At 39.9% G+C, this 72089-nt stretch overlaps 3 protein-coding genes across 4 annotated transcripts in view; 1 reads left to right on the plus strand and 2 right to left on the minus strand.

The window, feature by feature from the left end:
* slc1a2b (solute carrier family 1 member 2b) overlaps positions 1-8780 on the minus strand; it is a 13496-nt gene extending 4716 nt beyond the window's left edge. Inside the window, exons 1-10 of the mRNA XM_067501736.1 lie at positions 8490-8780; positions 5679-5818; positions 3738-3890; positions 3374-3624; positions 2944-3091; positions 2147-2273; positions 1747-1980; positions 1448-1642; positions 696-830; positions 316-562 (exon numbers count right to left, since the gene is read on the minus strand). Coding sequence (XP_067357837.1) covers positions 316-562; positions 696-830; positions 1448-1642; positions 1747-1980; positions 2147-2273; positions 2944-3091; positions 3374-3624; positions 3738-3890; positions 5679-5818; positions 8490-8527 — 1668 coding nt within the window. The 5' untranslated portion in view covers positions 8528-8780. The remainder of the gene's footprint in view (positions 1-315; positions 563-695; positions 831-1447; positions 1643-1746; positions 1981-2146; positions 2274-2943; positions 3092-3373; positions 3625-3737; positions 3891-5678; positions 5819-8489) is intronic.
* Positions 8781-30404: 21624 nt separating this feature from the next.
* pamr1b (peptidase domain containing associated with muscle regeneration 1b) lies at positions 30405-50258 on the minus strand. Of its 2 annotated transcripts, none has more exons than XM_067501955.1 (14): positions 49937-50258; positions 43554-43721; positions 42543-42668; positions 41902-42016; positions 38981-39198; positions 38377-38484; positions 36021-36191; positions 35658-35849; positions 34661-35485; positions 34387-34563; positions 33674-33740; positions 33289-33518; positions 31626-31984; positions 30405-31389 (listed from the first exon to the last, which is right to left on the minus strand). In XM_067501955.1, exons 1-14 carry the CDS (start codon positions 50094-50096, stop codon positions 30814-30816), a joined length of 3492 nt encoding a protein of 1163 aa, XP_067358056.1. In that variant the 5' UTR covers positions 50097-50258; the 3' UTR covers positions 30405-30813. The 2 variants fall into 2 exon arrangements, with proteins under 2 accessions (XP_067358056.1, XP_067358057.1); XM_067501956.1 differs by having other exon boundaries at positions 43554-43714; positions 49937-50068.
* A 14798-nt stretch (positions 50259-65056) lies between these two features.
* Positions 65057-67493, plus strand: fjx1 (four-jointed box kinase 1). The gene has a single exon (XM_067501957.1). It carries the CDS (start codon positions 65515-65517, stop codon positions 66796-66798), a length of 1284 nt encoding a protein of 427 aa, XP_067358058.1. The 5' UTR covers positions 65057-65514; the 3' UTR covers positions 66799-67493.
* The last annotated feature ends 4596 nt before the right edge of the window (positions 67494-72089 follow it).

Genomic DNA, 72089 nt, shown 5'->3' on the forward strand with positions numbered 1-72089 from the left:
ACTATAGAGTAAGTGCACATTCCTTATTTTTATGCAGAAACTTTTCTCATCTTTTGAGAAAAATGTTCAAAGATTCAGACATTGAATTAACACAAAAGCTGCCACTCCAAAAGAATGAAATACATACACACATACATACGTTCATGTGGCTGTTGTTTGCTTGCGTCACTTCTGTGTAAAACAACAGTGGATGTATTTACATTATTAAATACAAAGATGCAATGACTTATAAACAAAGTTGGGCAAAGGTGCACGATGGGCATGCAACAAAGAGTGTTATATGCTGCTCTCTATGTCTGCAAGCGTTAATTGTACCTTGCATTCATCTACTACGACAGAACTGTTAGCAGTAGCGGTAGCGGTTAAGACGCACTGGTTGGAATTGTTTTCGTGGTGGTTCTTCATGTCATCGTAATAAGACTGGGTCTTCGTCATCATTTCAATGTCGTCAGATTTAACCACGTGGGCATCCAGCTCATCAAGCTCTGCCTTGGACATGTGGTACACGATGCCTGCACCGTAGGAGTCTCCCACCACATTCACTGAGGTCCTGAAGCGATCCCTGAGGAGATAATGAATGGACTTATATGTTAACCAATAAGGAAAATACTTAGAGGGGTTTGCAGATACACAACAAAAGACTTGGAAGCAAAGAAAATTATCAGTGTGCAAGTGCAATATATATTCTCACTCACAGCAGCCAGTCCACAGCAACCAGCAGACTGATATCTTGGGTTGGCAGGCCTACAGCCGTCAGGATCAACAGCATCGTCACCAGGCCTGCACTGGGAATACTGGCTGCTCCAACACTGGCTAGGGTGGCTGTCAGACTGAATGAAGAATGAAGCAGCACTTGAGCATATTCTCTACACCAACTACACTGACCTTCATCATCCAGAACATTGCCAAAAATCTTCAGACACCAAAAATCATTGGATTTCTACAGATAGCTACGAGCTACAGATGAAGGCATTTATTTGTTATGGTGCTGGTGTAAACAGCAGGAGCTGGAGAGCACCACAGTGGGTCCTCCACCACACATGAAAAAAAGGTTTGAAATTGAAAGACAGGATGTTTAATTCATGGTTTTATGGGCTGATAAATTTCAGGATGAAGGTAATCTATCCTTGAATCCCTCTAATAAAAAGTATTAAGGGAAGTTGGATACAGGCAATCAAGAAGCAGCTGGTGGTTTGTATGTATCTTCCTGCTTAGCTCCATGGCTCCATTTTGCCCTCTTTAAACAATGTGAATTTCACTTTATACTGTTAGGACTTTGCTTTTGTTGAGCCCCACTCTGAGTTTCCTGTTCAGTAACTTGTGCAATGACACTTACATATTTTGAGTCATAATCTTAGTCAAAGATCTAACACAGTGTTCTTGACAGTGTAATTGTTATCTGTTAAGACCTGAAGTATTTTAAGTATAAATGATAACGTTTCCTGACCTGACAGTGACAATCTGACCCGGGTCAAGGTGGATACCATTCATTTGGGCAATGAAGATGGCTGCAACGGCCTCATACAGGGCGGTTCCATCCATGTTGATAGTGGCACCAACTGGGAGCACGAAACGAGTGACTCTTTTGTCAATACCCAAGTTCTCCTCCAGACAACGGAAGGTGACAGGCAGCGTACCAGCACTTGAGAGAAAAGCAGAGCAGTAAAGAGTTTTTGATAGAATTTGTATGCTTTGAAAAAATATTAAGAAGCCCCCATCCATTCATCCTTCTGTTGTGGGTCTGACCTGGAGGCTGTTCCCAGAGCTGTGATCCAGGCTTGAAAGATGCCCAAGAAGAAGGTGAAAGGGTTTTTCCTGACGATTACAAAGTAGATACTGGGCAGGAAGATCGCTCCGTGGATGATCAGGCCAATAATCACAGTAATCATGTACATGCCCAGCTGCCGTGCCACTACTTCCAGGTCTTTGATGGAGATGATCTTACCACAAATCAGGCAAGCAATACCAAATGGAGAGTACCTAAAAAGAAATGTTATGAACGTAATCTTTTAAATTCTATAGATGATATAATCCCTTTAACTGGCGTGATGACTTGAGAAATAACTTGGCATGAACAGTTATTTCTTACTCAAAATGGCTTAATGAGTTTCACAATGAGTCAATGGGATTCTTAAGTGATACAGACCACATGATCATGATGACAAGTTTCATCACAATCTCATTGAGGATGTTGAAGAAGTCAATCATGAGTTTGGCCTTCTCTCCCATCTTGCCCATGCAGATGCCAAATGCAATGAAGAAACCAATCAGACCTGTGACAGACAATCACAAAGGTCTCATATGTTGAACACCTGTGTGAAACGACTATGGCATGAGGGAATTCTAAATACAGATGAGAAGTTTAAACATTTACAGTCACAAAACCTTAGCTTTGCACAGATTTTTGTTGGATTCTGTAAACATTACACTGAAAATATTGCTTTTTTTGTGACCGCTTAAGCTGTCATCATTGTCCCCACCCTTTTAAAAAACCAAATGAACTGTTTATTGAAAAAGCGCTGTGTAGGGAGACAAGCATCTTTTGAAATCGCACCCTTTTGGCAACAGTCAACAAAATGGTGGATACTGATGCTTTCAATGGAACTAAACAGTTGCTTTATGAATTCTCATGAAATTTCATAGTGAGAATGAGTCTCTGACATGTACAATAGTACAATATTCCTGAACTTTACATTTAACTAAATCCTTGTCAAACAAATTGCATTGGCATAAGCATCAGTTACACCTTGAGTTATGTGGGCCTATGTGCAAATGTGGGCTTGCTACAACTCTAAACCAACATGGCAAGTCTGCTACAAACTGAACCTATGTAGTATCGGCTTTTTAGCATTGGCATTGTAAGCATGCTAACATTCTGATTTAACCGTTTAGATAAATAAAAACTGCTTGTTTTTTCTCTCAGCTGGAACTGATGTCACATACCCAGAACATTCATGCCACTTTTGAACTGCAAGGATTTTTTGATGATGTACTGAGGCTCCTTGGTAATGTTAGCCATCAGCCCTTCCATAGTAGTGGCATTGACATCCTCCTCAACAGCCACCTCCACCTTCTTTGTCACAGTCTGGATCTGAAGTTACGAAGGAAAACATGTTAAATCCAATGATTCTGAGAGAGTTATGAAATCTTTAGTCCATAAAATCCTGTGCTAAGCAATAGTTTACAGACACGCTTGTACAACCCTGCAAGTTTCACATGCACATTTCTTTTAAGTGATGACAGAGTTTTCCCATTTAATTTGAGATTTCTGAGACAGACTTTCGGACACCTTCGTCTCTTCATTTACAACCTGCTCTGAAAATCAACTCCAGAATTAAGACGTGAGTGTCATCTTCTTAATTTTCCTTCTTACCTGTTCAAAACACGCCTGCACCAGGTTCTCGGGAAACAGGTTTCTGATTAAATCAAAGAAAGCATCCAAGCTGGACACATCATCGTTCTTCTCTCCCTCGCCCAGATTCTCCTTCAGTTTGGGGTTGCCAGGGTGGATGAGTAACACTAGGATTACTCCAAGGACAGCAGCAATAACAGTGGTGGTCATGTAGTAGACCATAGCCCTGGTGCCTAGGCGACCACTAGATTTGGCATCCAAACCAGCCAGACCTGCAGCCAAAACCAGCAAGATTGTGTTTACGACTTGATCTTAATCAAAGGAAATATTGACTCAATGCTGGGGGCCATGAATGCTGTATGCGTGATAAATGATTGCACTGCACCTGTGATTAAACTGGAAATGATAAGTGGCAAGATCAACATCTTCAGCATCCTCATTAGGATATCTCCAGGAAAAGCAATCACCATGACAACATCTGGGTGGATTGGGGAAGCAACACGAAGCAACATCCCTGCTACAGCTCCCAAGATCACACCTAAAGTGCAAAGAGTGGGGTTAGTGAGTATTCACTTTGAGGGGTATTCTGTGCTACTGGGAAGATCTGAGATTGAATCTCTAAAGTAACAAATAAGAATCTTTTCTTTTTACATTATGCCTTATAAATGATAACTACCTTATCAATTTACTTATTTGGATTTGTACAAGAGGCCATCAGCTACCTGCTTATCGAGGACAGTGGGTTAAGAAGATAAAACGGAAACCTGCTAAGAGAGAGTAAAGCTCATGGAGGATTAAGATCCGATCTCTTTGAAGCAGTGGGGAGGAGGCAGCATGTCAGATTCCCTGGTGAAGTATCTATAATCTCTGAAAGCCCTAAATGTTTTTGAGCATTTATTTTCCATTTTATGGCAGAGAAAGTTAAAATGTTATCATTCAGCAAAGGGAGAAAAGAGATATGGTTGTCTTTATTTTAAAGCTCATTATGTGTCGCACTAAGATATTTGATAGGTGTGTGGTGACCCTGCCTAACCTTCCTTCCATTCATTCTCCAGAAGCCTAAAACGACCTCTCAACGACCTCTAAACAAAGCCTTTGTTTGCCCTTGATATGTATCCCTTCCCATCTAACTTTTTTTTAGTCACACTGCGTTTATGCTCCAGAAGTAAAGATGACCTCTAACCCCCTGCAGCGCTGCCTAATAGTTGGCCTGTGTGTGTGCCAGATTAAGGCCAGACAAAACTCCAGCACCCACATCCCTCTGAGTGCTACACTTCCTCTGCTACCAGACCAATGCCAAAGATCACAAAGCTCAAGACGCTGTTTAATAACACACACTGGAATCAAAAGCCCTCCAGCTTTCTTTCTTTAAAAAAGAAAGAAATAAAGAAAATTGTAAGCTGTCCTCTGTGCCCCAATATATCTTCCAGTCTAGCAGCATCCTGTGGATCCTGCACACCCAATGAATTTGGATGGCACTTTATTTCCTGTGCCTTCTCTTTGGCTCATTTTCAAGTTCCCATTCTGGCTCTTATCTGCCAAGTGACAGATGATCAATGATCATGCTGGCTCACTTTCTTTCCAAGAGTCCTCAAAATAGGGTGGGATGTACACATTACACATACTCACGCAAACACACAGACAATGCAATCCATACAGAGACAGACAGGAACAGGAACTGTATACAATTTCATATATATCAATATCTATCTATCTATTTCACTCTCTCTTTCTTTCTATCTATCTATCTATCTATCTATCTATCTATCTATCTATCTATCTATCTATCTATCTATCTATCTATCTATCTATCTATCTATCTATCTATCTATCTATCTATCTATCTATCTATCTATCTATCTATCTATCTAGATATATATCGATAGATAGATAGATACTGTACTCCTGGGAGGGACTGGCTAGTCAAACACAGCATGTAAATAGTGTGTGCTGGCTAAACACCTATCTGATTTAAAAGCTACAAGCAGGAACTCAGTACTCCATGCCCTTTCCTCTTTTCATTAAATCTCCCCCTGTGGTGAAGTGAGCCACTGCTATAATCATATTATTTTTTATGCACTCCCAGAAGCTGTTTGGGTGTCCAGTGCTGCAGAGAGCTTTTGATAACAACAGGTGGTACAGAGCTGGGGAAGGTCAGGACACCCAGTCATCTTACTGTCTGCTTCACTGAGCAAGCAGATGGCTTCCACTCCTCATGTTACAAGCAAGCTGCATAATTTAGGTCTGAATTAAGAACACCGGGTTCAGTGGTGATCTTTGGTTTTTAAGGGAAAATGAAAAAGATACTTTAAGTAAGTTATCTTACCAAGGACAGTGAGTGTGAGCAGAAGGTTCTTGAACATCTTGGAGCAGAGTTTGGCACATTTGGACTGAGGCCTGGCCTCAATGGGTTCCAGGTGACTCTCATGCATCCTCACCTCCACTTGTTTAGGCATACTGTTGGCGCTGTGACAGAGAAAAAGAAAAAATGAATGAGCTTTTCACTAAATACAAAACCATAAATACAAACTTCTTCAAAATGCACAGTTTGCAATTATTACTGATCAGAACATGTAGTCACATAATTATGTTCGATGTTAAAGCCACAATACAGAAATCTGACATTTTAAAACCATGATATATTATGTAACACTGAATAATAAAAACTGTTAAGTGTTCAAGTGCACTGCCAAGCTGTCAATCACTGTTCATGGTTACTGTAGCATCCAACAGATGGAAGCTGACTGCAAGCTGCTGCTGGTGAAATTGCTTTTGGAGTGAGTAAGTTTACTAAGAAGGGATGCTGTTTATTTATTAACATTTTATTACAGATTTATATAAAGAACTTATTCTGTTCTCTTGCTTTGGTTTTGGATGAATTTAGAGCCATGCCTACATACAGTCAGTTTAATACAATAACTTTCAGGAGAGTTTTTATTGTGTATTAACAAATTAAACCGGTGAAAAACATTATAAAGCAGCATTCTGCAATAAATACTGTTAGACACAGTCACACACAGACAATAAAGCAGAAAAAGAATTTCAAACTCATCACAACTTAGCAAACATTACAATTCACAAATCTGAATTAGGTAATGTGTAGGTTTTTGATTAATTATTAAATGGTTCCCACTATAGACAAACACTGACAATACAAATTCAAGTGAATTATGGAGGAAGAGCAAACATACAGTATATGTTTGATAAAACTAATATATGCACTCCTATACAACCTCTCATGTCATATTGAAATCACAGTAGATCTGTAACATCAGTAACAAAAAACACAAAATACAAATGTGGAGGGCAGGGGGCCCAGTCATAAAGCTTACTTAATTGACTGAAAAGTGATTTCCCATTGCAAGCAGCAGAGAGCAGTCTCCTGTAGCACCATCAAACTGTGAATATGTTTGTTATGTAGTTGTCAGCGAGAGGGGAGCCAGCTGTGCCTGTTACAAGCCAGGTAAGCAGGTGTTCACAAACTCTTGTCAAAGACAGAAAATGGGGGGAAGGAGCTACTATAGCTGCATTTTCATTGTCAGCTCAGTAAGTTGCAGGAAAATTTATAAAATGTCTTGCTTGTCTACGTAAAAGTTGAACTCTCTCTATTTCTATTCACCCCCATAAACCATGAAAATGTCGGCTGTGACAGATTCCAAAGAAAAGAAAAGAAGAAATAATGTGACTCTGACCTGTCACCTCACCCCTGGGGTTTATGGCCTAAAACTTACTAACAGAAGCCTCAATGGCGAAGATTTCTTTATTTTGTCCTCATACCCTCCCCACATCATTTTCTATGAAGTCAGACCACTTTACAGATATTAATCACGTTGGCTGTCAAGTTTTTGTTTTGTTTTGTTTCTTTTCTGTTTAACTTCATCAAAAGAAAAACAGGGAGCTTAAATCAATATAGCTCATTTGAACACCTTACTCACAACCAAACGCTCTTTACTATGTTATTTTCGTTGTGTTAGTAGCCTCTAACAATTCCACGAGCACACACACACATCAGCACATAAACTTGCACTTTCACACACACCTCCCCCAGCTTTGTATATAACTGCACTGAAAGGAACATAGGAAAACCACCTGGTCAGCTTCCAGGCACACAGATGGACCAGTTCTATGTTCAGTAACCACTATCACACTCTACCTTGCCGTCATTTCTCATATATAAGCTGGATGAATTAGTAAAATTACCAAAAATAAAATGCAGAGAAATTCCATTCCATAAGAATAATGAGTGCTGTTAATTGAATTTTGCTCCTTCGCACTGCCTTTTTATTTTTAGCACTAGGACAAAAAGAGAGGAAGCAGATTGGACGTCATGAAGGATGGATATTATTCTGACATGATCCTCTCATTAGCACTTCTCTTACCAAGCGAAAGACAGATGAGTGGGCTTGTGCAACCATGTGATCTATGAAAATACTAATGTACTGAAGCAGAGAGCCGTCCTTTCTGACATTTCAGTAAATAAATGCCTTTTTATGTTTCCAAATCATTTTACTAGATGACAAATCATCAATTCTGTGATCACGTTTAACTTCTATTACCATAGGATGGGCTTAGTATTAAATCTTTCTGCCCCTAAAAAATCTATAGAATATTTAAATTTTCAATTTTGCAATGCAATGACTTGGAAATTAATCTGATCTCCTTCTTTTCCATACTATATAAGTGTTAAACAGATAAATGTAATTTTCCAATTTGAAAAAAAAAGGCCATAATTTAGAATGACATTCACATAGAGACACACATAGATCCACATGCTTACACAGTTTCTTGTTCTCATTTACTAATGGGATAATCTTATAAACCAGTTAATCTTGGCTGAGCGCTCAGTCAGATTAATACCTTTACAGGACCACAAAGCTACAAAGACTGAATGAACGTCTTAATTAAACTACTCCTGATGTTAATCCAGGTGACATGCAATGAACGAACAATGTTAAAACTCTTCAAAAATAAAATCCTTAATTGACTAATAGAATAGAGAAATTAAAAAAGTTACCATACAATTTCTACTGAAGTAAAAATCAATTGCACAACTCTTAGTGAATCATTAGTTGAGTGAGGTAAATGAAGAGAAATAAGAAAAACAAGTAAAAACTCTAAAGAGGAGCATTGCACTTACTTCATTTCTGGTGGAGTTGAGGTAAGTGCTATATACATTGACCAGGACCAACTCCGCAGCCTTTGGTATTTAAGAGGGAATCGGCACTAGAAACCTTTTGCAGAATCACAACAGCTCCATCCAAATATGTAGCCAGATGTCAGTAGATAAGGATCCAGGTGCAGTCAGTGCCTGAAATCACCAGAGCTCTGCTGACAGCTTGCAGCTCTCAGCTGTCCACCAGCTTGTCAAAAGCATCCAGAGAGGAGCGAGTCAACCCAGTCCAGAAACCAGACCCAGTCACAGTCACTGCAACCTGAATTGCCCCATCCTGATGTCTGCAACCCCCTCTCCACCCCCCACCCCCTGACTCCACCACCACCCATAACCAATTACATACCAAGATAACCACACACAGGGCACATGTATACACACACACTTACAAACCTAGAAAAAATTATAATTAAAAAGAAAAAGTGAAGGGAGGAGTCAGAGCTTAACAGTGAAAGCCCTTGAGGACCCTCCAGTCCCAGAGAGCATGTTCCCAGACCCTTCCATTTACAAGGGGTAGTGAGGGAAAGGCCATAATGCTGGAGATGAGCACGATGATGTCTGCTAATGGTACAATGTGGACAGAAGTTTGTAACTAGGAACTAGTCCTTTTGTTGATCCAAGAATATATTACTAAGAAGTGACAGATAGAATCCTTAACATTGACAATATTAACAAATTGGGGACAGGAATTTAATGTTTACTACTCTCTGTGGTAATACTGCAGCATTTTATGTCATTCTAGAGCTACAGTAGCCCAAAGAAAATACAATACTTTATGACATGTAAATGTAATTACAGTAGATCTCTGTAACTGTCTGTTATGCGAGACTGCAAAGTCATTAGTATCAATGATGTGTATTTATATAATACATCACAGATATTGTACAAATCGAGTATATAACATTTGCACAAAACATATTTTTTAAAACAGAAGACACAAAATGCATAAAGAATTCTGGCAAAGCAACATCTGCATATTCTAGTTGCACCGATTCTAAGATAGATTCACGTATACCCACTATTCACTACAATTCCTATGCACAGATGACCAATGTGATTCATGTAAGGATTGTGTCATGCTGATTTCCCTCTAGTCTCCCAGCAGCATGGGACTTCACATCGTATTGAGCAGTATCACATTATTCTAATTAGGGAAATGTGTTGGAAAGCAATTTCCTCCTCAAACAAATGACCAATGCACAACAAAGCGAGAGGAATGCCATTCCTGTCTGCAAAGGTTGTGTCATGAGAAATCACTCATCCTAAATCCCTTGACATGTCATATTCATTCAAAGGGTTCTATCGAGGAGAAGGAAGGATTTTGGAGATGAGAGTGAGGGGCTAGGACAGAGACGAAGGGGTTACATCGTGGAAGAAGAGGGACACTAGGGGAGAAGGGTAGTGGGGTCACACCAGCACCTCTCAGCCAAAAGAGGGGCCTGTAAGGGGAAGCCTGAGGCAGCCATCCCTTCTCTTGGCTAGTACCATGTGAAGCTCTCTGCTTCCTCTCTCTTCCTTCTGAGGGGCTTTGTTTCACATGCAAACAGTGGCAGTGGCCCCAACTCGCTTGGCCAAATGCTGCATCCAAACTGGCTTGGGCGAGAAAAAAAAAGGAGGGGGTTCAATTGGGAGGGGGTGCAAGAGTATAGCGACAGGGGGAGGGCAGCTGGGATGTCCAGAATGCCATGTCTTTTCAGGCTACTGATGTCATGCCTGTGCCCACCGTGGGAGAGCAGCGGAGGGACCAAGGCTCCCCTTTCACTTTCCCCCCTTCCACAGTCTCTTTTTCCAAGATGAATGAATCTTTCAGAAGCGGCAGCCCATTGTGTCCCATAATCGACGGCGATTATCCTGATTTTATGCTGCCTTCCCAGTGCGAGGAGGTTCCCTGAGTGCTGGCATTGAGGTCCACTGCGATGCAGCAAGGAACACGAGGGGTTGTCCTAGCAACACTCTGTGGTTTAGAGAGAAGGGGATGAAGGGGAAAGAGGAAGCTCACGGCCACACACACTCCCAGAACACAAACACATAGCCTGAACACACCATATCAAGACGGGGGACAGCTTAAAAGAATGGCAAACAAACAGAAAACCCACACCAAGGATCAAAGAAATGTTCATTTCATAAACCAAAAAGTATTTTAAAAACTATTTAAATGCTTTTGAAAACTCTTAAAACTTGCTATCTGTGGTGTATAATTAATGACCTGGTGTCATGTACTTTGATATTCAGTGCCAGTATCCATCCCTCAACATGTGCTTATATGATAATTAACATATTTTCATTAGAGATTAGTTCTTTGGTTATACTTCTCTAACTCATGTTACCAAGATTCATGCAATGGCACAGAGGGAGATGTAAATGAGAATACCAGTTTCCCACTGGTCTTTCGAGGGGCCCAATGCTCGTTCTCATGACTGGAGCATCACAATATACTGTGAGGTAAAGACAACTGGAGCTGGGCCAAGCTCCGGATATATCTGGCCCCTTTGGGCCTCACAGCCACTTGCCATCCAGTGGGAAGAAATGGGCTCACACGTATTGGCTACCTAGGAGCTGTTGAAAAAGCCTCCCAACCCCCAAAACTGTCAGCAAACACTTCAGGTTGTGCTGCGCATAGGAAGTGGGAGATAAATTCCTTCATCTGAAGAAAGGAACCCATTGTTGCTCTATGCCTCTCAATTATGTATCCCTAGATGGTTGTGAGGGTGGGTAGATAGTGACGGAAATGTGTAGACTATTACGCAAATCTGGGTTATACCATCAGCAGTTGAAATCAACATTCTTCAGTAGCTCATTGCAGTAATCTCTACGAGAAACAACATCTCCTCTGAGCAGAGGGAAAAAACTTTCCCATGAGTTGTAAATTACCTCCAGACGTTGCTTGGATTCAGCCCCAAAAACAGTCAATGAAAGAATGCATGTGTGTGCACGTGTATGCGTGTGTTCACTGTCTCTATTAACAGTCACAAGAAAATTCCATGCTTTTCTGCATGAAATGAGGGTATGTCTCTTTGCTGATTCTACTCATCCAACGCACACAACTGAGTCTTCTTGTTCCAATAAAGTATTTTACACAGTACTCATGATTAGGTCACAGTCCTTATGTCATCCTCTTTGTGATTTATTTAAGACAATGACCCCAATCAAATATGGGTGGGCAGAGTGGCCCACTTGAACGCTGTCTCGAACTGCCTCCTGTAGAACCCTGGAGTGAAAATATAGTCAGATCAACGACTGGCACACAGCCAGAGGAGTTGAGACCGAAGAAGTGATATTCAAGTCAATTCCATGCTGCCACTCACTATTTGCACTAAATTAAATAGCTAATTAGTGAATGGTGTGCAAATAACAGGGCACAATCGGTAATAACAAATATCACGTCCATCTCTAATTGGAGTACATCAAATTTGTAAGAGTTTACTTACAGTATTACTAAGGCAGGTCAGAGTTTTATTAATATTATTGGTAAATGCTCTGTTCTGATAATATATTACCTACAATTGACCTGTTTAATAATTCATTCTTAGCATGACTGTAAATGGCTTTTCTTGAACCTGTTCAAACAGACGCAGGGTAGCAAGTCAAGCTTTCAGTACCACGGTCAGTGACACTTACTGAAGTGGTGCTTTTATATTGTAGTGTTCCACCACTGAAGCTACCAGGAGCAGGTAACACTATTCTACAAACTGTATGTTTTCATATATTCACACACACACACACACACACACACACACTGAACTCTGGGGGGAAATGTTTCTCATCTGTCTGACTTCTGTGTGTTTTCTACACATAACCATCTCTCCATCATTTTCAGTTACTCATGTTGTGCAGAAATCTGTGAAATGTTCCATTCATTGTATGTAACAGCTGTAACACTGCCCCTCTTTCATCCAATTTTCAGTTTTTACCTATTCTATTTTATAATCAGGGTGCATCAGCATCCTGGCAATGCATGACTGAATCAGACGTGCCTGTCCTTCAGCATCCTCTAAGGTTTCCTTTTGTTTGGCACAAGTTTTTGTGTTCATAATGAGGCAGTCATTAGAGAGAGCGTCTGGGAATCCTGATGCTTGTGTTGCAATGTGCATAAGTCTCTCAGATGTGACCAGTCCCACTGTAATTATATGCTAACAGCCCATTATGCCGGGCACTGGTTATCATAGGACTGAAGTGGGTGACTCCCAGTTTGATGGCATCCAATCCCACCACAACCCACTTCATTACTGGGGCTACAGTTGAGTTACTGAATATAATCACATACGTCTCCCCACATCTTTTCCTTGCCACCTAGAACTTAAGATCTCCTCTAATCCTCTCTTATGTGTGTTTTTTTTAATGTTTTCTTTATTTATTTGTATTTTTTGCAAGCGACTCTCAGACTCACAGGTATTCAAATTCAGCACAACACACAACACTCTTTCCTTCGTTATGATTACTCTGATGCTGTTTTTAATGATGTCCCTTAGCATTTCAGCCTCCAGTCCTCATCAATTACCTACTGCAAACCTGCATTTACAGTATTGAGGGATGGTGGAAAAAAGATCATCCATAGTCATGTAAGATTTTCCAACAGTGCAGGACCTCCCCACAATCTCTTCTGTAAAAGAAGGGGTTTCCCACCTCTTTCTCATCTTGATTTTCTGCCCTTCTATAGCTGCATCTTCTGTATATGAAGCAATGCTACAGTAGTCTCATTAGCAAAGGCACATCTGTTTAACAGAGCCGGCTATATAGCAGCACACAGCTTTTACTGGCTGTGGTACGATCCCCACAGGAGCTCATTAAATCAGCCAGTAAGGCACAACTACCCCACCCCCTACTACAACCACTACTATGGTAAACCTGCTACATTACTGAGAAGCGGGTGACAGAGACTGAGAAAGAGAGAGAGAGAGAAAGAGAGAAAGAGAGAGAGAGAGAGAGAGAGAAAGAGAGGGGATATAGACGCATATAGTTAAGGAGATCGGTAGGAGGGATTCAACAATAAGAATGAATATGAACATGGGAGGGAAGAACAAGGAAGGTGTGGCTAATGAAGGTAAAGATGAAAAAAAGAACAGAATCAGGTTATATGTGCAAACATGAAGAGCTGACGTCTGTGTTGGGCAGCTGGCTCTGTGAAATGGGATTACTGTGCAAATCACTAGACTCACCTGCCACACTCTTAAATTTAAATATGTAGAAGATAATCTTACTTTACAGCATCACTTTTGGTCGTGTTTGTGTGAGCGCAGCAAACGGAGGCACATATACAATCCATAAAACAGTAAGATTGCACTGTCATCTATGGTCATAAATCTCTCTCGGCCCTGTCCCGTGGGATTTTAGGTGGTGTGAGGGTATCACAGTCTAACTTAGGAGTTGCCAATAAGAGGGCTAAGGAGGATGGATGTTCTAGCACTAATTAAACACTGAAGCCTGTAGGGATGAGGACAGCCTGCAGCAGTCGCCATGCCCCACTCTCCTCACAACACCCCATAGTGACAGGAAGGGCATTCCTACACACACACACTCACTAATTACAGTCATGTTAGCTGGACAACCACACGTGCATGCACACATACCAAAATTTAATAAATTACTCCATGTAATAAGGGCTGATTTGTATTGTATTGTTTTTATAATAAATTAGTTTACATTTTTAAGGGTAGCTAAATATATACATATAAATGTAGTATTTATTTCATCGTCATCGTGTTTTTGCATAAAAATGTTTACATATCATGCTAAGAAATAGGCTACTACATTTAGCACAGTACATACACTAATCAGTCACAGGATTATTACTGGTGGTCCTAATGATGTCATGGAGGACAAAGGTCAGCATAGCCACTCTAAACAGTCTGCAGCTACACAGCCCCATTCACAGCAAAATGTCAAACACTGTGTGCAGAGGTCATAGAAGCACACACATTTTATAATTTTTAAGTGCTAATATTAATTTAAAACAAACGCTTAACTACCACTTCACATCTTTTATTAAAGTAGAAATACTAAACAGATTATTTATATTTTATTTAATGTACTGTACTGTAAAGTACTTTACCAAGAAAACAATGTTTTTAAACAATATAGATTGGTGTAATTATTGCAAAACATTTATTAATTTTTTAAGAGGTCACCGTTGGTAAATGTGATGCTGATTTTAACCAGTTCATGAGCTGACAGGTGTCCCATTATAATACATCAGGATTTCTTAATTATACATTTTTATAAAGAAAATGTTATATTAAAACCACCGGGTGTTATTAACTGATCTGTGTACAGTTCACTATGCAGATATAATGTTACAGTTAGTGCCACAAATGATGCTGCCTGCTCTCTTTAAAACCAAAACAAAATTAAATTATATTACACCAATTTCATACAGTATCACAGACTCTTGTGTCTTTATATGTCAGATAGCATCTATTGGATGGATGCCACTGTGTGCTTTTCATCGTAAACAAAAGCTGAAACATACAGAAACATACATACATAATAGTGTTTGTGGCCATTGCACATTTCTTTAATTATAAGTAGCTTTTGGTGCAAATACTTGTAGTATGTAATGTTTGTTTTCTGCACTAAGGATCAACCACCACATCAAGTGTGATGAGAATATAGTGGGGAAGCATATCAGGAAAGCAGGGAAGTGTGTCAGATCTGTCAGTCTTTCACTGTCTCTGGCTCATCGCATGCAACTCTGTTCAAAATGCTCTGTCTTACTTTTTCATCAGGTTTCCTTTACTCTTTTCTCTTTCTCGCATTGTATATATACAAAATATCATTGCTATCCAAATTATCCTGTCTCTTTTTGCCTTCATCTTTTCATGGACATGTCCTCTCAACTTGCTATGGACAACACATTTTTATTAAAGGTACATATCTGGAACTGTGTTGGTTTTATTTCTAAGCACCAATGTCTTAGTCAGTGAATGACTCTGACTTGAGGCCTCTACACTCTGTAAGCCTGCTTTCCTTTCAGGACCACTTAATTGACACTGTTCTCTCAGAACCACATCATCACAGATGCCTGTGTTTATCATACCTCTGTATAAATACTATAAGAATATGAGCTAGCCACTGTCTAGTTCTGAATTTTATTATACATAAAAATCCACATTGCTGCACCTTACTTCATAGTACTTTCCACTTCATTTTTTGCTGCGTACTTTGTCAAAATATGTAAACATAGTCCCATGAACTGATGGAATGCCATTAAGAGCCAATGAGCTCACTCTGGCTTTTTCCAACACTTAATAATGACAGCCTGTCTATAATCACTCTAATCATAATCAGAAACTCAGTAACACTTTTCCAGTGTTTGATCCCGGTCTGTGCCAAATCCCCAGCACACACTCATCTTAGCCTGCTCAGTAAATTGTAATGTAATGTTTTATTATTTAGTATTTTGTAGTAAATGGTTACTTATTAAATATTACATGATAGGTGCGAATTCTTATGGTGTAACCACAGTGTAACTACAGATAAAAAGTGGGAAAGACCTATCGCACTTATCATGTAATAATTAATCACTTATCAGTAAGTTGTTTCATGTACAAGGGTTTCATGTTTCCTGCTTTCAGGCAATAAAAATAAAAGCATAATTGTAATTTATTTTTTTAAAAATTAATAAATCTAACCCCCTTCCTACCTACCTGTTGTTATATAGGAGGTACAACAAATGAGCGCTGTAATTTAAATTGGAGCCTCTTACCCTCTTTTTATTTGTATATTTTGTTATCAAGTAACAACAAATATGCATCCATAGGTCCTGCTGAGGTACATCGTTGTAACTAATAAGTACACACTAAGTTCACAGTATCTACCCTGTTAGTCACGGGCTGTAATCTAAAGCGTTACCAATTGTAAATCCCCTAACCCCTACTAAGTTGAAATGTTAAACATACAACACAAATTCCCCACAATTCTGGTTCTCTGTAATCCTCATACTAAAGGAATAACCAGGATTTTCAGAGATTGAGAAGGATCCATCTGAACAAGCAGTGTAATTGTAAAATATATTGAAGCATACCATGTAAATCTAAACAGATATACAGTACTTTCCTACATTTAGGGAAATACTTTGATGAATAGAATGTATAGTATAGATAGATGTCTAGATAGATAGATAAACAGATAGATGCAACTAAATTAAACAGTGCATAATGTGGTGAGCCAAAACCCTCTAACAAAACCTTCTCTGTGTTCATCAACCATTGAGCCGAGCCGCACTTGGAACACACCACCTCTGCTAGAATAATGGGCCACTTTACAGGCCTCCAAGTTAGTTCACAGAATGCAGAGCTGGGAAACCGCTAACATGGGGTTCATGGAGAGGAGGGGCAATTTAATTGTCTCCTCCGTTTTTGTTTTTATATCTCCCCCTCCTCCCTCGCTCCCCTTTTGGATTTGAAAAGGGGGCTGACAAACAGGCAATGAAGGGGATTGTTGTGTGTTCCGCTGGACAAGTGGGTGAGGTAAACAAAACCAGGCTGTAGGGTCCATCAGCTGGGCTGATAGCTGGGATAGGTCGAGCAGTGGGGAGCAGCACCCATGCAAAGAGAGGATTGGTTAGAGATCTTTGGAGCGGGAGGGGTGAGGGGCACTGGCAGTTTTGGGGGAGAGCAGGGTGAAAGGGGTGAGGGTAAAGGGTCCTGAGGAAAACAGGAGGGAGAGTCAGAAAAAAAGGGGGATTTATTCCGGAAGAAGTGGGAGGTGGACATGGGTGCTGAGGTTACTCCTCCAAGTGTGGGCATTGTATTTAGTGCTGAAGTTCTCATGCACGGCCCGTTTTGGCTCCCGGGAATGTCCGAAAGTGATGGAGCCCTCCGCGATTAAACGGACAAGTGGCAGCTCTGCACTCCCACAGCTCAGGCTATTTACATACTCAAGAGGAACATTAATGCCGGCCGATCCCCCAGAGCTGAACAAAGAAGCACACAAACCTGCCTCAGAGGCACATTGCGCACTTAATTGAGGATTTGTGGAATAGTAAAAAGGGGCAGTGGAAAAGGAAGGTGGGTGAGATAGAGAGGGGCAGTGGGTGAAGTGGGCAATGACTCTAGTTTAACTAAAGATTTAATGTTTTGTGTTAATTTTATTTCCTGTGGGTTTAAACTGCAAATGGTGGTGAGAGGTTCAAAAGTGAAAATGATATCTGGCCTCATCTTTGCCACCATATGGTAACTTATCATCAAAGCCTTTCTTTTTACTATTCATCCTCATCCTCTTTATTCCCCATTCACTGATCCTGACATTACTCTCATTATAAAGCCGTCATAAAAGCTTTACTACATAAGGAACGGACATAAGGAGAAAAGGAGTTAGAGCAACACTGTAGGGTACAATACATTTTTCAAAAAGACCCTCATAAAATCTTCCACAGCTTTTAAAAATTTAGGTGAAAGTACTTTACTGCTTTATGTTTTACTTTATTGTTTACACATTACTGCACGCATGTTAAAGCATAAAGTTTAGAGAGTAACAACACAAACCAAAGGCAGCTCCTTCTGATTACCAGTCGGAATCTGTCAGCTTAAATCTTGTGACAATTGTTCAGATGAGGTCTTGTATTTGTTTTAAACAAATCACTTAATGTGCTTTAATTATGATCCTTTTGTTGTCACACAATGGGCTGATTGTTGTCAGTGGCATGGTCTTTGGTGCCAAGAGAGAGGGAAAAAAAGGGAAACCAACCCCCCTCATCTCTCATCCAACCCCCTTTTCCCTTCACCAATCAATCGAGGAGCAATGTCGTGACTCTCCCTGCTGACCTGAATTCTGATGTAGCAGGTGCCAGTGGGATGTGGGTGGTTTGGGGTTTTCGGGAAGGATGACAGTGACACTGGTGTACAGGCAGGTGGTGGGATGAGGCCTTCACTGTACCAGTAAAGACTGACTCAAAACCCTCTGGGTATCTGGTCCCCACAGTCAGAATGGAAATGTTAATGTTTGCAGAGGTATTAGATCTGAGTCATATTAATAAGAGGGACTTATAAGCCCACTTTCAAAAAAGAAAGAAAGAAAAGAAAGACAAAGTGAAAGGAAAAATAGAAAATCAAGTAAGTTTTCTAATGAGAAGAACCTTCACGTGTATTCCAGGATGCGTTGACCCAACTCTTCTAACATCTCAGTCCTGGTGGAAGCTGTGGACTTGCCAAGCTGTGATTTATTTTGAGGATTTTCTTAACTAAACTTAAAGGGTGACTTCACCAATTTTCAACTTGCTCTATATGCCTTTAGCTTAGGGTGTAAAAGCACATTATTGCTGTTAAGCTTGTCTCTGTCTTTAGCATATTAAAATATTTCTCTGCTTCTAGCTGAAAGACTCCTCCAGATGACATCACCAGGAGTTTTTCATCATTAGTAGTTTAGATGATGTCATCATCCAAAGGCAAATTGACCATGATTACAAACTCCAAGATGACACAATCTGAACTGAAGGTTCCCCCAGTGATGTCATCTGGAGGCATTTTTCAGCTAGAAGTAGAGAGATATAATGATATAAGTACGTCATTGGGAGGTCTAATGGCATTTATTTACATGTACTACTTAAACTAGAACCAAAAGAAGCAAGTTCAAAGTGAAGGCATCATTTAACTAACCACTGTCAGGTTCTTCACCTGTGCTTTGTGACCATAATGGAAAGTTAACCTGTCACACAACACTTGATGAATATCACATCAAGTTATAAATAGGATTATTCTGTTTCCACATAGATTACAAATAAGCTGTAAATAAATAGGAACTCCCTTGTGAACAATTATGTAAATAATAGATCTGTGGTTTCACTTTGGAGGTTTTTACAGTTTTTACAGGAGGTTTTTAGTCATTCCTGCTTTCTCATAGCGAAGCTGAAGAAATGCCTTGACCAAGGCCAGTGGAGATCTATCGTTTTGCCGACCAGCAGCAGCCTTGCTAGTGAATGCCTCTGTTTCTGTTCCTGTGCAGTCATACAGAAGTGAAGGGAACCAGGCTCTTTGTTTGGTCAACCCATGGGAAAAGCTGCACCCTGTTCGGCTCACTGAGAACCAAAACACTGATTCTATAGGCAGAAGCACAGCAAATTTTAAAAAAGCATAAATTCCTCATAAACGAAAGATTCACCCCAGGAGAGATGTACACAGAAACTCAAGTGAGGAATTAAAATCAACTAGGTGATATTAGACTAATTAGGAAGAAATAGCAAATAATAGAGAAAAAGAAGTATTGAGAAAGGGAAAGAAGAAAAAAGGAGACAGAGATAGACGAGCGTGAGGGTGGTAGAGGGTGAAAAGAAGGGCTGGATGGCACTTGGCAGCTTCAGCATGTTCCCAGGAGGATTACTCAAGCACTAGATGCCACAAACTGCCAGTAAAACCACAGAGAAGCTCCGTGAATGGAGACACACAGCCCCACATGCGCGTGCGTGCATGTGTGTATATGTAGACATCTAGATGCTGGATTCTGGTTTCTGTTACACATGTTTTCTCTCCTCCCTGTTTTGCCCAGTTCTACCGTCCTTCTATCTTTTATTCCTTCCCTTCCTCCACGTTCCCCAGCTTGTTACTCGCCTCCTTTTTCTCACTCTTGCTCTCAATCTTATCACTTTTTATCTCACTCTCTCTGCACCCTCTCTCCGAGCAGCAGCGAGAGGAGGGATTTGACTTTGCCAGTGACAGACAGGTAACATATGCTGCATCTTCAGGCTGCTTGTGCAGCCCATTTGCCTCCTTATGGGCAGAGCTAACAAAAAACAAATGAAAATAGAGAAACTATCCCTCCCTCTACGTTTTTCCATTGCACCATCCTGTAACCATCTATTTCTTTGTAGCTGCAGAAAGTGTTCTATATTTTACTGTCTGTCGTTTGCATCTCTTTCTATCACTCTCACATATTCAAGATACCCTCCCACTCTCTCTAACACTTCTGACCATGTAAAATCTCAGTTTATCTGGCAGAAAAAGGAAGCGTTTCCACACAATTGCACAATTTATTCTTTTTCTCAGGTGCTAAACTGCACTGAAGAATACATATATTATACAGAATATATAAATAATTAGCAAATGCAAAGAAGAAGGAGTACAGCAGACCACCAACAGTATACTGCCAATGAGAAAAATAAAGTTGATCAGCATATTTATGTGTATGAACAGTTTGGTGTTAACTTCATTCCTGCTGCAAATGATTCACACTTAACTTGCAACTGCAACTACCCTCATGCACGCCTCATAGTGGAACAGTCCCCATTAAACACATAAGCAAACCCAAAAACACGCATGTCCATGTAATCACGTACTCTGCCTACCCTGAGCGACATCTACCCTACTTAAAAAGACTCATGTTTGCAGATGGTTAACTTAAATAATTCTGGGAAATATGGTTTTGACTCGTTTCACTTCCATCAGGAGAAAGGCAATGCTTCAGGGTCTTATCTGGCTGTGCAGAGCGCCTGAATAGCGTCTGTTTCTGTGTGTACTCGGTTGCATTTGTGCCCAGAAAGGTTAGTGTTTTCATAATTCAGCAAAGCGGCACCCACACAAATACCAATATATTTATAATTTCTATTTATTTAGGACTTAGGGTCATCAGCTATAGCAGGTCTTGGTCATATCCAAACATATTTTGTTATGTTTATTTGTATTGAGATCACATAATACAATAATTTAAAGTAAATTTTCAATTTTTTCAAACTGGGCTTCTTTAAAAAAGAGACTGTTAAAATTGAGTATATCTACAGGCAGAATCTAATAGAATGTCGCATTTTGTCCATATATCCACAAACAGTATAAAATGTGTTTGAGCAAATAACACAGAATAGAAAACATTAGCATTTGACACAACATAGATACAAGCAACAATAATTTGTATTCTATTATCTTGTGACTAATGGAGGGAAAAAATTAAAAGCTGCTAGACTAATTATTCTCTTGTCTGTAACAAATATCGAATATGTCTATGATGTGGCTGAAGAGACTCCCATCGATGGGGATGTGAATTCTTATGTATATCAGTTAGTTGTTATGGCTGTTTTTTTGCTGCATATAACCCTCTCACATGATAAATACACACACATACACTCACTTTCACACAGATTCCGGAAATGCATTTATATATTAAATGACTTATCCTGCCTTGCAGCATGTGCAAGCTTGCCTTAATTGCCTGTTGTGTTCATTCATGTAAGGCAGCGAATGCCACAGTACAGTAGTTTAGGGAGCTGCCTCTGGTGAAAGAGACACAATGCATCAGCTGCATGGACACTTTCTATTGCAGATATTACACAGAAGGCCAAGGCTTCGTCAGATCCTCTGCCATGTGCATTCTGAGACCCCTGCTTCATACACATGCTACATCCAGTTCCTCTCACCAGGACCGGACCACCATGATTAACCATGGACCACTGCTCATTAAAACCCAACATGTAAACTTATGTGTACTCTCTTCTCCAGGTTGCATCCATCAACACGCTGTTGACAGAAGTATCCACAAACACACCCTGGACACGTTTTTAAGTGACAAGCCAAGAGTAACGCTGAAGCGATCAACTAAGGGAGCCAAGAGAATTGGTTTCCATGGCGACATTGATGTTGCTGTTGGAAGAATGTGAGTTTGTGTGTGTGTGTGTTCGTTCTGGGCTGCAACGATTGGCTCAAGAGGGGGGTGGTGATAGTAAAGCAATAAGCATTTCCTTTTTCCTTCCAGCAGCATTTCCACTGATATTATGGCCCAGAGCATTCCGTGGGTTGTTCCACTAAATGACCATTTGCCAAATATGTAATAAGATGCTTTGAGGAAACAAAACACCAAATCACAGTCCGCGAAGCTTCCTATTTCAAAATAAGCGTAGGAGCAAGCTACTTGGTGAACTCCAGACATAACTTGTTTAATGTTACTCTACCATCAAAATCTCTATATTCAGAGGAACAGTTTGTCAAGTAACATACAGCAGCATATGGCACCTAAACCTGATTTACTGCACTCAGTGAGCCATCATGTCACTTTAATTTCAAAAAGAATCGACAAGGCTTCCAGTGTTGACTGTGATGCCATAATTCAGCTTAAAGCAACTTTCTGTCCTTTCAAATCACCCGTCGCTCAATCTGGTCGAGAAGAGAACCGTTTCGCGCTTGGCTGAATCGTGAGGGGAAGCCCGTGGGTTTAGATTAGTGAATCTGGTGTATACACGATTAAACACATAAGAGAAACACAATTTAAAAAAAAATGAAAATAAAAAAGGTTTGCCTCAGAGATTATATCTACAGCACAGGCAGGGTGCTGTACATTTAAGTTTTGCCTACAGCTGCAAACGTGTTTTGATAGTTCGCTGTAATGTTAACTGACAGGCCATGAAACAAACTGCATAGACGGATAAACAACAGTTTATCCTCAACTTCTATTTGATGCATGCATCAAATCAAAGTCAGTCATTTGCAAATTCAGAAGAAGGATGTGAGAAAATGCAGCTCTTTTGTTGAGAATACGTGCAGCGCTGTCTTATTGTTGATTGGCTCCAAGACTTTTCTCTGCACGTTTTCACATTCACTTCGGCTGCACATCTTCATCCATTTGTTTGATGTGTGTATCGGCTGAAGATGGATATTGCAATATAAAATAAAAAAAAAACCTATCTCAGTCAGATGTAAATTTAAGGAAAATCTTCAAAATGCAGTTTTCAACTTTTCGGATTAAATGCGTGTGAACATGCACCTGCAGTAAACTCTCCAATAAAACTGTTCTTTCAATGCACCTGTGAGGATAAAAAATTAAGATGCGTTCAAGACAAGCGGTGCAGCCTCTATCATCTCCGCCACTGTGCGTTTATTTACTCGTGACAGGCTATCATAAAAACAAAAGAGCATTTTACCTTTGTTGAAAACCACGATGGAAAAACTTTTTGGTCTTGTCTCCTTGCAGGTTCTTATCACACCCGCTTCAGAGAGGATCGGCCACAGCGAGCTGCAGAGCGCACAGCGGTCCAGGACAGGAGCGCTTCACAGACCAAACGAGGGGATTTTCTGCCAGTAAAATCCGAGGAGCTCCGCAGCTCAACGATCCGAGTGAATGAGCTCTGCCTCACCTCACTCTACGGCGCTTTGCTCCCCCACCCACCTCCGCCCGTTTCCTCCCTCTTTGTCTCTTCTGCATGGGAATGCCAACTCCCGCTGATTGAGGATGCAGCCTATAACGTTCCCATCTCTCTCTTTCTCTGGTTACCTCTCTCTCACCCACTCACCCAAAAACACACACGCACATACACACACCGATGACAAAGTTGCTAAACCTGTCCGGAACATGTAGTGCAGATATCAATATTACAAAAATCCCAGAATCCAGAATAACGTCATATTGTAGTAATTAAATCCCTTATTAACATGCATAGGTTGCGCTGCTGAGCATCTCTGCCTCATTTTTCTTATTTGTGCACCCTCTGATATTTTTATGACCTTTGTTTTGTTCCACTGCCCAGAGACAAGAGTACAGCTCATTAAAGCCAGAGATTCATTCCCAGGGAGAATACAGAATACAATTCATGCTCTGCAGTGACTCTTCAACCAGGTCTAGCAGGTCCAGACTACGACTGTAATACAAAAGAAAATCATCTGGTTGCAGTTATTTGATTTCTTTGAGAATGAATCCATTTCACTTTAACCTTTGTGGACACTTGAAAAATTGAGTACAAGTACAAAATATGTGTTTATTGTTAGAAAAAAAAGCATGCAGGAGGTTGGCTCATGTCATATCAACTTCTTCATTATTGCTTTACCTAATGGAATGTATTATTTTTTTTTAATAATAATTTTGTTTGCAAAATGTCAGGAAAATGTGAAAATATGTAGTATAATTTCCCATAGTCCACGATAATGTGTACACGTTTTATATCCATTTCAGGAACTATGGATACAGTCCTTAGAAGTAGGCCATCAGCCTGCTGTTCAAATGTCTAAAATGTATGTTTGCACACACACACACACACACACACACACACACACACACACACACACACACACACACACACACACACACATACACACACACACACACACACACACACACACACACACACACACACACACACACACACACATACACACATGTTTACAGACTGGTACTGTGAAAAAAGAAGTCTTTGTCCTAAGTATCAGATTGCTTTTTCTTTCTGTAAATGTTCAAACTGCACCAGCAGCTGTGTGGCATCACTGTATTTATGTGGACAGCACTAATTAGAGTCTTCACTCCGTCTGGTTTCAGCTTTGCTATCATCAGCAAGGACGAGAAGAAAAAGCTATAATTGCTGATGTAGAATGGACTTGTCAGAATACAAACGCATGCATTTAATTAATTTATTAATTTCAGCTATTCTAATGTGTAGTGGAATGTTGCATTCGAGATACAAATTCAGTGCAATTCAGAAAGATATGATATCACTCATGTAGCAACTGAGCACCTGTATCCTTGTTAGACACAGAAATCTGAGTTACACACATCAGACACTGACATGTTACAAGCCATTAGCACTAGCAGGAATAGTACAGTAGCAGAAAAGAAAAGGAAAATGCTTTCTGGGAGCATTGGTGGAGAAGGAGTACTGGCAGCAGAAGAATGAGCAAGTATGGACAGGGTGATGAAGAAGCTGGCCTGTGAGGGAGGAAGTCCCCCTGAGGGAAACACGATGGTGATGTAGTGCTTCTTTTGCTGTCTTCCTGAAATAGCTTGCAGGTGTCATTTCATTTGTCTTCATGTTTTTTTAGAAAGTAGTCTTGTTGGAATGTTTAATTTTCAGGTTACTTATGGCAGCGGCTGGAGACCTTTCAAGTAGCCCACCTCTCGCCCAGTGACTCTAGCCCCCCATGACCCCCTGACCAGGACAAGCAGGTGCACATAATGAATGGAAGGTTACTTTATACCAAAAACGGTTTCAATAGGCTTTTCAAACAGTGTATATTTTATTGTGTCTAAAGAAAACAAGTCAAGCATATATTGACTGAGTACAACGAACTGGTTAAAGCAGCAGAAAGATCATATTCAAAAGAAATCAACATTGACTGTTAGTAGGAGATACTGTGGGATTCAGACCTTTGTGCTCCATGTCCATATTATTTTGTAACATAACAAACCACCTGTGCCTTTATCGCTGAGTGGACCTAGTCATCAGTTGTGAATGGGAATGCATCGTCCAGTGGATACTGCGTTTTGGTCTGATGTTCAGTCACAGTTGATGTGAGTCTGGTTCTGATCTTATTCAGGGTCTTCAGGGTCCACGGATGTATTGCTCCCTACAATTGTCCCATGTAATGTTATACACCATTTCACTTACTCCTTCCAAGTAGGTCTTGTTTTTGGCAGAGATCGTACAGTTTTAAAAGATTTTTAGTAACTGCTGACTCTTTGAGACCTTAAGACTCTATCTATATGGATGATCAGCTATATAGGGGAACTCCCTCCCCCTTTTAATTAATTTAAGGAGGAGGATGCAAACTTTTGCACTAATTACATATTCTAGACATTACATTTTTATAAACTCTTTGACCTTTTTGTTACTTCTGATAAAAGAACAGTGTAGCCAGGAGGTCCTGTGATGACCTGAAAATCGAACCACTGACTCTGCGGTCAAGTGAACTACAGCCTCCCCTGTATAAGCAGGACAGTGAGAATCTGAACGGTGGAATAACTGTTGCTTGCTTTTTTTATAACATGTCATGTTAATTGAGTGCTGTTACGTTATGTGATGTTATTATGTCAGTGAACTGTAGCAAAACCACAAAATTTTAACAACTTCTAATCCTGTTCATTTAGTATCTAACCATAATCAAACCAGTGGAGTTTCAATAGATGCCTGTCTCCATATGTGGGGGCCCTATTTTAACGAATGGTCCTGTTAGTACGAGACCTTTGTACTTCACTTAGCATTTGGGTGTATTTATAGTGGTTTTGCCTCACTGCTGATTTAATTCTGTGTCGGACATGACTAAAAAGAGAGCGCTGAAAAGTTTGAGCACGGCATTATGCAAAATTTGTTCACTACAATGTGATTAGGTAGCAAATTGCTTGATGTTGTAGGATAATAAACCTAGTTCATGGCTTCCCTCACTCCCATGGGTAATTGGTTCCATGCTGCAGAAATTAAATGCTTCATTTGAGTAAATAGCCAATCTTTCCTTGGGTTTAGCATGCCCATTAGATGAACATGATCATCTGAGCTAAAGTTCTTCAATCAACTATCAGTGTGCACTGTAAAGTAGGATCAGAATGAAAATGTCTGGGATTTTATTTGTATGCAAAGCAGCAGGGAAACTAGCTGGGTATTTAATCCTCATTCACTTTCTCATGTCCCATGATAAAAAAACAACAATACTTAGCAAAATATTATACATTTTGATTCGACTTCAAAAAACTGAACTATGTAAGTCTAGGAGGTGGATTCTCTTGAGAAGCCGCGTAGTGAGCAACAAAGTACCTCAGTACTGAAGGTTTTATAGGAATATTATTTTTCATTTCAACTCTATCTCTTACAATTGGACATTTCTAATTAAATGAAACCACAATATGCATCTCGCCAGTATTCCCCCCTGAGAAGCATAAGCCAGTAATGATGGCTTCTAAGCAGGGGTTTAGAAATTAGGGTCGCACATTTGGAACGTTATTTAAAACGGTTTAAACATACATTTTAATGTAAAAAATTAAAAAATGTGTATATAAAGTGTTTGTTCAGTGTCACTATGTCAAGCACATAACTTATCTACCATTTCTTACTTCAAATATTTATAAACAATAAACATTTGGGGAGAGGTAAAAATATATCAATGGGGATCAATGGTAATATATTTGTGAAGACTTTTGAAGTACTGCAGGGAGGTTGACTGGGGGGAGAAGGTTAATGCAAGTATTGAACTGTGTACTAAACCTTGTAGACTTCTTTGTTGGTGAACATGTTCAGAACAGAACAGCTAAACCATCTGCTCGCACATGCACATACAGTACCACATATCTCAAGCTGCCCATTTCACTAATTCCCCTTGCACCTTGCATCTCTGCATTCACCATTTCCATATTTATCTGTTCTCACTTCTCACACACTATTTCTCAGCTCAGTGGCAGAAGCCAGATTTCATGCAGGCCTGCAGCTGCTACAGGAGTCAGACAATGGCAGCTATAATAAATCATGGTGCCACTTCTGGCTGTGCAATTCAGGCACAGGCCTGCATATGGATGAAATCACAGTTGATGCTTTGCATCAATACAGCATAATTGCTTTGTGTGTTGAAACATGATAGTGTTTTGCAGTTTTTTAGTGTATAAATGGCTACCTTCCATTTTATATGGCCATATATAACAGATAATGCCTGAATAATACCATGGTCTGTTCATACTGAAGGCATTAGATGGCTGAAGCTGGAATAGGACTGGTTGTGGGTTTGCGAAAGGTATGATGGGTAGAAAATGGGGGTAGGGTTAATATCACAGGACATTAAACGCATTGCTGCCTAAATAATAATGTTATGGATAAGTTTCTTATTGTCAACAAATTGCTTCGAAAGACTAACACAAACAATGAATTGAGCCTTTTATCAGGTTGATCAAAGACCTTCATCAAGAACAAATAAATAAGCTATTGCTTCTTTGACATTGTGTGATAAGGCACAGGCTAGAGTCATAATTATGCCTTAATGCAACACATATTAATGCAAAGCTAAAAAAAAAGTTCACATAAATTCATAGTGCACTCTGGTTTCAATAACATTTGTAAGTTACCATAACCAGCATGGGCACCCAACCAGACTCATCTTTGAAACCTAAATGTTTCAGGACATCGCATTAGCAGTGCCACATTGTTATGTCTGACTAGAATACTAACAGCGGGGCTGTCTCTGGGTCCTTAGTGCTCAAATATTTTAGTTGAAAAGGCTGTTCTCCTCACACTGAGAACAAAGCACAGAGAGCCTATCAGCTCAACTGGGAAACTGGACTGAAACCTAAACATTTTGTGTAAGTCCAGTGTTAAGTATTTTGCCCCTCTGCATATCCAGTGTTAACTACAGAGTTCTCATGGCAGCACTTTCACATCGTTACACAGGTATTTTGCTCAGGGTTACATCTCTGTTCCCAGGCTAGTCAGCTTTTGGTTAAGTGGTGCCCATGTTTCTATTGATGATGCCCTGTGAGCTTAACCAGAGCCTGTGAACAGACATTCTCCCAGCACAAGTGGACGAGACGCTCCTCTGGGAAACATGAGACTATACTACCGTTGTTCAACCTTAGTAAATGGGTGAAGGAAAGACAGAAAGTCTTTGACAGATGATGTTCCTGTGGAATGCAAAAAAGGCACTAGCAGTTCTTCTTTACAACTGTGAAGTGTGGAATCATTATTTTTGGAATAATAACATTAATATTAGATAAAAAAAATATCAAAAAAAGATTTAATAATAGCAACAATTATGAAAGTAAAATCAAACTTTGAATAGGATAACAACTGCAGATTGAGACTGAACACATAGATCACCTCTGGTAAGAAAATAAAATATGGAAAAGGCAGAAGTTAAATAGAACACAGAAAAATCCCATAACCTCAGTTTACATGTGGCCCAAATTTTTAGCACACTTTTATGATACTTTGGTTATGTGTTCTTTAGAATTAATGAAAAATTGTATCCTCACTTGCTGGGTGAGCAACACTACTATGGAGCGGGAATGGACAAAACAAACTTTAAAATCTTTGATTCATCCTCATCTGTCTTTATGAAATTCTATAATGCTGAAGATCTTGGAAGCAAAGTTTCGGCCTGATCTGAAGACACGTGCAGGGTGACATAAAAATGACATTGTGCCACAGGACTGCTGTTGTTTCTCCCTTAACTGAATTAAGATAAAGCCTCAAATGCTTTTCTCTTGCTCATACTCCCCTTTTTTCCTTGTACAAGACTAAAACAGATCTAAGAGGATTGTGAACATTTCCTTGAAATATATCTGAGACTTGGCTCTGAATGAATACCAGGATTGTTATGTATCTACTGGATGTCTTAATAGGCAACTCTTTGCTAACATGCTATGCATCTTTATAATAACCTAATCTCTTATCAGTAATAATGTTGGGTATTTTCTAATAAAATTTAAAGCCTTTTGTGAAATGGCTGCTGTATTTTCTTTCTGATTCTGTCCATTCTTTCTTTCTGATTTTCCTCAAATGATTCAATGGCATTCCTCTGACTGCTCTTAAATCCAAATTCAAGCCCAGGCTTTTACAGGAACTTCCTGCCTGAGGCTGGGCCTTTCAGGAACATAAATAAATCACCAGACGAAAAAGCTAAAATATCTTTTCTCTGTTTTTGTGTTTGGATATATGATAGTTTATTCTACTTTACCTGGGTTAGTGTGCTGGTTTATTAGTCTGAAATGTTTGTTGACTTGATTTACTCATAGAAAGCAATATAAATTAATTAAATTAATAATGTAATATAAATTATTAATTAATGGGGTTTTTTTTTGTAATTAGTAAGTTACGAACCAACCAACCAATGGCCAGAGCCCAGCTATTTGTTCTCCTGGGCACAGATTCCTTCATTAACAATTTTCAGAAGTCAATATAAGCTGCAGCTCCTCTACGTAAATAATGGAGGAGGGTGAAAATGGAAGTAATTGATTTAATTTGCCCACAGAAGAGGGAATCTGAGAAGAGGGATCTGTGGGTAACGTGCTCAGTTTGTGGTTTTGATATGGTGCTGCTTCGACCTGGATTTGTTTGCTTCACAGTGCAAGCCCCCTCTGTGCCTCACAGAGCAAATATAAAGTTTTTTCTTTTCACATTATCTCAATATGATGATTTAATTGTGAGTCAGTAAATATGTAAATATGTACACGAATACATGCTACTGTATGTGTATACCATAGAATACACTATGATAAATAATTACACTCAGACACCCACAATTTCTTTAATTAAAAACTTCATCATCTTTCTGTCCTCCACTACAATATGTACATCTCTTGAGTCGTATAAATCGATAGAATAATTCAGGACATTATAACATATATACATACCAGTGAGTACAAACAAACTATCATCTGTCAGATGCTCGATAAGGTTTTCTGGTCATTTTCAAGTCTTTAACCTAAGGCTGAGGGACCTGAGTGCTGAAGACTTGTTACTGTGTTAAAGGTGTGTTAGCACCTCTTCAGTCAGAGCACTGCGTTGTCCAGTGTTGCTTCTGCATTTAGTAAGAACATTTCCTTGTCCGTGAGACCAAATTAGACACACGAAGCAAACAAACAAGTAAGGGACAGGACAGTAAAATAGGGCATTTAAATACTGAGTCAGACAGAGGAAGTTTTATTTCATATTGCTCTCTATCCAGTCTTTAAAGTTGGCTACTCGTGTATAGACTGTGTAGAGGTCAGGATCACACTCCCCCTGGTCATATCCGAAGCTCACAAGTCCCACGAGTGTCCACACATCTTTGTTGTTCCCTTGTGTATAGCCAAGGGAAGGATTCTGATTGTTGCTGTTTTGGTTCTCAGACAGAGCAGGGAGAACAAGGACCCCCCCAGTGTCAGAGGGACATATGTTAGAAGGTCGATAGTCAGGCTTCTGGCTGGCACAGAGCATATTATCTGTGACACTGACTGTCACGCCATTACGAGCGTACTGCTGTTCACATGGGACTACATCAGCAAGATGAACAAGCCCGACCCTCGCCTTCTCATCAGGTCCTAAACTTAAATCAGGCAGTGGCGACCAGCCTGTCACAAGCCCTTGTCCAGAGGTCACCTCTTCTTCCTGACTTTCTGAGAGGCAGAGGGGCAGGACCTTCTCCCAAATCCTCGCCTTGTCCAGTAACTTGAGCACAGCTATGTCAGAGTCGAGAATATTAGGGTCGTAGTTTGAATGAACAACAATGGCGGCCACCTATAGGAGAAAGACAAACTTAGTGTACAAGTGTGGTTAAAACAAATGTGAAAGAGATGGGGGGAGCAAATTCAAGAAAGATTCAGTGTGAATTAGCTTGCTATTACCCTTAACTTTCATGTGTGCAATATGTTCTTTTTTCTTTTTAACTCTTTTGTTTACTGTGTAGTATGGATGTGTATGTAATAAACAGCATTAATCAAAAAACTCAATAAAAGTGAGATCCACTAGCTTACTCTCAAGTGTTGGAGAGCTTTGCTTTCCCTGTGGTCATCACGATAGTGCTTCCCCACCACCACCTTGATCTTGGCTGCATCTAGAGGATACGCCTTCCCCAGCTCGGTCACACAGTGAGCTGCAATCACCACACTCCTTTGGTTCACAAGAGCCCCACTGCACACCAGCTGCCAGTCGGAAGCCTGATTGTAGTTGCCAGTTTCTTCTCCACCATCCTTCTTCAGTGACCCTGACTGGGTGTCTGCCTTGGTCACCTTGGTATCAGCGCCACTGCTAGAGTGACGGTAGATGGCTGCCAGCCAAGGCCAGTGAGCCTCTGCTGGCCTCTCTGGCTCAAAGGTTGGATGCTTCCCACACACTGCCAACGAGGAGGTGACAGGATGAGAGGGAGACGAAAGGGAAACATTTACTTACACTGAGATTGTGTCAACATGTCGTTGAATTGAATTCATTGTCATTGTCGTTGAATTCTAAGAGCTTTTACATCCACAGAAGCTTCTTATTTAAAGTTTGCTTCCCAAAATGTAAAGCAGCAGGATAGCTGGAGCAATATAACATAATTATAAGACATTTACATTTTTAAGACTGGGGTCCTTTTTCTAATCCACTGCACAATCATGTGATCAACTATGATGTTTGCTGACATTGTTACCAAACAGATGTGTGCTGAGCTCCTCTATTGAGGTTACACAGACTCAAAAGCTTCCTAGGTTGGTACTGAAGGCAGGCTGTCGAGGAAGAGTAGTCACATTTGCAAATGGTGATTAAAGTGGCTGGCCCAGCATCCTTTACACACTGAAGAAACTAATTTATACAAAGCTTGTAATGTTACACAATTGTGAGTGAAACTGGGGTGAAAAGTTGGTTTAGCATTATTGTTCTCATAAGATGAATTCTTACCTACATGTATTGAGTAATTATGAGTGTGGAACATTTGACAACAGATAAAGGAAGGCTTTACGTGAATACACCATCATGCCGCAACACATTTTTCCCATCTTCTGCATGTAGTGAATGAAAATTCCTTCAATCAGCAAAAGAGTTGAACCCAGGTCTTTAGTAGCAAAGTGGAGACACTTGGTCTGCTGTTTTAATGCTAGTCAGATAAATCCAGATAAAACCAACTGGTCTATCCGGTTCTCCAACGAAGACGTTCTGCATTATTCACATACACAATCCTGGCATAAATGACTGTTGTGCAAACAAGAGAATGTAGTGTACCTACTGTAAGGTTAAACCGAATTGTTCAATCATGGTTATGTGAGTAATCTATCAGCTTATCTAAGTATTTCCAAACATTCATGCCCCAGCAGGTTTGAAACTTTTTTCGGTCTCTAGACAAGCCACTTTAATAAAAAAGACCGATGCTAGAGAGAGTAAAGTGTACTATTGATTACATAAAAATTGTAATCAGACATTATTAGGATTAAAACTCTCACTCGACATAGGCCTTTCTATTTAGTGGCTTAGAGCAGTAATGAGAGGACCACTACAGCAGGAGGTGAAAGGGCGGATGATGCTCAATTTCATGAAGTGCTTTTGTCTGAGAGTATTGTAGAAAAAAAAACTGTGTAAATCGCTGCACAAAAATGCATGTGGTGTAAATGGGTGGGGGTTTTAATTTCTGTGGTCAAGCCACTGGAGGTCCTCTGCTGTCCTCACCTGGTGAACACGAGACATGGCGCCCGCTCCATTTCCCTGTCTTCAGGCAAGTGCGGCGAGAACTGCCAGAGTGGTGGTAGAACTGCGAGACACACTCATACTCTATATGTGAATAAAGATGGTGGAAGCCCGGAGGCAACTGGGGAAGTACTGGAGGCCCTTTAGTAGGGCCGTCAGACTGGAGCTGTCGGCCCAGTGCAGAAGAGTAGAGTTTGTGCACAGGTGTCTTCCTGAAATCCGAAGAAAAGGGGAAGAGTAAGAATAGTAAACACACCCCTGAGATCGAATCAAGCTTTTGTGCAAAATGTGCTGCATGACTTGAGATTTATATGCCACAGGTTATAAAATACTTATGGATGTCAAAAACATTTCTATGTAAACATACCTGGATGGTGTCTGAGGTGGCAGAACTCTTTGTTTGACCAGCTCTGACACTTTTGGCTCTCGACATGCTGCAATTAAACAAACACAAATTACATGTAAAACACACAAAATTCCTATTGCTGTGATTTGAATAAGTAGTTGTGGTTTTATATTGAAATGAAGGAGAGTGGTGGTCTTTTTTAAATCTAACTTTATGTAAGAAAGGCATGTTTTAGTATCCAATACAACATCCAAAACAACTTTAATAAAGACATCTTTGTTCGGTTGCGAGGTTACAAAAAACAAACAGACTGTGCAGCATAACTGTAAAGTCCTTATCTGATTCATCGGGTGAGTCGAGCCAATGGACAGCATATAATCTAAAACACTGTAAGAATTGTTTAAAATATACAGCACCAGACTTGATTCATTACTGTTCTACAAGAGTCCTTTACTCATGAGCAATTAACGTTGTATTTATTTCGCATTTAGCACCCTGGAAACCCTTACTTCAAGTTCAGTGTCCTGATATAAAGTGAGGAACCCCTCGTCTTTTCGTACTTACTAATTTCCTTTAGACTTTTTTCAGTCTGCAGTGTGGTGCTGTTGAAATGTAAACCTTTTAGATATTATACTGTATTATCACTTCAGCAATACTGCATATCTGTGTACCTTCCAAAAGTCTGTAACATTATCAGTAATTAACTACATTTAGGAATAAACAGACGGCAGTACCTCTGACACAGAGGGGCTGTTTGCCACTCCAGGTACCATCTGGCTGGCAGGTACGTTGAACATCACCGCTGAGAGCGTAAGAGTGGTTACAGAAAAACTCCACTGTCTCAGGCTCTGACTTTGGCACCACCTGGTGGTAGCCATGGTAGATGGGAGGGAGAGGTGGGCAGCGTTTCTCTGCAGGAGGGAAACAGACAGTGGCTGAGCTGAAGGCCATGGTAAGATGGAATCCTGTGTAGTTCAATGTGCATGAGCGTTCGAATGAATCTCTTACCAGTGAAGCTTTGGTTGACTTCTTTCTCTTTCTCTCTTTCTTTCTCCTCCTTCTTCCTTTCCAACTCCTCTTTCTCTGTCCTGTTCTCTTTGATTGTTGTTTTTTCCTCAGCTCCCGCTCTGTACGTGGTGTGTTGTGTAATGTTGATTCTGGTAGAAGTGATAGTCTGCCCAGGGTCCCGGGAACTGCTGGTATTATTTTCTTTATATGTGTCTTTTGTATCATATGTAACTGTGGTATTCTTTGTCATTTCCAGTTCAAATATCTCCACTGTGTTTTCACCCTCAGATATGACTGTTCTCAGCTTGGTATCATTAGGACCCACTTTGTGTGGATCTCTTTTTCCATTTACCTGCTCCTCTTTTCTTTCCTTCTCTTCTTGTCCTTTGTCTTTAATCACAACTATTTCTGTGGTATCTGTCTTTCCGATGTCCAAGTTTGTGTCTGTTTTCTCAGGAGGCTTTATTACCTCAGGCTTTTTCTTTTCAGTTCTGTTTTGGCTGTTATCTGTGCCTTTAATATCCACTTTATCTTTGCCGCCTCCAGTAGGTTTCTCTGATCCAGTGTTTCTTTCCTCCAGCTCTCCTTCATTCCTATCTTCCACTACTGTTTTCTTTGGAATGGTACCAGTATATTTATCTTCTCTGTCGACTGCTGTTGTATTCTTGTGCCCAGTGTTTATATCCTTCCCACCACCACTTTCTTTCTCACCAGTTGTGTTCTCCTGACCTTCCTCTTTTTTTTTGTTGATCTCTTTGTCACTGTATATTTCTGCTTCTTTGTCCTTTGTATCTTTTGCCTTGTCTTCAGTGAGAGTGTTATTTACTGTGGATCACACAAAAAAAGAGCATTACTAAATTGTAATTTAGCAGCTAATTGCAAATTGTTTGTTGAAACTTGGCTCATCACAATAAGGACTCCAGCTACTGACTCATTTCCTCTGATCCAGTAAAAACTGGTGTAATTAAAAAATAAGTAAAATGTAACTTGGACTGACCTTTGGTACAAACAGGAACAGTGCCACTCCAAGTGTTGTTAGGGAGACACATTCTCTGGGAGCTCCCACTGAGTTCATAGGGTGGGTGGCACAGGTACTGTAATGCAATTAGAACATCATTGGGTCCATAAACCAAGAAGTGGTCCCCGTGTGTTGGCTTGGGAGGTAGAGCACAGACTCTTTCGACTGGCACTGGAGAAAGGAAGGAATATTACCCATTTAGAAGCTGCAAAACAGACATTTTCCAAAATCTGCATCATACCAGGGCTATCCAGAGACAAGCAAATGACACACATCACTTTCTCAGATCCCAAACTTTAATTATTTGGCAGAGGAAAAAAGACATTCACATCATTATCATACCACACTCTGGGGCAGGTGCACTCCAGGTGCCATCATGCAGGCAGATGGCCGTACGAAACCCCCGCAGCTCAAACCCTGGGTCACAACGGAAGGTGATGCGTGCACCTGAGTGGTGAAACAGACCCTCTGTAGATCCATGGGTGGGCACCGGAGGCCTGTGACATCCCACCACTGAGTGGAATTTCAGACAAGCACTGTTTATTTAGGATCACAGGACTTATTCTTCATTTTTTAAATGAGCATCTTTTTTATTGCTGGTCAGACAGGTAGCCCATGTACAAAGTCTCAGCTCTCAGACTCTTGAATGTAAAAAGTGCAGACCTTTAAAACACTAGCTTGCTACCTTAAAGGCTCATTAAGCATAATTTCACCAATCATGGCAGTGTGAACAGTTCACAGCAGCACTTCAACACATGTCCTGTAATGAGGATGGAATAAATGCAATTAAAGAACTGTATTTAAACTGAAACCATTTGTTTAAAAGTAGACTTGATGAAATGGGGTATTAGACAGTGAGACAGTGGTTGATATAACCTACTGTAAAATAAAACTATTCATGACAGATATAACTGTGTAATTACTTTAGAATTTGGTTATGTTTTATTACTTTGTCACAGCCAAACAGCAAATATGTGACCAAAATTGTTACAGTAGAGTACTGCACCACCCAAAACAAAGTTCACAGAGACTCTAACCCCACAGTTATCGTAGCAGTCTCTGTGATATGATCCCTCAGGAGCCTTTTCTGTTTATTGACTTTAAACTGGGTCAGATCCACGAAATGCATAAAATCTCAGAGGATTTATAGCTCCAAACTGAGGAAACCTCCCTGTAATCTTGAGGTTTTTGGTTTACAGCATTTGCAAAATTCTGTCCCCTAGGTGATGAAGAATGCTGCTCACCAACCAAAAGTGGGAAAAAACTCTAGCTGACCTCATTTAAATATGTTTTGGTTTTTTAAGCTGAAGCAGCCTGAGGTGCTATGGGCATCATTGTGTCTTGCTAAATAACCCTTCTTCCATGTGAAATTATGTCTTTTGACATAATGAGATGACTCTGGAGTTATTAGGGTGGGATGCAAACATATGATATACAATGGCACATAAGTAAGTCATCATTCCTTTTAGAAATGCTTTGGGAGCTATTGTGAGAGCTGCTCCCTAAAATAACAACACAACATTAAACTTTGCCAGAGACAAAAAAGGGAAACAATTTATTCCTTATCTTGACTTTCTGTGATAACGTGTCAGATTCTCCCAGAAAGAATGAGTTTTAGCTCAACAGATGACAGGTTGATTATTGGAGTCGTAAAATACTGCTGATGTCAGGTTCACACTTAAAATTCTCCATCTGACTCTGGGGCAGAAATGTAGACTACATTTCCTCTACAAAATGTGAGACATTATCATTATTCCAGCTCTCATCCATTAAAATTAACAGCTGAGGGCTCCTCATGGGAATACAAATGAATGCACACTGTGTGGAACCAAACTCCTGATTTTTTTTACGAGTATCTGCTCCAATGGAAAGGCTGGCTCACGTCAAAGTAGTAGAAGTGTTTCACCATTAGTTTTATAGACTCAAATGTAGCACTGAAAATGACACCACAATAAAAAAATGCAGTGAATGGAGTTCAAGAAAGCTGTTTTTGCTGGATCTTAAGGGAGGTTTCCTGGGTACAGAAGAAGTTAGGGTGCAGGTATCAATAAAGTAATGATTATTTAGGACAAAATTACTCTAACAAATTTAAGGTGATACACAGTTGGTATCATAAGAAGCCCAACTGATTTACCAGAGTTTAAAAAAAAAGTTTTTTCTTCTCCCCATTTCTGATTATGACAATATTAAGACAGACATATACGTTTTCTATTGAATTCTTTTCATCAGTCACTTCATGTATTGTTAGATTCACACACAGTTGTCAGGTAATCATTTTGATTTGCCCATTTATAATTCTATAAAAAAAAAAACACAGGTTAAAGCTAGTTAGCATAAACCCACTCCAAACCAAGGACTTCTCTCTTGTAGCAGTGAATCACTGCCTGCCTTGGGGCAGTAACAACAGTACATTCTCAGTAATTTTGTTGTTACTAGGTGTGTCTGACTTCAGACGAAAATGACTAAAATAATCCTGAGATTTTGTGTGGGTCATTACAGAAAGAGCTTAAATACATGAGAAGGAAAATGTAAGTCATGCCTCCAGCATGTCGCACAGACTGGTTTATTTCTCCCCATGACCGCATCCTGCTGGAATTGTTTTCCTTTCCTCGCCTTTATTATGTCCCAAAAACATACAATATTAACAATTTACAAGAATTATCAAACTGTAGAGACTTTAATTATGATACAAACTCACCGTTTTCACATCTACTGCCTGTGTAGCCAGCCAGACAGGCACAGTGGTAAGCGTAAGAATTGTCCAGGATACAAGTCCCATCATGCAGGCAAGGAGATGAGCTGCAAGCTGTAAAAATACAGGTGAATGACATTAGAGCACATCAGGGTGAATGAAGGAATACAAAGCTGATGACACTTAAATTTCACTTGAATTTTCCATCCCTAAATGTGTTTGGGCACTTCTATACAGGTTGCCTCTGTTTACTTTTATTAGGTCTGGGTGTACTTCTGGTAAGCTACGTATGTGTGTAAGCTTTGAGAAAAGCCCTTAAGAATTAGGACATTTCTGGTAAGTGAGGACACTTTAGGCAGTTTAGTTTTCCTGAATGCTATGTTGATAGGCTTCTCGCGAAACTGAACTGACTTCCTTGGAAGTGCCCTCTGACGAAGAGTTCGTTTCTTCATTGAGTAAGACTTTACACACACTTATTAGCTTTAGGTTAAGAAGTGAAGATTTTGGAGAAGTGATGACTATAATCACCAAGCACCCTCTCAATTAAAGTGAGTAAAGGTTTTATTATTACTTATACTACTATGATTTTTCTTAATATTAATTGACCTACCAGAGTTTTCTTGGAAAGTGGCAAAGAAACCATCAAAATTCTTGTAACCATCAGACACAAAGAGTATGTGCAAGTTGTTTCCAGAACTCTGAATTGGGGCAGGTATGTTGTTCCCACAAAATCGGCCAATGACACCGGAGTTGATGCTGTCGCCATCTCGGACCTCCACATAGTCATAACGACATGAATGGTGAAATTCCAGACTCAACATCATGAACCTGTTAGTATAAAGATGGATGGTAAAAGAACAGGACACTGTGAAATATACATATAATTATGGTTTTCATTATTGTATTTTCACCTTTCACATTCTAAGGATGTTAGGCAAACTAATTGTAGTTGTCTGGTTTGGTTGTGTTTCTGCTGTTTTTGTGGGTTCCTGGATTGTAAGAACACCTGTGTTCCCTGGCAGTGACAAACCAGCTGGCATCGGGGTAACGACACTTTAAAATCTTGGGCCAGAAAACAATGAACAATAATCACAGTACTGGCTGCATTAACAACTGCTGAAGGTGAATTACTCACTTTTTGACACTTTACCAGGTACTGCAGCAGTTAAAGCTTTAGAGGTCATTCTGTCTTTTTCATGTTGTATTTTTGTTTTTTATAGATGCCACAGGAATTGTGGAGAGAAGTTTTGTTTGGAACGGTAAGTTTTCAGAAACCTAAAACCATGACCAAGACATGCACAGGCAGGCTATCACATCATACTGCAGAAGGGGGACAAAGTCATTATTTTTTAAGTGTTTTGCAAGTCGTTATGCACGACTCGCTAAATAATTGCTGTAATAATTGCAAATAACAGTGAACATTGGGGCAACTGTGGCTGAACTGGTAGAGGTGGTGGTCCACTAATTACAGGGTCAGTGGTCAGATCCCCAGTTTCTTCTGTGAGTGTCCTTAAGTTGCTGAACCCCAAATTTAAGCCCAAGATAAAAGAAAAAAAAATGTTTTCTAGTTTTGAATCATTTACTGAATTTTGTCTTCAGATGTGAGTGTTTGTATCAAATGTTAAAACTAATGAAAACATCCATAGTTGTATTTGCAGAATACTACAGAATTAGAGTACACCACAATGATCATAATCCATGATAAAACCTAAACATGAACAGCACATAAAAACAAAATGCTGATTAAATGCGTAATTGACACATTGATAGTAATCTAGTCTTTCACACCACCAGGCTTTGTAGCTTAACAATTCGACATGACATCAAAGACAGTCAGGGTGCCTCTAAAAAATAATAACATACCCTACATAGAGGCAGTAGTGTTCTCAATTGTCCAAGTCATGTGATGTAACTCCCCACCTCCTCACCACCCCCACCTTAAACTGAATGCACAGATTTTGCACTGACCAATAGTATGTTGGCTGACATAAGTTGAGGTAAAGGACAATCATTATGCTGATACTTGGCAGGAACATTAAAACAGTTAGCACATCAAGAAACCGAAACCAGATGCCTGTATTTGGCTTTGTGACTTTGGCAAAATTTAGGAACTTGTAAGGGATATTCCAGCCCTATAGTTAATAGATAGTGTATCGTGTATCAACAGCTAAAATGCACATATGAATGCTGTAACATTTATTTATGTGGCACTAAGTATTGTTGATAGACAGCATTTAGACTTGTCTAAGTCTAAATAGGCATGTTGTTATTTTAGGTTTGACAGTTCTTAAATGAAATATATCTATAAATCCTAAAGAAATGTGTTGATTGCACAACATTACTTCCACGAGAACGGTAAAACTGGTAAATACGAGTACTGAATTTCAAGTTAATGCATTATGATCCTCAAAACATCATTATTGTGCTTTAATATAGTTAGGACATCAGTGACTATAATAACTCCCAGGAGTAATTTACATACACTTTCAATTCACGAGCTGTTTGCTTTAGTTCCAGTCAGACTGTGGGAGTGAGAAGACTGCTGGATTAGGAAAATGCAAACGATTCTCCTTTCCCCTTCTCTGCGATTTCAGATGTAATCTCCTTGACCTAACATTGGAACATATGTAAAGGAACAGATGAACTTCATACAAGACACTGGCATCCTCCCAAATCTTCTAATTTTATCTGTCATTACAGACCCTTGGGATAGGGGAGCTGAGACTAATGAGATGTACGGTAACGCTTAATGTTAGCCTGCAGCAGCTCCCAGCAACGAATGTCGGTTGGCATTCAGTAAATATGTTGCCTGTGATGTGAGTGTAATGCAAACCAACATAGATAAATACAGAAAAAATACAGAAAAATCCTTGTGGCTCAGGCCGAAACGTACAACTTTGCATTAGTCTATTTATGTCTGAGCACAGCAATGCTAATTTATTTAGGGCTTCTATTGGATTTATATCATATCCTATTCAAATACCAGTCATGCCTATATTTACCTTTGTCCTCAGAGAATGAATTCTTTGGTTGGTAGCCCATGGTTGGTAGGTTTAATGCACAGTTTTATACGGCAGAAAAAAAAAGCCTTGGAACCAATAGATTTCTTTCTTGTACACATTGAACCGTTACAGTATACACTGCACATTCAGCCCAAATCTAAGTACCAAATGTGGATTTGTTCTGTATGTGTAATGGAGAAAAGGACAGAAATAGAAACTTATCACAGGTCTGAAAAGCAATAACTTTCCTGTAAAAAGTGCGGTGCTGTGGTTTCCAAACTCTGCTGTAGACTATGTCCACCACATACATCTTGCAGAAATATCTGAACTGAGTGGAAATTCAACTTAAGCAGGCCAGCTATTAAGAACATTTACAGATGGACAATGATGATCCCAGAAACTGAAACTTTAAAGTCAGACAAAACTTGATGATTGGCCCACCACTTCGCTTAAGTCTAAGAAATCTCAAAAACGACTAAAAGGACAGATTAAAAAAACAACCACAGAGGCAGAAGAGTTATGTTCTGACCTGAGTTCTATGGTAAAGGGACGGTCCACCTGTATGGTCCACTCACACTGAGCATTGTTTGGGTAACTTTCCAGCACCAAGTGGCCCTGTTGTTTGTGGATCACTCCCCCACACTCTGAAAGACACCAGGATTTCATTTTGGAAAGTTGTGTAAAAAGTGTAGTGACAGTAAAATTTCAGAGGTTTTTAATTAAAGCTTATAAGTGTGAGGGTTCTTTGGTTACCATTCATACCAAAAGTGATTACATGTGTTTCCAAGGCCCCTGTAAAAAGCCTGTGTGGCACTCAACAACATAAAGAACCATAAACAAAAAGAGCACAAGGCATACGGGTTTATGTTTTTAATTAAATGTATGCTCGTTGTGCCCCTTGGCAGAATATTTGCATATGGACAAAACTATAGTCAGTGTCCAAATGTTACATATTAAATTGTTTTATGGGAATCCTGAATGCTGACTCCAACTTGTCATTCTGCTCCAAATGGAAACCTCCTGGGAATATGGCAACCTTCCATGGTTGGCACAGACAGTAGAGGAGGAAAGGATATACACTGTATAAATCATTCTTTCACTCAATGAGGAAAATATAATTTATAGTAAGGCAATGTAGGGCACATTAATTAGAGAAATGAAGAAACTTACTCATGCAATCTCCACCAGACCAGCCAGGTCGACACTCAGCGCAGTATTTACCCCTAATGAAGAAGTCATCCCTGGGGCCCCATGTCCCATTGTTACAGCGCTTACAGTTCTCAAATATACTGCAGCCTGAAAGAAAGAGCGGAGGGAGGCAGAAGCTGTCAGACTGACAGACCACAACACACAAGAGTAAATAACATTGTTTGGGACATGTAATCTCATGGTGCTTTGCCTTTCAGTGTCTTCTCTATGCCTTGGATTCATTTATTTATTTATTTTTGGTTGCTTAGTACCTAGATTTTAGGTTACGTTGAAAAAATGGCCCAAATGACTACATGTAAATAATATGTTTTTGTGAACATTGTTGTGACTCATCAACTCCCTGCAATTTTTTTTTAAAACTGGCTCTGCTGAACTCATTACACTCATAAAAACAAAGTGCATAAGCACATCGCTGCTTCTTCAAATAGAAAACATAAAGAAACCCCCCCGAAATGGTTTCTGCATTTTCACTTAACATGATTCCATGGAGAGGTGACCTGAGCATAGGTATGAAGAAAACATGCACTCCTATAGATGAATGAGTTAAAATAGCATGAAGGAAAAAGTACACTAACATATTGATGTTTGAACCCATTGTGTACTGTGCACATGCCTGTGCTTCTTACACAGAAGATGATATGCTCATCTTTGACTATAAACACATTAATTTACAAATAATACACTCAAAAATAAGGGTTTCAAGTGTGATCATTCACTTGGCACAGAAAATGAAGGAGGACTGAAAACAAATTTGCAAATAACAGACGCATGTTCAAGAGTTATTTTGTCTTTCTGAAACACCATGTGTCATGCTACAATGGAAACAGCTGTGTAGCTACAGACAGTATTTGGTCCACAAAACAACAAACTATATGGCAGATAGTCAAGACGGACCAAATTCTTGACAGCTCTATAACCAGATGTGTACTTTGTGAAGGTAAATGAGTGTTTGTGTCAACGTTCAAAATTTACCGGGATGAATGATGCAGGGGTCACACTCATTGATGGCGTTGCGACAGCAGGGCACGGCATAGCCTACTGGAGTTCCCTGCAGTGGGCATTTACAGCGGATGACGTCATACTCGCAGCAGCCCCTACACATAACGTTCCACTCGGGGCCCGGACAGTGATACCTGTAATCTAAACAAGACGATATGTCAGGGTCAGCAATATCAATTGAACAAAGAAGAGAGAAATGTTTGTTTATATAACCCATGTGTCCAAAATGTATAGAAATAGTTAGGAAAACACCTGAAGAAAATATATCAGATGTGATATTTGGCCTTGTGGGAAAATGTGAGCAGGCACTGGCCACAGTCAGCAGAAGCCTGAGCAACGGTGAAATAATTCTGGGGAGTTCAGTGTTTATCCAAGCTGCTGCTGTTCCCTGAGCTCTCTGGTTATTTCCACGGCCATATGGTTAGAAGCTCCTTTCAGTGCACTGCAAATCTCTAAGTAGTTTACCTCGTCTGCGTGTTACTATATTGCTTTACTCAACATACCACAGCGGTAAAATTACTGTCAAGGAAAACACAATCAACTCATTAATCAGAAAGCTCTTTATGAACGCAAGTGCAAACTGACTCTGTTCTCTGTAAAGTTTTTACCCAATACATGCGATGGTTAATTGGTTTGGAAACCAGCGATTCAAAGAACATTTGAGTCTGACTGCTTATGATTATGTAACAGTGGATTTAAGAGCAGAAACAGACAAGTGGAAACTCTCTTGTGGCAGATGTGGATGGAGAACTAACAGAAGCTGCACTTTAAACTTGGCATCATGTGGATGCCACAGTTTGTATGTACCCTCTTTCCAGCCCTGCAATCATTGTAACGTCTCTGCCCTCAACCCCACACTCCCGGGATTTGTTGTTTCCCCACTGGAAAACAAAACACACGCTTCTATATTGGCTTTATATGTCAAGTAGTTGTTGTAAACTAGGTTTATTCAGGGCTTATTATTTTATGAAACCACAATTCTAACACACAGGCACAATGCAGAGATGAAACTCTGTGGTTGCTTGCAGATGACCAGCTTAGGAGGAAAAGTACAGATGTCTTGGAAAGCAGTGAGTTCTTCCTGCTTTCTTTTGATTGATATCATAAACTATATCTCAGTCCAGCTACAATCTGGCCCTCTCCTCAGTATATCACACAGACACACACACACACATTAATCAAACAGAGAGGAGGCTGTCCAATGCCACTAGGTTGACTTTAATGCAGGTTTCTTAAGGACAGAAGTTGTACTTTATAAAGCTGTTGCAGTCGTTTGGCTGTTTTATGATTCCTGTCCGTTCCTATGGTCATTTACTGTTTTGAAAACATGGGCTCAGCTGGATTTGTGGGCAAACTTTAATCGTGTTATGCAACCTGGTGACAACGTTGGGTCAGTGTGTTCTCTGATGGCATGACTGATCTAAAGTCACTCACATTTTGTGGAGGCCCATATACACAGTCTCAGTCTGTATTTAGCCCTATGAGGAGAAAAAAAAAAAGCTTTCCGTCAGTGTTTTGTGGATTTATTTTGACCATGTGTGAGAACCACAAAAATCCATGGCATGAACAAGGCTTGCGTGTCTGTTGAGACAAGATACAAGGGAGTGCAAAGAGTGGGCTTGAGCACTGTACTGTGAATAATGTAAAAGTGCATATTATGACAAGGACAATTCATCTACAGCAAATAAAAGCAACATTCTAATACATGTTTTCTTATTTTACTCCTTAATATTTTTTTCAATAAAATCAATTTCAAAGACATTTAAAAAAAAGTCTAGTCCATCTCCTGATGGGACCACAGTAATACTGACGGGACAGGCAGTGAAAAAAGATGTAGCACCATGACCATTAGATGTTCCCCTATGTTTATTCTATGTATTGTTGTTTATTGTCAAAACCTGATGCAATTCATATATGATGTTATGGTGATGTCAATGTCAATGTTAACAGGAATGAGGGATAAGCTACAGAGGTCTGGTGAGCTCACTTTTTTTAAATTCTTCTCCCAAGATTGTTTTTTTAATCTTTAAATTAGACCAAGTGACAACACTTGAGGCCCTTTATCAGACTTTACACAGCTTTCTCTGAAGCCAGAAAAGGCTTTTATGCAGCTTTCCCCCCCTGCTTATACAGCGGTAGCCCCCACAACTGACTTTGATGAGTAATATCGATGGAGTTCCCCTTTAAACTGCCACTTGGCCCCCAAAATAAAAACAAAGAAGGAGAAAAATTTCTAAACAGCAAATTGTTTGATTAAAATAGCCTCGTGTTAACTGTATTCCAGTGATCTAAAAGCTGGAAAAACTGCATTTCAAAACAACTATGACTATTGATATGACTGTAATACAATCCAAATTACGTAAGCCAGAGGCTGAGGATTGTCAAACAGAAGATTGTAGATGGACTAAAGCCATTGTTAACTGTGTTACTAGCCACTCCTACTCTTTGGTGTTTAAACTGCTGCTATTAGATACCCTGCACTGGCTATTACCGGATAAAAACAGTTTTTAATGTGTGATGCTTGCCACATGGGCATTGAGAGGTGCTAACACTATCTCCCCTTCTTATGGGACAGTTTTTCCACTTCCATCAAGGACATGACATAGACATAAAAGGGTCAAACACCTCCATGAGACGGCCTGGTAATGTCATTACATGAATTGACTGCTATTTCTCATAAAACTGTTAAAGACACTGTTAAAGAAGGACCCCGTTTCAAATTTAATATCAAGGATTGCCTTCACTTTCACCTCAGACAACCAGTTGCATTAAAGTAAATGCATTTATGATAGGATTAGTTTACAGATTTCCAGAGCTGTTTTCTTAATGCTCCTTCTTGAGGCAAATGAACACTGGCAGCAGTGTTTTCAGTGTTCATAAACTGTGAACAGATTGAGTTTGCTGACCTCCAGCTCTGTTGATAAGGCTGTTATGTTTTTCTCTGGAACGTGACTCAGACATTTCTCCTAAATGCATCTTGCCTTTTCTGAACAACTATCCTTTCCACTTAAGTGTTTAGTTTTGGCGATAAGCTTTCTGCCATGTAAAAACATGCAAGCCCAAACACTGTGAAATTGCATCTGAATGTTAAAAAAGTGCACCAACATGCAAAATTCACAGCATTATCATTATGTTGTGTTCCCCACACCTGTAATTTACCTAAAGACTGTGATGTGTGCCTCTGGCTGATATGTATGTAATCACAAACTGGAGGTGCTGACAGCTGTCAGAGAGGTACAGGACAGTTACAACTGAGCTTAAAAGCAGCAACTGTGTGTACAGCTACGGTATGAGAGAAGTCTGCTTCTCTATAGCACCATTTTGCCTAACCAGTCTAATACTTTTATTAGTATTAGCATGTAGGATGGTCTCTTCATATTTCCCTATTTGCAACATAAATAGTTCTGTGTGTGTGTTTGTGTGTGTGTGAGAGAGAGAAAGATGACACTGGCACTGAGCCATAGAAAAACTGTTTAACAGCAGATCCCTTTTTTTCTCACTTTGGTAGTGTGTAGATTTTGTGTGTGTGGCTTTTCTATTGTTATGTAAGGTGTATCTGTTTTTTCCATTCCAGATGTTAAGCTGCTAAATGCACTTCTCAACATGCGTATTAAGAAGCTGTAGAAATTAAAGTAGCATTCAAACAGATCCAACAGATGCCCCATCACCTGGTGGAGATCTCAGTCTGCACACTTTATCCAGTCAGAAGCTTTTCCCTTAAGATAAGTTGTTCTAGCGAATAGACTGGAGAGTTCTTGCAACAGTTCCTCAGGCCCCAGAAAACCAGGACTATTGATAAATGGATACATTTCATTTAAAATGTGCTACAAGATATGAATTTGACCTTGCAAGTGACTCATTCGCCAGCTGCATAATCGTGCCATCATTTTCTGGAAGCAACTTCCTCTGAACCCAGCTAAAAATAAGTCAGCACCTGCTTTTTTACTGTTGCGGCTTTGGATCAGCATCAACTTTCAACCTAGTTCCCATTTAAAGCCAAGAGCTGCCTTCAGATAACTTGTGTATAATTAAGCTCTAATTTGGTATCAAAATGTTATTAGAATTACAGCTGTATGCACAGCTATCTGTGGCATTTAAACTGATACTTTCTTTCTTGTTGTCTTTTATCAGCTTGAATATTGTTTTTTAACTCGGAACAAAGCTAAACCTTGGCATATCCATTAGAGTGAAGAACTCCAGGAGAAGTAGGATTTCTGCTTATAAGCATTGTCACAACTTGGTACATAGTTATATGTACCAAGTATAGTGTTGGATCTTTGATTTTGCAGCATATCACAAAAAGTTGTCCTTGTTTCAAAATGTCCTGTGGAAAACCCCAACTTGTCTTATTTACATTGAATCTGTGAATACATAAATAAATAGGCTAGCAAGCTTTTGAGGTGCTGGAACATGAATTGTGTTACCTTTGGGCGGCACCAAGCTCAATCTTCTCATCGAACTCTCAGCAAGAAAGTGAAAAGTTTCCAAAATGTTGAACTACAAATTTAATATTTAGTTCATCGAAATTACAATAAACATTTATCTTTTCTCACTCACCCCTAGCGGCAGTGCAGGCACTTTCATTTTTTCAATCCTTGCGACAACATCATTAGGTCATACTTTCTCCCTGGCATAATTACATGAGAACTCGTGTCAGAAAGAAGTGCACTGTGAAGAAAGTGGCAAATTACATAATATGCTTTAGTGAATGAATAGTTTCTTCTTGACAAAATGGTGCTTTTTTCTCACTGATGTATCATGGAAAAGATTTTTCTTCTTTTTTACAGCAGCTGTCAGGTCAAGAGTATGTTTGTAAGTCTGATTCCTTTTGCCCACAGCAGCTGTGTGGTATTTTGAGGTTGGAGTGATTTAGCTATCATGGAACAGGGAAACTCCCGGGGGAACTCAGAATGTAGACTAATCCAAAGCGCTGATTCCAGTGGTCATTGTATAAATTTAAAAAAAAAAAAAGTGTTTTTCTTTTGGGAAACCACAAATCCAATGAAATACCCTATAGTATATGTTACATGGCTTTGGTGATATGGTATGAACACACACCGATATGTAGGTCATAACTGGAGTATGAGATGGCAACATTGCTTTTCTGCAATTACTGAAACTTAAAATGAACTGTTGAGTCTGCTGACAGTTTTTCCAAATGCACAGCCAGGGGCTATGTTTTTCTTCTTGTAACCATGTTCAGTTCCAAGATTTCACTTTCTCTTTTCTTTATTATCATTTTTACGCCCACTAGTCTTGGGTTTTAAGTCCTGGTGTTCACTAAGCCCTAAAGACCTCCCTGTGGACTTCTTTCCTTTGGAGGATGTGGTGTTAGAAAAATCTCAGGATTCACCCAAGTGGAAGATCCTGATCAGGAACCTTGGATTGATCAAAAAAGCCTTGGTAAGGTCTGACCCCCACTTGCACACAAAGAAATGTAAACAGGCATTTCTAGGACTTCAGGAATAGCATGTAAACATCTCTTCTCCACCTTAAAAAAGAAAACTATTTTAGGTTGCTCAATAGAAAACATCGATCATCAGCTGATTAAACACAATTACGCAACAAGCTGTGCTGAGAGTGACTCAGCTGACAACAACATAAGTAGGTAAATCTTCCAGGGGAAATTCTTTCAACTGGGGCTAAACACAGCTGTTGTCAGCCCTGCCCTTTGCCACAATCACCAACATTACAAATTGATGGTATTATTTAACTCTGTGGTAACCGTCCGAGGTTTTGTTAGGAGTCTTGGAGACGGTGCATGGTATACACATTACCACAGTCAGCGTGATTGCCTCAAACATGACTCATGTCTGCAGTGCAAGTGGTCACACAGAGTAAACAGGCAGTTGATCTCGATCTCTTAGAGAACTCACCCACAACACTCTTGCACAAAAGGGAATCAGTGCCAAGATTCAACAACCCTATTAGGTCTCAAACTGCCACACTTTACCTCAAAGAATGTGTGGCAACATCCAACTGTGGCTGTTTTTTTTTTTTTTTCCTTTTTTTTGTCTTTTATTTCACACAAAGAATAATGCACTGTGAAGAAAGGAGTGTGAAGATCACACAGCTACTTTTTTTAATCGGACAGTAAACAATCTCAGACAGAACAAGATATAAGAGAAAGATTTTTCAATCTTTATCAGTGCTGTTTTCCTCTGCTGCCTATTTTAAAAAAAAAGTTTTTTACATCACTGTCTGAGCACAGAGCTGTTTAAAGGATATGAGTCGGGGGGGGGGGAGAGTGTCCTGATGCCGGCTTTTTGAGAACAAAGAACATAATGCCAACGATAGATATAGGATGAGAGAGAAAAAGAGGAGCATTATAAGTAAAATCTTTGCTAGTCTCTTACCGTAGGGCCAGGCTGTCCCTGGGGGTAGGGAGAGGAAGATGAAAAGGGAGATGAAGAGGAACCAGCTCTCCTTTCCAGAGATAAAGGTGCTGGTCCAGGGGATTGTGTGGGTGCCCCCGTGGGTTTGCCCCAGCTGCTGTACCCGTTCCGCAGACAGCATGCTGCAGTCTGGAACTCTGTTTACTTTCTGAACTCAGCTGACATCACCTTCTCTCGGTCCATCAGTCCTTCCCTCCCCCTCCCTCCAATTCTCCTTCTCTGTCTCTCTTTCTCTCCAACAATTTCTTTCTTTCTTAGATTCTCTCTCTCTCTTTTCTTTGGCTTCAGGTTACAACCCACCCTCTCAAGGAGTTCCACTCACAGTGGTCTCCCAAAAACTCCCTTTTCCCTGCTTGCAGGATGACGTCACAGCTCATGAATGAATGCAGGTTCCAGCATTTTATGCTTAACTCATTAGGGTATCTCTCTCTCTCTCTCTCTCTCTCTCTCTCACACACACACACACACACACACACAAGCGAGGGCAAGCACACAATTATCGGTTATGCTCTATGGCATATGCCTGCCACTCTTTCAAGACCAATGATGTGCTGATAGGATTTAGATCTGCTTCACTACTTATGTGCTCACGTCTAAAAAATCTTGAGATCAAGGTTAATCAAGTTCACCCCTAGCAGGAGCTGTGTGTAGTTTTACAAAGCAGTGGGTGTTTAACAATAGCAGACTGTTGGTATTATTATTGTAAGGTTAAAGCAATATCTCAGAATTCTGAAAAATATGCTAGATGTTTTTGTATTAGTTAAATTAGAAGATTGATGCCACTCCCATGTTTGTATAATAAAATATCAAGCTACAGCCACCACATTGACATTTAGCTAAGATTAGTCTTGAATATTGTCAAACAGCTAGCCTGTCCAAAGTCAACAAAATCCACCTAGCAGCACATCTACAGCTAACTTATTAACACATTAATTTTGATTAATCCATACAGAGTCATTAAGGTTATGGGATGTTGTCTTGAATGGAGCCAGTCTTTGTGCTACTCTCAGCTAAGAGTCTGTTTATCTAATTGCGAGAAAGCCTATCAAATATATTTACCAAAAATATTGACCTGTTAATGTAACTATAAAAACATATATACAAACACAGGATATTTCATATCTTCTATTTGTTTTTATAATACACATTTATACATCACTGTACACAAACAAACAAATTATCAAATTACATCTTATTATCTTATTACATTAGTTTTTCAAATAGCCAAGAAAAGTGTTTTAGTTGTTTTCACAGTTACAAACTTTAAAGTAAGAACAGTAAAACAAGCAGTGAAAACACAGTTGCTGGAGATTTTTATTTATTTGTTTAAGGAATGATTGTTATTGTCTATAATCTCCTGGGTGTGTTTCATTACAGCTGAAAGCAGCCCTGGAATGAATTCATTTGTTTCTAAAGAACAACTGGGACTCCAAGCTACATGCAGGAGCTAACAGAAACAAATACCCTGGCAAATTCCTAAAACAGCAGGATTTACACCATGGAAATCAAGAGCGCAGGAATAGTGCTCCAGTCGGTGTTAGTGTTTGGGAGGGGATGTGAAACAGAAAGTTTATGAGGAAAAAATAGGAACAAAGGCAGCAGAATGCAGAAGGAAAAGAAGGAAAATAAAAGGAGGGAGGAGGGAATAATACAGTCTCCTTTGCTGGCCCTTCTATCTAGCTTTCATCATTTCTCCTCTGTTTGTCCAGATGGTTATGTGGTTTATTATGTGAAACCAAATGCTTCCAGGCTAATGAAGACACTGCTTTAGTATTTTCAGAAAGACTACACCTGCAGTCTATTCTCTGTGAGAAGAAGAGGTGACTTTATACATCTTTACTGCATTTAAAATAGAAAATTTTGATTTGATTGATTTTTAACCTACGGACTGTTGCAATTTACTTTAAGTTAGACATCATTTTGGCTGATACAGGCATACAGCATTTTTAAGACACTGGTAATAGTTAGAATAAGGAAGACAAAAATGTAATCCTTTTCTTTACTAAACTCTAATTAAAATATATTTAGCCAATCATACTATCCTCATCATACCATTGAAGAGCCGTTATGTGTCATGATCACGCCTATAGTTATGGGTAGATTGGTCACCTGCTACAGTACCTAGTGGCAAAGATATTATGAGCAAGGTGTGCAAGAAAGTGACATCTAGTGACTGTGGTAAATATTACAAGCTCCAAGTAGCATTTGGTGACGTAATTGAAAGTCACCAAAGTTTTTGTAGGAAGGAAATAGGAGTGGATGGATGAGTGACAACACACAGGACAAAACAGGCACCACTTTGTGTCTTGTTACTGTATATATTGTTGTTAAATTGTTGTTTAGTCTGTATTGTTTTCTAAACCAAATACTATTGCATTGCATATTGTTGCATGATAATGACTACCAGGCTCACCAGCATGTGGAGCAGATACCTACTGGCTCATATCTATGCTTGTGATAACAACAGATAATGACCACTGAATGGCAAGAAAACACCTTAACATCTTCAATGTTTGCATCAAGTACATAGCATCTGAAACTGTGGTTTGACGTATTATGATGGATACAGCTTTTATACTAATTTATCATATATTAAACATTTACAGTAAGTTGGCATAAAGGTAAAGCCGACAAATATACATATACACAGTGAATTTTTTCTCCAACATTTATTTCTCTGAAGACCTGGGACTTCTGTTGCCTAGGGGTTGCTCAAGGGGGAATTGTTGGGTTCTCTCTATACATCTTTATAGTCTTGACTTTATTCTGTAAAGTGCCTTGAGATGACTTTGTTTTTGTGAATTGGTGCTATATAAATAAAGCTGAATTGAATGGAAAATCTATACTAATAACTAGACCTTAATCAAATAGCTCAAGAAATTACAGAAGTCGAGGATAAGATTTTAGTATTGTAATATAATATATTAATATTGTAATGTAAAAAGTATTTTATTACATTACATTACGTTACTCATATCATCCTTAGATGACATGAGTAACAATAAGCCTGACCCTGTAGCTCAGTTAGTAAAGGCAGTCGGTCTTGGCCACAGGGTCAGTGGTTCGAACTGTCTCTGGGCAAGACATTGAACCCCTAACAGCCCAATCCCCTCCCCAGCTGTGCAGTGGGGAGTCTACCAAGCCTGGTAGAAATTGGGAAGGGTTGCATCAGGAAGGGCATCCAGCTTAAAAACTGTGCCAAATCAACAAGCGGACGATGATTCGCTGTGGCGACCCTGAACTCATGGGATGAACCAAAAGAACAAAAAAAAAAGTTACTCATGTCATCCTAGTTAGCTGTTGTACATTGTGTTGTATTTGTAGCTACTGTTTTTTTTCCCATTATGTGTTCTGCCTTGTCCAAAGTAGCATTTAGTCTGATATAAGACACCAAAATTGTTTATGCATGGTTTTCACTGGAAAATGATGAAATCATAATTGCTACATTCATCATAAAATGCCAGAAACATTTTCTCATGACCTACAGATCATTCTCTCTGGGGCTGTGTTAAATAGGTTTCTCAGTTGGCACCACAGTGACTGTGGTTGGTCAAAGAGAATGAGCTTACTGCCCGCAGTGCACAGCAAAATCTCATTAAAAAAATCCAAAATACATGAAAGAAGTGGTGGAGCAGAGGCAAAACAATTTACCTAGGAGCCATTACACTTAATGACAGGCGGAGAGATGACTACACATTCATTACAAAGTGGCTTTCAGAGGCAATTTGTAAAAGTAAGTACAATCCCGAAATTATGTTCAGTTAATGATCAGTTCATTATCAATAGCTTTTACTTGTTTGTATTGTGTTTGAGGTCCCACAGGGGCAAACAACATGAAGGTTCCTGGCTAAAAAACTGTGTGGTGTTATTATGAAGGATGCTAATCATGGCATCATATTCATGCCACTTCTATGATTACCATTTTCTATGGTTTCGTTTTCATAACATATGATGGATGAAAACTAGGGCACCTGCTTCACAGGTAAGACAGATGCCTGTGGCAGCTTTTACACAACAACACTGTTGCCAGGAGCAAAGTGGCATGACAAGGTTTAGTAACTTAATAGTTCAGAACAGTGTCAAACTTGAAGCCAAATATGCTCTCATTCATGTGCTGCACCCTAAAGATGACATTCCACTTATAAAAGATGCTTGTTTTTATGTAAGGTTAACTACTCTATTTTCAAACTCACTGTGTTTAAGCATAATATTCTGTCCCTAAAGAGGAGCAGCAGCCTGTCTATCCTTTTGCGTGACCGTGTCATTTTCATTTATTATAAACGAGTAAAGAAGAGCAGAATATAGATATATCAAATAGACATGGTGATAGTGCCACAATAAAAAAGTGATGATGATGAAAAAGATGATGAAAAGATGAAAGATGAGGTTCAAATTATTCTTAAAGATGAAAAGATGAGTACAGCGTATATTTGTAATATCTGGTCTCACTGTTTACATACAGTATGAAGATCATGCTCCTGCAAACTCATAATTCTCTATGTGACATTTCAGACATACCTTTAGTGATGTTGTGCAAGATTATCTCAAATACAGGACATCTGAATTTACTTTTTCACATTATTCCAGATTCTTCAAAGCATACTCAGTGCTTGTTTTCTAGCCTGAGGCACTGAATGTAGTTTTGACTCATTCTTGCTCTTAAGTCAAATGCCAAATGGTCCCTGTCTGGCTCTGATTTACCCCAATTTATAACTTAAGTCAAATACATTTACAAGTTACTTTTGAAAAGAGTCTAAATCTGACTGCTGAGTCTCCACCCAATCAAGATATGCAGCTATACTGTAGCTGCCCAGCAGTATAAGGACTTCAATTTCACATCTTGTTATACCCTGATAATCCCACAGCAAAAGGTCCATCTACAAGAGACTGCAACACAAGCAAACCACATAAAAGTAAAGATTAATATAGCAACCCCAGCAGCATCTACAGTATAGATAGGATACTAGAGATATAGTGCACATACATGAGCATGTAGCATGATGTTTTCCATGTAAACCTGAATTATGTGTAGTCATAGCTTAATTTAAACCTTCTTGAAACCTGTAATCAGAGGCTTGAAATGTGATGTATTTCATCAAATCCTTGTTAAACTTCTTAAATAGTAAACAACTTATTTTAATGGGAAACAACTGCATCCAATGTACAGCATATGCAATATACAGTGCAGTATCTTATTTGTTTATTACAATTGCTGTCCAGCTCATCCAAATATACAGAATGAGTAAACTGTAGACTCCAGCTGAGAGATCTAAAATGAGGCGTTTAAGCATAGCTACAAAACTCTGACAATGAATTTGTCGAAAGAGGAAGAACTAAGCTGATCAATGCATAACTCTGCGTTCTAGCAGGGAGTCAGGGGGTCTCTGACATGACAGTGCACCCAACAGATCCGCTTTTGCTTTTGTTTATCAGATAGCTGCATTTCCTCCCCCTCATCTGTAACTACTGTAAACTGACCATGGTCGTGTCATTGCTACTAAAGAACAGCCATGAAAAGCAATGAACTGTCACACACACAGAGTTTGTTGTGTTGTGCTATGGAAACTAGTTTTCTGTTTTGACACCTTTTTTATGCTCTTCCTGTCACTGTACTCTGTGAAGCGTCAAGGCTGTGCCATTGTGGTGGGAATAAGTTGGTCAGAAAGATACTGTACAGATGAGGTGGGTTGAAGAAAAAAGAGAGTGAAAAGGTTGGGCTGAGTGAGGTCAGTGCAAGAGACCAAAACTGGAACCACTAAACTACTTTAAAGTGGAAACAGCCACCGAAAGCCCATTAACAGAAACCCAACATTTCACAGCACACCACCGCCGCACTCTCTCTCCTTTATAACTTTACTTCATGGAGAGTGGTTTCTGTTCTGTGATCTCTCAGTGTTTTGTTATTCGTTTCTAAGGTTATGGCATATGAGGAGTCTCCAGACAGGAGCCAATGGTCTCAATGACATAAGTGACATAAGTGGCATTTTGTGGGAGAATTACTTGATAGGAGGAATTCCCAGTTTTATAGTTACGAACCCCATAAATAGGTTTGAAATGGAAAACAAGAAAGAAAGAGATCATGATCATTGTGCTGGATGTCAGAATGTAGGGTGTGGATGTTGAGCTCCACCCTCTCAATACCTGATCTGTTGTGTGTATTTACAGCGACTAATTTTGGATTAAGTTTTAGGGGAGGGGTTTGTTGCTCCGCAGCCATCACAATAACAGTGGAAGAAGGGTGGTATCCTTTTCTGCTGTGCCAAATAATAAGCCTGACCTTGTAGCATGCCTCAGCAGAATTTAGCATGACTCATGCAGGAAAAAAAATACATCAATATTTAGATCATTGCAACTACAGTGTATTAATAATATGTAGTGTATAGTGGCTTCAAAATCCATAATTAGGGGAGTTTAAATCATTGGAAAGCAAACAAACTTTGTGGCTTTGCGTAACTCAAGTTACTAGTTGCAATGTCCAGCTGGGTCCAAGTGATTCTTTTAAGAATAGCCCATTACTCACACACACAAAGATGAGGATATGTAAATGATATATGATATATAATTAACTTTTTCAGCTGTTGTCAGCAGCTGACCTAAAACAGAAAAATCTACTGTATATTAGACTATTAACTATTAATACACACTCACCATAAAAGTGTAAGATTTTCTAAAGCACTTTGGAATAACCATATTGTGTTTAAGGGTTTAATAAATTAAGTTTATTGCCATGTTTATAATATTCTGCCCCAATTGTAAGTTCAACCTTTTACAGTTGTCCGGACTGCAGGAACTACAAATCATGCAATTTCTAACAACGCTATATATATAAAAAAAAAAAAAAAACTAATTTAGAGTAGGTGCTTTTGCAGCTAAATAGGAAGCATGTTCATTTTAGAAAACTGTGTGTTAATTTACTGCTGGCTCATGTTCATAGTATTTTAAATATTGCAATTTATTTTGCAAGATAAAAGCTGATGTCAGAGTTGAAATATGACATGTGTTCCTGCCAATTGCCTAAAGGGAAAGCTGACAAAACACGTTTTATTGGATAATATGAAAGCCTGCAGACTCAAGACAAATCAATAAAAGAATACATAATCACATACCAACTACTGGCCAGCCTGCATCACTTCACGAATCCAAACTGAAATAAAGCCCCTGAAGGGGAGTAGTTCTGGTGGAAGCTCTCCAGGAGTTAGTCCCTAGAGCAAACTTCCTAAAAATGTTTAGTCTGAGAGTACCTTATGCAAACAGGGTGGACAAAACCCTAAAAACACCCCCGCTGTAATGCAGTGTGTTACAACTTTAGTAACAAAGTTGATTTACCACCTTTCTGACACAGGAAAGAAACATTAGAAATGTATTAGCTTTGGGCCAAAACAGTTTCACTAAATAATAATATTAAATAATAAAGTTGATGACCAGTTTTTCGCAGTGATGGGCCTATTTACCACCATATCTGAAGTTTTACGTACATTGAGCTTATCCCAGCCGTCATAGGGCAAGAGGCTGGACAGCTAACCAGTCTATCTCATGGCAAAAACCTAAGCTCTACTAAGTGCACAGCAGCCTCTTGTGACCAAGTGGGGTAATGCATACATGTTTGAGATCTGCATTACAAAGTAAGGTCTCTGTACATTCACAGCAATGTGGCATACGTTTGTGTTTTCATATAGATTTAAGATTCCTAGATTTCAATCTGTTAGCAAGGGTCCATAATGCATGTTTAATTTCTGTTAGAGAGATTAAAGTAAATCACACACTAAACAATTAAGTCAATTTATTCATCGATATTAGTTAGTGTGGAATCAAAAGTACTATGAATTAGATGTAACATGCAGCAGGGTTTGGGATACACTGCCAGTGTCCTTTTGCAGAAATGGGCACATGTAGTGTCTGGATTTGTAACATAATTTACATAATGAAATGAGAAAAACTGTGAGAGCACGCATCCATAAGAGACACACACAGAGTGAGAGGAAGAAGGAGCAATTAAGAAAAAAAGCAGCAGAAAATTAAGCCAAACAAGAACAGAGTGTCAAAGCTCTTTTAAATTTTTAACGATTTCTGAAAAATTAAAACACTCACCCACTACCAAAACGATTGGCTCTGCACTTGTAATTTCCGTTGGCATTTCACTACTTAAAGATAAAATTAATTTGAAAAAACCCTTTGATCCACACAGATTCATGGCTCTCATTCCAAACTTTTTAGAGTAAAACCCATCATGGTGAAAAGCTAAATTAGTAGAATGTCAAACTGAGGATCACTTATCTAGGATCAATGCTCCAGTAACATAACCGTAAAATTAAAACAGAAAAAGAAAAAATCTGATCTTGGATGAAAATCTTTTATTCCAAGATGCTTAAAACATTTGCCAGAAATAACACCAACATCTCATGCGACTGATAAAACCTCCTGAAAGCTAATCATTTTTTTCCTTACAGAACTGTTACACCATGCATTGCTCATACTGATGTTCTGTCCTGACATAACACATGCAGCTAAAGATGGAACACAGTATGTACAGTAACATTTGTCCTCAGATGTAGATTTAAAAACAAATCGTCATCCTCCACTTAGTAATTCCACTATTCTTGTGAGACCATCCAAGCGTGACCAGAAAAAGAAGGTTTCAGATTACATGAATGCCTGCCTGCCATAAGCCTGGAAACTGAATCACAAATGTGGATGTGAGTGAAATTACTGGTGGAACATTCAAAGGAAAGATCAGTGAACAGTACTTTGAAATTCATGCAAAAATGGACATCCACAGAGAAGTTGCTGCATAATTTAAAAGTGAGCGTGGATTGCGAAAAAGACTCATTTGGACCATAATGTCCATCCAAAAAGAATGGACATTAGTAGCCAAGCTGTCGATTAATGGTTAAATAAAAAGCACAGGACAGGGACAAAAACATTTAGAGTTCTTAAATTTCATTTTTTTAGAATTTGGTGAAAACTATAGTAGGACTTTAAACATATGTTTTAAGTAAGTGGGTGTGTTTCCTATGGGAAGCATGTTGTTGTTTATGCTCTGTTGTTAGGTCTTACTCCCTCTAGAGGGAGTCTGAACCTACAAATCTATGAAATGCCCTACTGTGGACGCATGAGATGAATCTAGACTAGCTTTAGGAGACTTATATATAGGTCTTTTTTTTTTTTACTTTTTTTTTTTTTTTTTGTCTGCTTTCAAGTCAGTAAAATCTATCAAAAAGAAAAACCTGTACTGCTGCACATCACTTGATATGATTTCCCACCGTTATCACTTCCATCTCCTATGGAACATACTGATTTTTAATCACAAGCTGCAAAGTGGATTCAAGAATTTTTATTTGGAGAAGTGTGCAAGTAGTGGTCACTGCACTGGAAAAGGCCACCATAATCAAGCACTCTGATCCCGTTTTATTATTCTGATTCCCACAGCTGGGGGGAGCTGTTTAGCCAATTCTCCACTCCCTTCTTTTATCAGCAACGGACCACTGTCACTACCTACTACGTTAAATTATTCAATTGGACATGCTTTGCTGTTAATAGTGGTGATCGTTCTTGCTTTAAAGACGTGATGGATGTGCTGACAGCCAACAGTGATACAAACCTGTCTCGAGGGACACAAATCTATCAGTGGTGAGTGTTTGTCTGCCACATTAGAGATTCCAGGCACCAGTGAAGCATGGGCAAGTAAAATAAGTAAACATCAAGGCCTAAGGTAAAGGCGCATTCCACAAGGCCACAGCCGTACTGTAAATGATGAGGCTTTCACTCTCCAGTATTTCACTGGAAAGAACTCTCCAGTGAGTTCTTTCCAGTGAAATAAACCCAGTATCAAATGGTCAGAGTGTTGAGTCCCCTTTCTGAGGATTTAAATGAAAACATATTAAATGTTAACCCAGTTTTTTGGCACAGGAAGACAAGCAGGGTGTTGTTATTTATGCAGAACAGTCCACAGAAATGAACAGAGATTAAAAGATAAGAGTTAAGGGATTATTCCTTATTTAGACATGCTGTGCCAAGAACACAAAAAGTTTAGCAAAACCAGGCAATTCTTTGAAAAAGTTGCACTCTAACATTCAGCCACCTCAAACAGCATGTGAATTTGAGGTGAGAGTCTGAGTGAGCTTTAAGTAAGGTTTTCTGTATTTTTGTTAGCCTTGCAGCCTTTGCCTAGATGTCTTTTCCATGCGGCCCATTTGTTTACCCTTCCGCCAACAGGGTGCCGTCAACACTGCCGGCCTTGTGGGTAATAAAAGGCCTTGATGCCAAATGGGTCACTCTCATGTCCAGGAATCTGGGCTTTCACTTCCATTATTCCTTCAACACTATTGTTAATGCTGCTGAGAAGCTGTAAAAAGGTGTTACATTTGGGAGGAGGAAAACTTAGGGTTCACATAACAGAGACATGTGCAAATGCAGTCTTTTTTCAAGGTAATATATAACTTCTGGAGTAATCAGCATTTAACATTTAACTATTGAATTGTATATAGATACCTATGATAGGATACGTGACAACAGGTAATTTCCACTGGCTGAGCTGTCAAACTGTAAAGTGCTATGTGCTGGCATATCCCATTTCTTTTCTCAACAAAAGTCTAGTGTATACATCTAAGCAGAATTTCAGGCTTACAGTATGCTCCATATGGCAAGTATATAGCAATGCAACAGTGCACAAACCTTTTAATCTTCCCACTAACTTTATGATCTATAGGGCAAAATGGCCTCAAGTCAAATTATCCTGGTAGTTAACAGCGCCCCACTCTATCTAAGCATGATGTAGAGAAAGGCATCTGTGGAGTCTCGGTTAAAATACATCATGCTGATGTGCACATCTCCATACATTAATTCAAAAGAATGTGATTGAATTCACTCTAGTCCCTGTGTAAGACAGGCCCATACACTCGAGAAGTGTTTTTCATTAGCGGTTGCTGAAATCTGGAGAGGGTGGAGAGGAGCTGAGAAAGAAGAAGCATGTAAACCGCAGCGCTCCTCCCTCGCACATACAGAAGATTCATTCCCATGTGATATGATGAGAGCAAGCACTTCACCTAGACTATTAAACTTAAACCTTCTAAATGTTTTACTGAAATGTTACATTGATATTCAACTCCCATCAACCCAATTTCCTTAACTGACCTCCTGACTTGTAGCAAAACCATAGGTTATGGTTCGTTTAAACAAAAAAATAAAAGAAAAAACATGGTTTTTAATGTCATGACTCTCTTAATAATGATCAGATGTTCTTTAGCTCCCCCTTTAGACAATTTAAATGTGAGCCTCGCCACAAAGCACTGAGCACACGAGTCAATAAGCCAGTTAGCAGTAGGCAAAGTAAAAAGAATTCAATTCTTGACTTATTTAATAGGGGATTTGGTGTGGCAGGTCAGGGGTGTAATCCAGGAGATTGGATACTGATTCTTTAATCAAGTGCCTCAACAGTACATCTCCTTACTCCTATCCTGACTTTGCTCTTATGAAAGCATCTCCTATGTGTAGCACTGACTTTCAATGGACTACTCTTACGGTCGTTCAAAGCCTCTTCTTTAATTGCTACTGCGTGGAAACCAGATGGAGATGAGGAGTACAGTACAAGAATAAACCAATTGCCTCCTGCTTTTCTCTATAGCAGAGGAGTATAGCACTTTTTAACAAAACCCCATTAATTAGTAAATAGCAATCAACCACTACAAAAACTCCCTGAGCTTGCATATCAGGAAATTGGCAAAGGAAGGCTTATGAAACCGCAGTGAACAGTGGAAAAAAGGCAGACATTTGGTGGCTGTGTGCCATTCTCAGGTCCCAGTGGTGCAGTAGATCTCTGGTTGTAGCAACAGTTTCAGTTTGATTCTGCATAGGCTGCTTGTTTCTTCTTGCCACCTCTGACACCCTGGTTTCTATCTACATAATGCCAGAAGGGAGACTGCTGTGGCTTTTAAAAGCGGCATCATCCAAGTCCCCCTCCAAAGAAATTAACTGTAACCCATAAAATCAATTTTATTGCAATTTATGTTGTAATCCAAAATGTCAGTACACAGATAAGTGCTGACAAGATCGTGTCTCTGTCACCAATAATTAGAAGAAAAGGCTTTGGATTATTTGTTGTAATTGTACATCGTCAACTTTACATTTACATATTCAAATTCTAGTTTTCTGGTTTTCTTCAGTGGATGGCATTATCCCAGTTTCTAGCTTCAAGGCAAGTACTGACAGTTCAGGGTGCATATATCCTCATCACTGGAATCATAAATTCCCCACCCTCCCCCAATATGTTCCTTTTTATCTGCTTCACTCCCCTTTTTTTAAATAAACTAACACATACGTACAAGCACACACATGTCCAAAGGAAAAGAACACGAAGAAGGTATCTTCATCAACATGTAGGCCAGAAGACGATGAATCCATCCCAATGGATCTCCCCCACCCTTTCCCTGAATCCCTGAGCATGAGTAATTGTCAGGCCCTATGAAATAATCGTGGCTTTCAACACTAATGGAAGCCCAGCACATTCATTATTCAGTCCAGGAAACAGAGTGCCGCAAAGTGTCAAGGGACCTATGAGTTATTGCTTAGTGTGAACTAAGCTTAGACTATAGGAGGAAAGTGACAGAAGGCCACTACATTTTTCCTTCCTCTGTCTTCATCCCTATATGTCCCCTTTGCCTCCCTCTGTCCATCTGCACAGGCAGACAGGCACCACACAGAGAACCCGAGATCATATCACAACTGCGGTGTGGTCAGACGGCCTGTGATGGGTGTACTGTGTCGCTGTGGACAGAATGACAGACGGCCTGAGCTCCCTTATGTCATTTCAGCGCTTGACCGTGGACATTCAGGACTACTTCCCTTGTGTTACGGCCCTCCTGGGAATGTTGTGCAATTTATCAGGAAAGAATGCAGCAAGAGAAGGGATGAGGGGGGTGACCTGCACATAACACATGGCAAGAAACAGATAGGTTTGATATGTGAACATACCCACACTTGTGCTCAGGGAAAGGGACACCAAGAGCTTGTGCGGCTGCAAAATGAGCCAGTCAATACAGTCACTCTACACTCCTAAAAGGCAACACACATCACAGACAGACAGAATTCCAACAATGCATTTAAGCCCTCTTCATTTCCAGTGTCTAGACCTTGGAAGATCTAAGTCTTGCTGTTACTGAGCTTTAAAGTAAAAGTGAAGAGAGGCACCTCCACTAATATTTTTTGAACCAAAGTAGAGAGCAGGTGCCATACATAGCATGGCATAAAGCACACTTCATTCAAACTATACTGCGTGTATGTAATACGGCTCTTTAGCACCCCAACTATCGGTATTTCTGCAACACAGACATTGGGCAATTTGCAAGGGATAATTTGTTTTAGGCAGCAGATGGAGAAGCCCCCACATCCACAAGGACCCACTCTTTTGTCTATCATGTTAGGAAAACATGCTCAGCTATGCACCACTACACAAACCATTTCTTGAGATTTTAGGATTTGTAAAGGCTTCTCTAGTGGCGCATGACACTGGGATTTTTCATTTCCCCTACGCTACCACTGCTGTCAATCTGCATTGCAAAATCAAACACAGGCTGGGAATTGAACAAATTATTCTGCTGATAGCAAAAACAAAAGTCCACGTTGGCAAAGCAGAAGTGAAGGATACATGAGCAATATGACCACATCAGAATGATTTAACCTGCAATTCTACAAAAAAAACTTCTTTTGTTTATTCCTGCATGTTGTTAGGCATTAAAGTATAAACTAGAGTGTGAGTGGGTTTTGTGTCGTTCAGTATCGCTCTCTTCAAGCAATAAAATTACACGGATATCAGTATGTTGATAACAGTTTCAGAGCTTCGGGCAGTTGAAGCATGCATTAGTGGACCTCAAGTTCACTGGGTGTAATTGCATATTCTTCTCTGTGGCACTTCTCAGTGGCAATTTAGCATGCCGGCATGTTGCTATAAAAATGAGCCAGTTAATTTGATTAGCAACCTAAGGTTCAAGATACAGAGTAGGAAAACACGAGTCGAATGGTAAAAGAGTGTGAGGGGATGCTAATGTGCAATAATTTATTAAGGGAGATGTATATAAAGAATTTTTGTATATGCATGTTACATTTGGTTTACCAAAAGGCCTGGATGAGGATGAAACAAGTTGGAGTTGACTTTATTTTGCCCCTAGTGCTCGAAGGAAGATGATCACACACTTAGCAGCAGAAATTGAAATAACTGTGGACTTTATGAATATTAAATAGGAGCGTGAACTAATAAATACTAAGACAAGGCATTTGTATGAAGTATTTTATGAGTGAGCAACCTTCTTCTGCTGTTGAAATTGGGAAATATAAAAGCTTGTAAGTAGATATGTTACATTTCATGTAGAGGATATTTCAGAATTCTATATTATAATGTATGTTATATAAGAAATGTGTGCAAATTACGGTCATGTTGGAAAATAGCTGCATTTACTGCAGTTGTATTTCTCCTTTAATGATCTTTTTGCCTCTTGTGCCAGTTGGGGTTTAAGCAGTGAACCACATGATCGCATGGACAGATGTGGAGTGATGGACTTGGCCTCTCGGGAACATTCTGACAATAGGATGCTTTGTTTCTGTGTCTTGCATCGTGCATCCATGTCCTAAAGTTGGGCATGTTAAAATGTCTTACTACATACCCACAAGTCAAACTGCTTCAGGTCAGCAGCTTGACCTGGATCTACTTTCATTACCAATCCAGTGTTATGAGAGCCAAAACAATTGAATTATGTGCTCATGCTGTACTTAGTATGTAAAAGTCCTCTGAATCATAATTGGCTATGGGGGCCATAAACAGAAATAACGTTTTAAAACGTGGACCAACTGGTTTTGGGCAACCTGACTTCATCCCAGCCTCCCAGTGCTTCACTGACCTATTGGTGCACAGACACCGACTATAATTTCTTTAAAATTGTGACATTTTTTCTGTTCTGAGTGTCAGTTATTCTAATGGCTGCGTTTGCCAATGCCCAATACTTTAACATCACACACACAAACTCACACACACAACGCAGCGCGGTGCACTTGCTCCGCTCCGATCCTCTCTGAACCCTCCTTCCCACGATCCGCCCACCATCTCGGGACTGGAGTCACGTGTCTCAACGCCTAGTGTCTCTCTGCCAGCCGACACCACCACAAATCAAACTCACCCAGCGAACGGAGGAGAGAGAAAGCGGGATGAAAAAAACGAGAGGTCTATACGGACAGAAAGCTCCTACGATGCCAGCGGGCTACAATGTTCGATAAAGGACATCCGCTGTGATCCGAAATGCCTTCCCGCAGAGGGTGGGTATGACAAGGCACCCGGACAGGACGGGAGATGAGATTCACACTGTTTCGGAGATCCTCTTCTTTCTGTGATCTCAAACAGACCGCGTGTGAGCCACGGGACTCTGTGAGTCTACAGGACACAGGGGCGAAAAACCGCTGCTCCAGCTCAACTGTGGATTGAAGTCAAAAAAATTTTTGTATGTTATTTAAATCTACTGGAGCTCCGACTGTCGCTGAAGGGAGTGTTGGTCTATACCATGAGGGCTGTTTCAGCAAACTTGTTCGCTCTGCTTTTCCTTTGCGCCCTTGCGAGTGTCTTCTACGTCTGGAGCGCACTGGAAACCCGTTTGGAGCGACACAAGCGGAGGTTCCCAGTTCCGGGCGAAGGGTCTTTTCACCAAGGTCTCCCAGTGGACCTCTCAGCAAAAACTTTCCGGGCGTTGCTTGCTGTCCCAGGCGCACAAAAACCGCATTTAGGGGGCAAACCCGAGGCTCGCAACCTCACGGATCAAACCGTCTCCGCAGGAAATCGAAATTTCCATGTGAATGGGGATAACAAGAGGTCAGCGCGGCGGGAGGGCCCGGTCAAGTTAGGCACGCCGGTGGAGGATGGGATATTTTGGAGTGAGTGGCTGGAGGATCTCTTCCCTGTGGGCTTCACGCAGCAATATGCTCGGGCTTGGCGAGAGAGGGCCAGGACGTACCGGATAGCGAAGCTTGAGCCTGGATGCGGCAGGATATCCAATCAGCTCGCCACTTTTGCAGATGGGAGCAAAGCGTGTGTGCGATACGGGATAAACGCTGATCAGGTGCAGGGAGAAACTTTGACATATTACCTTGCCAGTCTGCTAGGCATCACAAACCTGCCCCCTCTAGTACTATCTCAGCTGAATGGTGACAATGAACAATGGGCGGCAGTGCGCACACGGATAGATGGTTTACAGTGGAGTGACCGAGCTGTGGTTTCTCTTACTGAATGGGTCTCCAACCTAACCGGGGTGGTCACACCTGCACCGCTCAGACAGGAGAGCAGCGGGCTGCATCCTGTGCTTGGGGACCTCTGGAACAAGACAACAGCGGAACTGCTGGAGTTGATGCAATGGACCGACCTAATCATATTCGACTACTTGACCGCAAACTTCGATAGACTTGTCAGCAATCTGTTCAGCCTGCAGTGGGACTCGCGCGTCATGGAGAGGGACACCAACAACCTCCTCAAAACACCTCATGGCGACCTTGTGTTCATTGACAACGAGGCAGGACTCGTCCACGGGTTTCGGGTCTTAAACATGTGGGAGAAATATCATAATACAGTGCTGAGCTCCGTGTGTGTGTTCAGGAGAAGGACCACGCAGCGTGTGGCGGAGCTGCACAGGCGCAGAGACTCCAGGAAAAGGCTGCTGGAGCTCTACAGGGACAGCGAGCCTTTGTCTCTGGAATTAGGATTTCTGTCTGACGAGCACGCTGGTGTTCTCCAGGACAGGATTGACAGATTATATAAACACATTTTGCAATGCAAAAGCAAGTACAGCCAGCTGTGAACATTGAGCAAGTACAGCTGACGGGATTTGTTGTCTGCACATGATCATAACGAGCTGTGCAAACGCGATTGGCACACCTGCGCGTTACACAAAAGTGTATTGAATATCCATTTGAACTACCTCTTGTGAATAGAATGTGTTGCCTACTTTATAAATTAGTAAATTTGACACATGTTTCTAAGCTCCCTGCTGAGATTTTACCTGTATGCCTCGAAGAGAAAAGACTGAGGCCAGTTTATCTTGTCTTACTTCACTGTTGCTCACCTGAGTAGGATTCGATGTAAAGATTAGGCTATATTTGTGACTTGGGCATAATGCAGCCCTTAATGTGTGTGTTTGGATTTTGGCCTTGTGTTCAATAATTATAATGATAAACTCCAAAGCCTTAACATAAGTGGACTTTTCAATACTGTATTTCTGTTCCTGTTGACACCTGGCTCGCTTTTTATAGAGAATTGTTTGCACAGTGCATTGTCATAGCAGCACCTGCACTCTTGTAATTGTGTTTGAATTGCATTTTCAGCCTTAAAGTCACAGGTGTATCATATCCATTGTACATGTTGTAAATACGTTGTAAATATTGTCTGCCAACCTGTTTTGGATCTTTGATGCTCAACTAATTTAATGTCCATTGTAACATTCCAAACATCTCTTGTCCATTTTGATAAATACAGTAAAATTTAATTTAATTGTTATCTGCCTGTTTTGTATGCAGTTTTTACTTAAATGCCTTATTAGAGCACGTCAAATATTAACATATTTTGTGTGATCCGCTGGGATGTTTAAGGTGCCTGTACTTGCTGGTTACAGTGCGGTTGAAGAATTTTGAACTGGCACACAGTTTCCCACGAGCCATTCTGTCAGCCACAGGCATGCTCCATCAAGAATCTCTAATCCCCTTTACAATGATCGAGAATGATGAACGAAGGAGACAAGTGACATCATTTGACATCCTTTAAAAAAGGTTTTAATGTTCCCTGACTATGTCAAAACTTCCTCCTTTTTTTAAGACAGATTGCAGAATATCAGCCACTAGTAATATAAGTTTTCAATCTATGACCCAGGCCGGATGGGTTATTGGTTCAATCTGTTGAGCTGAAAGTAAAAAAAAAAAACTCCCTTAGTGCTGACAGGCCAAGCCCACAATAAAGGAGAGCTTTGCTCTTAGAGGAGAGCTTTATTTACAGTTTTTTAGAGACCAAATATTTAACAGAGAAAGAAATTCAAGAGAAAAAGTGTGGGTTCACTGCCTGGAGGTCAGGTGTATTATTTTACCTTTTACTATCTGCTTTCACTTCACACCATTACATCACTCTTTAATTTGAGTCCTTTGGTAGTTTCCTTTCCCTATTAGTTCCGCCATAGGTCCAGCTTTGTGTCTCATTTCTAACTCTATACTCACAAGCATATCAGAGGGAAAGTCAGTGATCAAACGTTTGGAGCCCTAATTCTTTCCAGCTTCTCATTATTCTGCACCTCATATGGTTTCCTTTACAACTCTTTTAAAATATACGACCAACTCCAGGGCATCCCGCTGTTGTCTATACAGCTCCGGGTGGGATGAGAGGATGAGGGCATCTTGTTCAAATAGTGGTTCAATTTGTCATGGCTTACAGCACGTGTGTCAGTAAGTTGTGCTTCTCCCTGCTCGGTCACTAAATAGCAGAGAAGCAGCAGACGTTGAAGCAGGTGTTACTGGGGGCTTTTTCCACAATAACTGCCTGGTGCAGCTCTAACAGGGACTTGGGGATCAATATGTGCGCTGACTGTTATATAGAGGAAAGCAAGCCATGCTAATGTGCTGTGTGCCGGGTGGAGGGTTAGTATGTGAGACTGTGCTGGGGGGGGGGGTTGCAAAGGCTGCACTTGCAGCTGGGCACAGTGCACTAAGCCTATCTGTGAATGCTGGACACTGCAAAGAGATTTATGACCAGCTGCAGACACCAGGGATTAAACACAATGCTAAACTGAGGTCTGCATGTCCAAGCCAGATTCAGAGCCCTTCCTCCTGGCCTGCACCATTTCCCTCCTCCCGTATTCCCCCCACATCTCACACTTCCTGCTCTGCATCTGTCTTCACTGTTAACATCACTGTCAACTTCATTTGTTTGGTAAATGGAAAATGAAAGTTTAATTTTCCTAATTCGTTTTTTTTGTGAATTCCTTCGAACAAGAAAGCCATTTTTTTGCCGGGACCATGCCAGCTGTAATCACACTAATGGCGGATATCAAAGAGGTTGTTTAATCACCCTTTTAACTGTTCACATATGTTCCTCCCTCACTGTTCCTGCTTGGCTTATTTCAGATCAACACACAAACTCATTCACTCCCACCCCCTCCTTTTTTCACCCACAAGCAACAAAATCTCCATGCACATATCTTTGTGACATGGTCTAATGAATGCAGTCTGTCCTAGCTTGTGGCACCAGAGTAGTTGATTATTATGGAGGAAATGGTAGTTACTTATGCCCTTGTAAATGACAGTGGTGCATGTTTAATTCCAGATGTGCATGATTTCTATGTGACTGAATCACAAGATCAGAGAGTCATACAGCCGGGGGCCCACAGCAGGCCTGAGCACAGACCCCAGGTACTCAAGCTGATCTTCTTTTTCTATGTGCACATTGCAAACATTCCAGAGGAGCTGAGGGAGGATCATCTCCATGGACACAAACACACGCAGACACTTCTCAGCCAGGCAAATGGAGGAAGTCCCAGCTGTGTACACAATCCATTGTCAAAGTTGGCTGAGTTACTATTTTGTGATTTTTAACAAATCCAGAAGAGTCTGGATTACCCATAAGCTATATTAAAAGAAAGATATTAATATTGAACATCTAAGGGACAGCATGTTCTTGTTGAATACTTATTACTGTAGCTTTTTTGTTGAGACTTCGATGAGAAATCAAACTACCAGGTCACTACAAGGCCAATACAAAATAGTTGGTTAGTTTGTCTTACCAAACACATTGGCGACAAGTAGCTTTTTTTTTTTGTCAAAAACAAAATCCACCTACCAGCTGCTCAAAATAAAACAAAAAAAAAATACATATATCTTGCGTGTTGAACCTGTCAAACAGCATGTTCACAACAATTTAGAGGTTTACATATCAGACTTTTCCCTCAGACTTTTTGGTATCTTACAAAATGTTGACGAGTAGGCATTAGAGGTGCTGGTAACAGGTAAATTGGCAGAACTAGATTTCCCCACCATCAAGTCTTTTCCAAGAAGGGTGCACCTGTAGCACAGGATCAATGGTTCAATCCCCAGTCCTAGCTATATGCCGAAGTGTCTCTGGGCAAGACACTGAACCCTAACAGCCCATTCCCATCCCCAGCTGTGCTGTGCCAGTCCAAGCCCAGTAGAAATTGGAGGAGGCTTGCGTCATGAAGGGCATCTGGTGTAAAAACTGTGCCAAAGCATCATGTAGACAATGATCCACTGTGGCGACCCTGAACTCACGGGATGAGCCGAAAGGACAAAAAAATAATTTAAAAAAAAGTCTTTTGCAAGAACTTTTGCACTGACAGAATGACATAAGAGAACTATCAGTTTGGAAACTATAATCCGGTCTTTAGTTAAACAGGGCTGTTTCCCAAAATGTTGACCTTTTCCTTTAAGACAAAGCTCAGTCAAACCTGCAGAATAGAGTACATCATATTTAATAGAGAAGACAGAGCTACAACATTGTAATGGTAAATTATCTGCACTTATATCGCTCTTTTGTACCTATTGGCACTGCTTCTCATTCACCCATTCTCTCACACACACCGATGGGGGAGCTGCTATTGGTGGATGACCGCTTTACATCCTGCGCCACAGTTGCACTCTAACTAGAATAGGACACAGTTAATGACATTTTTGTTACTTCTTACACTTGATGTAAAAAGATAAAGCAGTTTCTCGCCAAACTGAGTTGCATGATCCTAAAAAGAAATGACTGAATGAATGAGTGTAAAAATAAAATCTGACATCAGGTGAGGAAGTGACTTAGACTGTCCCTTTCCCAGAGGACCTGCCATGTGTGAGTGGAGGAAAATTCTTTCACCGCTACAAAGTGTGGAAAACTTCCTGTGCATGAATGAATGATTTCATTATGAAACACGACACAGACTTTGGGGAGAGTCACTTAGTCACAGTTGAGTGACTACAGGCCATCAAGGGTAAACTGAGGGGCTGGGGCAACAACTGTAGGGGCTCTTGCAGTGGTAAAGGCTGCACATCGATGCCTGGAGAGCTGACACAAAGCTTGGCTTTGTCTATACTGGTCAGGGCCTTTTGACCATTCTTGGTCAGGACAAAAGTACAAGATAATGAGTAACAGAGGTGGGCGAGTGAGGGGTTGTACATGCCTAAGCTAATAAGGGGAGAAAAAAGTTTAATGACCTCCTGTGTTTCCATTTTAGGAGGCATATGTCCAAATTCAAATTGAAATCCAAAGATGCCTTTTTTGTTAATTATTATGTAGATGTCAAAATGGATAGTATTTTTTGCTGATAAGTAATCATCTTTAATCACATGTTGTGAGATTCATGTAGATTCATAGTTGTGATGTTAAGTGAATAAAAATTTGAAAAGTAATAGGAAAAAGTCAGAAAGAGAAGGTGAATTCATGAATGTGTTCTGTATGATCATGTCAAACTACATGACAGCTTTCTCTTTCCTTGAGCGTGAGCTATCTCTAAACTCTGATGACAGATGTCTTTTGGCAATAAAGTTGCATTTTTGAGGGACAATTCTTTTTTCAGAGCTCTGCCACAGTAAATAATATGCAATAGAGCAGACTAATGTATCTGTCCCACCGCTGTCCACTCTCCTAGGGCAGCATGCTAGTAGATTTTAAAAACAGATTACATACTACATGTCCTTTACTATCGCAAAAGTGTTGCTTTCATTGTGCAAACTCCTCTGTTGTGACTACCAGTGAGTCAGACCACAGAGTTTTTGTAGTTTATCTCGACAGAAATACTTTATATTGGATAACACAGAAATATGACATTTTTTATATTTGTCATTGTATAATTTTTATTGCTTTATTGTTATTGTTAGATTTGGAGCAATATTATAGTATACAGTATGTTTACAAATAAACAATGAGATCTACTTATTATCCATCAAACTGTTTGTGAAACCACAACTGTTTAACCTCAATTTAGATTCCCTTTATTTTGCCTTAATACGATTTGCTTCATGCCAGTCATAGCATACATAAAAATAAATCCTGATTAATTTCACCACTTAATTCCATCCTATTTGTTATGCTTCATCCCTCAAGCTCTTTCTCTAAAAT

This window comes from Channa argus, chromosome 4, assembly GCF_033026475.1.
Source record: "Channa argus isolate prfri chromosome 4, Channa argus male v1.0, whole genome shotgun sequence".
NCBI lineage: Eukaryota > Metazoa > Chordata > Actinopteri > Anabantiformes > Channidae > Channa > Channa argus.

Excerpts from the sequence above, each read along its gene's own strand:
- pamr1b (XM_067501955.1), bottom strand. The coding sequence starts at position 50,096 with ATGCTGTCTGCGGAACGGGTACAGCAGCTGGGGCAAACCCACGGGGGC. Across the intron at positions 33,741-34,386 it reads ACAGCCCCTCTGTGTCAGAG|CATGTCGAGAGCCAAAAGTG; the intron begins GTACTGCCGTCT and ends GTTTAATTGCAG. Across the intron at positions 31,985-33,288 it reads CCATGTCTCGTGTTCACCAG|TGTGTGGGAAGCATCCAACC; the intron begins GTGAGGACAGCA and ends CCTCGTTGGCAG.
- fjx1 (XM_067501957.1), top strand. The coding sequence starts at position 65,515 with ATGAGGGCTGTTTCAGCAAACTTGTTCGCTCTGCTTTTCCTTTGCGCC.